General features: G+C 40.8%; 3 protein-coding genes across 6 annotated transcripts; 2 read left to right on the top strand and 1 right to left on the bottom strand.

Annotated features, from left to right (window-relative positions):
• Nucleotides 1-2879: 2879 nt before the first annotated feature.
• Nucleotides 2880-36079, bottom strand: LOC141766639 (plasma membrane calcium-transporting ATPase 1-like). 4 transcript variants are annotated; one of them, XM_074633622.1, is made up of 24 exons: nt 36014-36070; nt 34457-34518; nt 33177-33243; nt 32169-32304; nt 30007-30297; nt 24476-24673; nt 22662-22919; nt 21750-21875; nt 21219-21398; nt 20569-20595; nt 16169-16312; nt 15521-15735; nt 14267-14509; nt 12379-12620; nt 12063-12300; nt 10325-10504; nt 10059-10146; nt 8487-8593; nt 6600-6791; nt 5417-5630; nt 5041-5252; nt 4835-4942; nt 4091-4279; nt 2880-3912 (listed from the first exon to the last, which is right to left on the bottom strand). In XM_074633622.1, the coding sequence occupies exons 5-24, from the start codon at nt 30200-30202 to the stop codon at nt 3547-3549; spliced, it is 3723 nt and encodes a 1240-aa protein (XP_074489723.1). In that variant the 5' UTR covers nt 30203-30297; nt 32169-32304; nt 33177-33243; nt 34457-34518; nt 36014-36070; the 3' UTR covers nt 2880-3546. The 4 variants fall into 4 exon arrangements, with proteins under 4 accessions (XP_074489723.1, XP_074489722.1, XP_074489724.1 ...); XM_074633621.1 differs by lacking the exon at nt 33177-33243 and having other exon boundaries at nt 32169-32309; nt 36014-36079; XM_074633623.1 differs by lacking the exon at nt 33177-33243 and having other exon boundaries at nt 36014-36063.
• A 1007-nt stretch (nt 36080-37086) lies between these two features.
• bet1l (Bet1 golgi vesicular membrane trafficking protein-like) lies at nt 37087-42344 on the top strand. Its single transcript, XM_074633620.1, has 4 exons — nt 37087-37216; nt 38842-38927; nt 39573-39629; nt 40178-42344. The coding sequence occupies exons 1-4, from the start codon at nt 37195-37197 to the stop codon at nt 40343-40345; spliced, it is 333 nt and encodes a 110-aa protein (XP_074489721.1). The 5' UTR covers nt 37087-37194; the 3' UTR covers nt 40346-42344.
• Nucleotides 42345-43745: 1401 nt separating this feature from the next.
• deaf1 (DEAF1 transcription factor) lies at nt 43746-56767 on the top strand. The gene is made up of 13 exons (XM_074633619.1): nt 43746-44202; nt 45759-45856; nt 46872-46998; nt 47215-47364; nt 48245-48384; nt 48534-48599; nt 49375-49419; nt 49798-49921; nt 50245-50394; nt 53809-54101; nt 54261-54359; nt 55162-55251; nt 56005-56767. The coding sequence occupies exons 1-13, from the start codon at nt 43989-43991 to the stop codon at nt 56104-56106; spliced, it is 1698 nt and encodes a 565-aa protein (XP_074489720.1). The 5' UTR covers nt 43746-43988; the 3' UTR covers nt 56107-56767.
• The last annotated feature ends 3416 nt before the right edge of the window (nt 56768-60183 follow it).

Raw genomic sequence — 60183 nt, 5'->3', positions numbered from 1 at the left:
GTTGTATTCTCTACAATTTGAATTGTATGTTTCCATGATTGAGAATCAGTTAGGTTCTTTGTGGCCAGCTGTGTCTGTCTGTGTGAATGTTGTTGTTGTCAGGTATGATTGATTGGTGTGTTGTGTCACGGGTGAGCGTTGTTCAGAAAAAATAAAAATTTACTTTCCTTGTAAAGTGACTGTTCTATTGATTATTGACAATTAATAAAAATACCTTTGAAAAAAAGGAAATACAATTTAAACGTTTGATTGCAATAAAATAAGCTAAAATTATCTTTCACATTAACAAGGAACAGATAATACAGAAAATAATGATAAAGTAATAAATACAATTCATTTTATTTTTTTATTTTAATATTATTTTTTTAATTAACATTACAATCTTATTCTAACTCATAAAGGAGTTTTTTTTTTTTTTTTACTTTCTGAGCTTGTCTTGTCTCCATAATTTTACAAGATAAAGTATTTCAAGATAAGAGGCAAAAAATTTGTAATAAAAGTTAAAAGAGTTAAATAAAGTTGAAAAAGAGATAATAATCAAAGTTTCAGTATATTTAAGAATAAAGGTGTTTTATTTACAATTTTAACCTTGTGAAAACCAGTGACTTTACAGCAATGTCTTATTTATTTTATCCATAAAAGAAAATAGAAAAAAAATGTTTGGGAGTTGTTCATTTTTCTAATGAAGAAAATGAATTAAAGATATTCATGAAGGCGTAGATTGAAGAAAGAAAGAAGGAAAGATGCGTATCATGGAAGTTTTTAATTTTATATATTTATTTAGATATTTTTACAGTTCAAAATGAATGTATGTGTTTATGTTACCGTGTAAAAGTTGGTTACGTTTAATTTTTTCTGTATTTTGTTTTAAGTTTAAGTTTTCCTGTGCTCTCTGTACTGTTGTTTTTGTGTAATACTATTATTCTTTTAATAAAATAAAATAAAACAGGCTGTTTGGAAAACAGACTTGAGAGCCAAGAGGACATTTTGTGTCACATTTACCCAGAAACATATTTAGAAGCTGTTCAGTCTTATATCACATGATCTTCCACAGCATATGAACTTTGTCCTGTTGTCATGGAAACGTAGAGGTTTAAATGTCCTCTGGGGAGGATGGAGGGAGCTGTAAAGTAGCTGCTGGTGTAGGTGATGATGATAATGATCATTTATTAGTATTATATTGACCCCCTGTAATACTGACAGACCACAGATGCCTGGTTGAGAAACACACAACGCTTTACACCGCTGTCAGTTAAGCTTCAGGCGGTTGATCTGCCCACCTGTATCTGTAGGGGAGCAGCAACGGGCTGATAACATACATTTAAAAATGAATATAAAATATCTAAAGAGGAAGTGCAAATAAAAAAAAATAAGAAAATAAATGAATAATAATAATAAAAGAAATTAATAAAAAATAAATAAAAGGGAAAATTAAACAGAAGAGTGAATAAATTAGGGAATTAATACAAAGATTAATAAATAAAGAGCAAATTAAAACAGAAATATCAATTTATGTCACATTTTATACATGTATTTTTAATATTATTTTTGCTACATCTAATGACATTGTGGTGAGGTCAGTGACAAGAAGATGACTGCAGGAGGTGACGGAGTTTAGATTAGTTGTATCTGTGAGCTGGGAGACGGCCACTAGTTGTACTAGGCAGCTTCCAGTGTGAAGCAGGACTCACACTCTCCACCAAGAGGAGCTGTTGTTACAGACATCTCATTCAGCATCAGTGAGGAAGACAGACTAATACCCCTTCAGCAACAGGTTGAAGTCATATTCCACCAAAAATCTGTGTTCGATCAAACACAGACTGGTTGATTGGATTAGATTAATGGTCATGTTTTAGCATTTCCTGACTAAAACATGTTTTTTTTAGTTATTAAATGATTACCTTTTCTTTGCAAGTTACCACATTATTCATATTTTTTTCTTGTAAAATTATTACTCATAACTTTTAACATCACTTTTTTTTATTTGAAAATTCCAATTACTTTTTTTCCATAAAATTTCAACTTCATAATTGCATACCGGTTTTCTTGATGTATGACCTTAAATGTTAACATTTTATTCTGAAAATATCACACCTTGTTATTTTTGTAATATTGTGACTTTTTTTTTGTAAAATTATAGAAACATTATATTTTGATTCAGGAAATATGAAAACAAAAAAGTCCCTGGTTTTCACAAGGTTAAAATTGTGAATAAAACGCATTTATTCTAAAACATACTGAAACTTTGATTATTATCTCTTTTTCAACTTTATTTAACTCTTTTAACTTTTATTATAATTTTTTTCTCATGAAATTACAATCTGGAAATACCTTATCTTATAAAATTATGAGACGAGACAAGCTCAGAAAGTTAGAAAAACTCCTTTATGAGTTAGAATAAGAACTTACATCCTAATATTATTTCATTTGGTTAATATTTCAATTTTGTATTGAATTTCTGTCAGATCCCATGTTTAGTAAAGCCTGAAGATGTACCTAAAAAACAATATAATGGATGCCTCAAAGGGATAGTTCAGGTGTTTTGAAGTGTGGTTATATGAGGTCAGTGTATTACCTACAGTAGATGACAATCGGCAAGCCCCCAGTTTGGAGAAACAGAAAGGAGTACCAGCACGGGAGCTAAGTAATGTACCACTGTGAAAGGGGCAGCAGCAACACGTATTATTGACATCTAAAAGAATCAATATCAGTTTAAGTGTATGCTATATTTAGAATATTTTCACTGGTTTACCTTTCTGACGGGGAACTGAAGCTGTTGTATCCACCTCTCACCAAAGCCACCAGCCTCCATTGAAAAAACCTGTAATTTTACCTTGCAGATCATGGGGGTTGGTGAATCCGAAGTAACACAAGCTGTATCACAAACATCCTGCTCTGGAAGCTGTTTTTTAACATTTAATAACTTTCGTTTTTACATCTTTTGAAACGACAACAACCTAAAACATTTTTTACAAAAATGCTAGAATAAAATCCAATGTTAGACATTTGCTTAAAACTTTTCTGTCTACAAACACACGTCTTTGTAAGAATATCTCTCCCCCCCAACTCATGAAAGCTGACTGACTCTAAACATTTCAGTCACAGATCCTCAAATTAAACACAAAACTAAGCTGAACTCGTCACCGTCAGCTCACATCAGCTCGTTTGCTGACAAACCGAAACACTTCAGATTAAAACGAGCTCTGACTACGTCTGAACACCAACATCAATATTTACAGATGATAATTGATCGATCATCTCACAAACACTCTTCTCCTAAACAACAACTGCAGAGTTCATGACTATTAAAATAAAGAAGGAAACATCAGTCTGTGTGAACCTGCGCCGCCGCCGCCGCCGCCGCTCAGCACACAACCACAAACCTTCCTGGTTTCTAAAAACCAGCAGGTCAACTCCTGACGAGAGCCAATCAGATGAGTCTGTTTTTAAAATGTTTTTCATTCTCTCAGAAGAACCAGGACTCTCGCCGTGACAAACACAGTACCAACAGACCATCGTAACAGGAAGTGGTCTGGGCGTGGGGCTTCACAGTGAGGTCTCCAGGCTGTGGAGGGGGCTCCCCGGACACGGCGGCAGCCCCGCTGAGTTGGAGGACATCAGGGCAGGCATCGGGACGATGCGGTCCATGGCGTTGTTGTTCTGGTTGGGCGAGGACGGGAGGGGCGGCAGGGTGGACAGCCCGATCAGTGGCGGCGGGAGGACGAGGGAGTTCCGTTTGGTAGGAGCGTCGTCCTCGCAGTCTGCCTCATCGATCAGGGGGATATTATTCACCGAGTCTGTGATGCGGAACTCAGGGTGGCTCATGAAGCTGTGGATGGAACTGCGAGCTTCGGGCGTCTCCAGGCCTTCGTAGGGAGACATGTTGTCTCTGAAGGCGTTCACTACATGAATCTGAAAGACAAGGAACAACAGTCAGCTCAGGGTTAGATACAGCAGTTAATAAAGTGGATTACGTTTTAAACTTCCTGTTCACTTTTGATTTATGTAAAAGTCCACAGCCGTCGTCAGAGTGGACTCAGTTATGAGAAAAGGACCCAGGTGGAATGTCCTTTTTAAGGTGAAACCATACCTGCGTTGAGATGCGGTTGAGGCTGCGGACCCAGAGCACCTTGCCCCTCTTCAGCTCCATCTCAGCGTGGTCGATCTCGTCCTGGTCCTTCATCTCCTCCAGCTCATCCTCGGAAATCTCATCCTGCTGCGTGCCGTGACCCGCCGTCTTCAGGAACTTCAGCCATCTGGTGGGGACACTGGACACCAGCTGAGAGGGGGACCGACACAAACGTTACACCCTGGTCAGACACTTCCTGTTCCCTCAACACCTCTGTGACCTGAACATGTTACCAGCTGAAGGTTTGGTGACAGTTTCTACAGTCTAATGATGATGATCAGCTGCAGAGAGAACCAGGTCATTATTTCCACTATAAGTATATTTGAGCATATTTTAGTAAGAAGCCCCCCTGTTGATGTAAACTCTCTCTGACGCCCATCGCTCCTACTTGTCAGTTTTTTTGAACACTGTTAAAGCCTTCTTCTCCTCTGGAGAAGTGTTGAGTTTCATTGACTTTAGGCGTTTTTTAGTCCAGTTCTGGGGACTCCCTGAGAGGAACCGCTCACCTGGGAGCTCCCCAGAGAACTATACCGTATACCCTTAAGGGTTGCACTGAATCATATTGTTTCTTCGTGGCCTGGTAGCAAGTGTGGGTTTTAAGATGCAGACCATGTAATCTCAACGTCTAGAAACCTTTGTTGCAGGTCATCCCCACATCCCATCATTTCCTGTCCGCTATCAAAATAATGTCAAAAAGTGTCTCACCTGTCCCCACAGGAGGCTGCCAATTCCCAGAAAGACACACCACAGCCACTGCTCGATGGTCAGCGTCACACAGCTGAACGGTTTACCACCAAACTGCACGATGACGATCTACAGGAGACACAACATCATACAGGGAAACTCTTATCACTTTTCTCTGTGAACCCGACCAGGTGTGACGATTGCCTCGTCCCTCACTGGTTACCTACCTGTATGAGGAAGGTTCCCAGGATGATGGAGCAGAAGATGGGGTTGTTGAAGACGCCCTCAAACACGTTCCTCTCGCCGTGAATCTTGCGGGCATTGAGCTCGTTAAAGATCTGCATCAGGACGAAGGTGTTGAACACGATGGTGTAGTGCTCAGAGGGCGGGGCGTGAAGGGGGGCGTTCCTGCCACTGTCAATGTCAAATATCTTTTCACCTGAGAGAGGGAGGGTCAAAGACTACTGAGAAATCAACCCAGTCTGACCATGTTTTACATCACAATCCCATTCATTTACATATTAATAATTAATTAATGATTAAGGGGATTTTTTTCTTTAGTGAGTCTGTTTAAGACCATGAAACTGTGGTGCGTTCACTGACCAAAGAAAAGCAGGGTGAAAATTACGGTCAGCTGGTAGATGCTGTGTCCCAGGATGTTCTTCATCATGGTGCGGGAGATGAGCGGCTTCTTGCGACCGTACGGTTCCCTGAGCAGCAGTGCTTCGGTTGGCGGCTCGGTGGCGAGAGCCAGCGAAGCGAAGGTGTCCATGATGAGGTTGACCCACAGCATCTGCACAGCTTTCAGAGGAGAGTCCTGGAAACACACACACATATCTACAGTCAGCGACAGCGTCATCTGCCTGGAGTTTCAGGACTTATTCACGTCAATTTCAAACACTGGTTTCGCTAATATTTACTCACACACATCTTTAGACTAATGATCTTCTAAATTTAGTGTTCGACGAGTGTCAGGAAGTTTTTTGGTTGACAGTATTTGACTGTTTAGGCTGTACGTCATGTGTTTTATATGTTACCTGTCATGTTGAAAAGGAGAAGGATAGAATGTAAAAGGCATATTCTTGTTTAAAATAGAAGTCTGGTGTAACTCATGGGTCAATGCTAGGGCCCCTGTCTTTGAACAAGACACTGAACCACCAAATTGTTCCCAAATGGCTAGGCCAGCACCTTACATGGTAGCTCAGCCGCCACTGATGTGTGACTTTGTGAGTGTGTGGGTGAATGAGAGGCTTTGGGTAAAAGTGCTATATAAATGCAGTCCATTTGCTAATATGTATTCATTCATTTGCAGACAACACAGGTATTATTTTTCACTGTAACAGAAACCTCAAAGCCTCTGAAAACTTGGTTTCAAACCCCAAGTATATCTCTATAATATTAATGTTGTGCTTTTGGCTGCTCCTGTTAGAGGTTGCCACAGAGGATCATCTGATCTGATTTTATGATCCACATATTTGATTTGGCATAGGTTACAACAACAACATCGCTAAAATCAGGTCTATTTTATTCCTGGCTGATGCAGAGATCCTAATTTGCGCCTTTGTATCATCCAGACTGGATTATTGTAACGTTTGGTGTCAGGTCTGCCTCATTCTAGTACCAGAAGCCTTCGAACGGTTCAGAAAGCTGCAGCAAGAATCTTAACTAAAACTAGAACATTTCACCATATTACACCAGTTTTAGCTTCATTGCATTGGCTCAAATGCTACTGTTATTTTGTCCACGCCTAATGTAGGCAGCAGCAGCAGTGTCAGGTGGCTCTGACCTGGGTGATGCAGGCTCCGGTGAAGGCCACGATGACGGCGACCACATTGACGGTGAGCTGGAACTGCAGGAACTTGGAGATGCTGTCGTAGACGTTCCTGCCCCACATCACGGCCTTCACGATGCTGCTGAAGTTGTCGTCTGTCAGGATGATGTCAGACGCCTCCTTCGCCACGTCTGTCCCCGCAATGCCCTGCAGAACACAGCATGTAGGTTAGCTTATGTTAACCTCACACTAAACCTGGCCGTGAGCCGGCGTTTAGACCAGGGCTGGTCCACAGGGGGGGTCAGGTCCCTTCTGATTCTGAACCTGGCGGGGCCACAGCAGAGGACAACAGGAGGTTCATCTGTACGTTCATTTTGTTTATTTTCTTTAAACTTTAAAACGTAGTCAATTAATATGAATCTGATATCTGAATATTTTATTACATATTAATACAGTTACACATAAGTTCACACCTTGTTCTCTTTTCAGATCAGCTCATAAGTTAATTGGATAATAAAGATTTGTATTACTATATTTACTGTTTTATATTTATATTTATATATATATATATATATAAATATATATATATATATATATACTGGAAAAACAAAGTTCGGAAACTTGTGTTTGGTGGATTATTTCTCTGTTGTTACAATGCTAATGGTCATTGTATTTTACATTGTTGGAAAGCCTGTTTATTTACCTTCGCAATGATGTCCAACTTGTAAGGATCATGCATTTGTGGGATGAGCAGCACAGCTGATTATGTGGGTAGCGCCCAAGAAAAATTTGCCAAAATGCTCCGTCAATGGTAAAAAGTGTATTCTCATAAGGCTACCAGAAAGCCTGCAATGACTGCCCTTCACCGTCAGGCCCGTTTGCGCTGGTGTCGACAACACAGACAATGGAACCTGAACATGTGGGGGAATGTCATGTTCAGTGATGAGGCCAGGTTCTGTCTGCGAAAGTTGGATTGCAGGGTGAAAGTATGGAGACGACGCGGAGAACGCTATGCTGATTATTGCACCGATCGAGTAACAGCTTTTGGTGGTCGGCATCTCCCTCACTGGCAAAACAAGGCTTGTCATCATTGAAGGCCATCTCAATGCAGTGAGATATCGGGATGCGATTCTGCAGCCAGTGGCGATCCCATATCTCCACAATCTGGGACCTAACTTCATCCTCCAAGATGACAACGCTCACCCCTACAGAGCCAGGGTTATCACAGACTACCTCCACAATGGAACGGCCTGCCAAGAGTCCACACCTCAACCCAATAAAACACTTGTGGGATCAGCTTGGGCGTGCTGTACGTGTTGGAGTGACCAACACAACCTCGTTGGCTGACCTGCAACGAATCCTGGTTGAGGAATGGAACGCCATCCCACAGCAACGTGTGACCAGGTTGGTGACCAGCATGAGGAGGAGGTGACAGGCTGTTGTGGCTGCGTATGGATCTTCCACCCACTACTGAGGCTCCTGATGGAGTATTAAATGAATAAAGTGTAAAATTGCCAATATGTCTTGTTTGTTCCTTGTTACTGATAGAGAGTTCAATCATCCAATCCACCAAACAACTCAAAACAAGAGTCAACACCAACAGGAGAATACACTGTTTACCATTGACGGAGCATTTTGGCAAATTTTTCTCGGGCGCTCCCCACATAATCAGCTGTGCTGCTCATCCCACAAATGCATGATCCTTACAAGTTGGACATCATTGCGAAGGTAAATAAACAGGCTTTCCAACAATGTAAAATACAATGCCAATTAGCATTGTAACAACAGAGAAATAATCGACCAAACACAAGTTTCCAAACTTTGTTTTTCCAGTTTATATATATATCAAGTTGTGAATGTTACAAAGTTAGCTGGAAGCAGCAGTTTGATGACAGTCGTTACCATGGCGAAGCCAACGTCCGCTTTCTTGAGGGCGGGGCCGTCGTTTGTTCCGTCTCCAGTTACCGCGACAACCTGCCTCTTTTCCAGCACAGTGCTGTCGATGATACCTGAGACGATGACAGACAGACAGACAGACAGACAGACAGCTGAGACACACTCATGGACCAAATGAAGATGAAGATGTGTCCTAACTTTCTCCGCTGTGTTCATCACTTTTATTTTTATTTTCACGTCTTTAATTTCACATCAGGGTTGCCTCTGAATTTTCTATATATGGTCACATTTTGTTTTATTCACTCTTCTCAAGTTTGTTTTCAATTAATTTTAATGTTTAAATGTAAGTAAAACACTTAGATGTCCGCCTCATGTATAAATTGTGCTGTACAAACATCACGCTATCTGTACATTTTTAAGTACAATTGAATGACCTTTAAGACTTTTTTAATACCTCTAAAAGGAAAATATAATACCACTACGGCGGCAGGTGGAGGCGTCCGTCTGAGACTGAAGCCGGGTTTCCACCAAAAGTTCCCAGGACTTTTAGTAGTAACTACTTTTCAAGGAACTAAAAGGTTCCTTCAGCCCACTGTTGTCTGCGTCTCCTTCACACTCTAAAGACGTGAAGATTAGGCAAATTAGTCCGCTGATGTATGAAAAAGCAACATGACATAAGGTGGTTGCAGCAGTAAACACACTCTGCAGCCTGCAGTTCAGTGTGTCCGCCTGTTTCATCTAAAAAACACTCTGAAAAAAAATAAACATTAGGTTTTGTCTCACTGCGACGATATTTACTGCTGCATATATTTACTGATGCACATTGGATGTAATGAATGAAATGAAACTAAGAGCGTCTGTCTCCACAGTAAATCATCTGTTGAGTGTTTGATGGTTATTTATTTGTGCTTTAGAAAGTTACCGCCATGAAACAATCAGAAAATAATACTTTTCTTTCTCTCATTTACAGCGACAGTCATCGCTGCAAACCCCACCCTGAAAGTTCCTGTATTTTCAGAAAGTACTCCCCCCCCGACCAGGACCCTTTTTGGGGGTAAAAACGCCCCATAAAATGTCCCAAGAACTTAAATTAGACCCTGGTCCCTGCAGTCGAAACGCAATGAGTTCCTCAAAAGGTTCCTAGTTCGAGGGAAAGTTCCTGCGGTGGAAACGAGGCTTATGGAGGTTGGTTGAAACGCGGCGCCCGCAGCCAGCTGATCTTCCTGGACACCGCCCTCGGGCCTCCGAGAAGGCAGGCGACGAGGGGCGACGGACGCACGCACGCCTCTGGGAAACCCCGTCTGGATCATCGACAGATCAACAGGGGGAAGCGAGGCTGAGGTCCGAGCGATCAGAGGCCGACAGCTGCCTCTCTATACAGACCTCGCAAACCCAGATTTAATAACTCCCCTCCTACAATTCCAGACATATTTAGAAACAAAAACTAAATTTAATACATTCAAAGGATCCGTGGGGACTCTGAATACATTTTCCTTTGCCGTACCTGTCTCAATCCCAATGTCTGTCTGACTGTCTGCCTCCCCCCCGCCCATTTGACCTGGTTAAAGTGTGTCTAACCTTTGACCAAAGTGTGTTTGTCCGTTGGAGATGATCTGGCGAGGACTCTCAGCTTTGGCCAAACCTTATCAAGACGCTCCTGCTCAATCTGCACAGAAAGAGAGATGACATAAATATGTTATTGAAGTGTTAGTTACAAAACATTAATTAAAATCAGTCTAGCAGACTAAACTGCGGCTCGTGTTCCCTAAAGCAGCGGTGGTTGCCCCTACAAGGTGTCATAAGAGACTAAGAGTGTCTTTTGGTCCAGTCTGTGTTTGTCTGACCTCTCCCAGCTCGTTGCGGATCCGTTGGTTGAACTCTTTGCCCTCCATACACAGGAAGTCGTCTCCAGGTTGCAGGATGCCACATTTGATGGCAATGGCCCGGGCAGTATTGATGTTGTCTCCGGTCACCATGCGGACTGTGATCCCGGCCCGTTGGCACTTTCTGATGGCTTCTGGTACCTGATGAGAACAACAGAGGAAAAATGTATTTAATTTTTGTCAAAATCGTTTCTTCTGAGACCCACAATAGACCTGTTTTTGTCTTTTTTTAGGGGGGTACAGGGGGTCTTTTGGGGGAGATAGCAGGTCAATAGTGGATGTCACATAGAAGTGGTGTACATCATCTGAAAGCTGGGAACCTGAAGATTAATTTGATGCAGCTCAGCACTGTGTGTCAAGTTGTTCTAGTCAGAAATTAGAAATAGACATGAATGAATGAATTGATTAAATAAATTGTGAAAGTGTATAAGGCTAAGAACATTATGATAGAAGTATATGATGGTCATCTCCATGCTCTATTATGTCTCATAAGTTGTTGCAGCAATTTTGGGGTTGATACCATTTGTTACAAAGATTTGGTGCTAAATTTAACCATTTTTTACCACTCAATAATTGATAAAAATTATCAATAATCCCTCCAAAATACAGCATTAAGACACTAAGACCTTGAGGAACACCATAGAAAAAGCCATGCTGTGATTTGGTGTTAAAAATTTTTGACATTTGGAGATTTCTTTAAGAATTGTATTTTTCAGCATTTGGATGGCGAGCACTTCTGTTGTGTAAACTGCACAGAAACCCCCTTATTGTCAATCTAGCTAGGAAAGCCATCCATCATCTGAATGCTCTAGGTCTTTAGTTTGTGGCTGTAAAGTTTCATGAGGCTGTGATTATCCTAGAGGTCACCACAGGTCATTTTATACAGTGAGGTCAAGTTTTAAAAAAAAAAGAAAAGTGGTCTCACTACAATGAAATGGCTCCTATGGGGACTAACATCATCACACATGAATACAGTTGGGCTCATTGGATCCACAAGAGTCTCAGCTCTACAGTGATATACAATTTATGTAATTCAAGACTGTTTAGGGACCCCAGTGTGCAGGAATATTCAATCACATCAATTTAGAATAGGTGAAAATAACACATTTATACTGCATGTGATTATCATAAAGTGGGCATGTCTGTAAAGGGGAGACTCGTGGGTACCCATAAACAACATTTTCATTCACATATCTTGAGGTCAGAGGTCAAGGGACCCCTTTGAAAATGGCCATGCCAGTGTTTCCTCACCAAAATGTAGCTTAAATTTGGAGCGTTATTTAACCTCCTTCCTGGCAAGCTAGCATGACATGGTTGGTACCAATGGAGTCCTTAGGTTTTCTAGTTTCACATGGGTCTCAGGGGGTTAATACACTAATCTCCTAGTCTCCTCTGCCTGACCTTCATCTCCCGCAGACACCTCTGGAGCTCCCCTAAATACCAGCAAAGATAGTAGTCAGCCTGATTTCCTTTCTCTGAGACGCTTCAATAAAACACAAGTCATGATTTAGATGGTGAAAAAGCCTCCTGAAGTACTTTTAGATCAAACACTAAAGAGTCTTAAAATAAGAATGGACTATAGTGTTTCAGGGAGCTCCTCATCAGATGTTCTGTCAGTAGTGACTTGCTCTGTGTGTATTTTTACTGTGATTGGCTGGTTGCCTCCATGTGTGCCTTTGTAAAGACGTAGCTGACGTACCTCAAGTCGTACAGGGTCCTCAATGCCAACCACGCCGATGCAGATGAGGTTGGTGAGGATGTGGGCCTCGTCTTCCCAGTCAGGCTCTGCGTCAGCGGCGGGGAAGTCTCTGTAGGCGAGGCAGATGGTCCTTAGGCCCTGCGACGCCATCGGCTCAATCACCTTCTTCACCAGGTCTTCTCGGTCCCGAGCCTTGAAGCCTTTGACCTCGCCGGTGGACGACAGTATCTTACAGCACCTGGAACCACAGGAACGAGTCACGTGATCGTCATCTAACTGAGACAGAGCGCTGTGTGAGGAGGAGCAGTGAACCTACTTCCTGAGCAGGATCTCAGAGGCGCCCTTGCTGAACATTCGGTAGCTGCCATCATGGTTCTTCAGCACGGTGCTCATGGACTTCCTGGTAGAGTTGAAGGTGTAGACCTTGAACAGTTTTTCCTCTGGGATTTCGTTGCGGATGGCCTGGTAGTCTCGGTGTAGGTGGAGGGATAATCCCAGTAAGGCACATTCAGTCTTGTTTCCAATCTGGCGAGGCAGCCCGCCCTCCTTCTCTGGAGGCTGCAGGGAGCAGCAGAGAGGATGTTAAATCACAGCACAAATGACAAATCAGCTTCTTTACATGGAATTAAACTCACAACTGCAGCAGCACATGACAATAACATCAATCCAACAGCAGACACAATTTTCAACAAGTACAAAACAGGTTCAATGTTTTAAGGTTAAATGATCTATCTATCTTCAATAGACTTAACAACAGACCACTAACTGCTAGAATACAGTCACTGTGTGCTTTCTGCCTGCTTGTTCGGAGTCAAGCACACTTTGGTTCCTTTGTGCATGAAATGTAGAAGATTTTATTAATTGCTTTTGAGGCTCTTTATGGTTCCAGATTATATTGTAGAGAAATATATTCTGAAATTAACTTTTTTCACTGCCTACAACTGTGGCAGGCAAGTGAACCCTTTACATTAAGACCATGCTCAGTAGCAACCCCCTAGGTTGTCTATGAGCAGTTTAAAGGGACTGTTTGTAACCTTTTAAGCGTATAAATGTACCGGGTCGGGACACATGCGCGCTCGCATATGTGCGCTCGCGTTTGGCCGGAGCCTCGTCTCCTCTGCCTGCTTGCCTTCAGTCACACAGCTCGCGTGCGTCCTCGCTGTCTCGCTCCACCTCTAGATGTGAACGCGCGCTTGCTACACACTGCAGAAGAGTTAGTTTAGATCTGAGAATATCTAGTGAATGTACAGTGGACGTTTGTGCAGAAATAAATGCTGCAGCTCCTCCAGACCAACAGAGGTTTCCCGTGTCTTGTGAAGTGACGGGGCTACGCAGTGAGAAACGTTATCGCCTCCGACCGGGTGCCGGTGTCTCCCTGCAGGCGCAGTCGGGAGTCATCGGCACCCGGTCAGAGGCGATAACGTGTCTCGCTGCGGTGCTCCGTCACCAACCCACTTTCCTGCTCAGCCTCCGCCGTCTCCCTCCGGAGAGGGAGACGGCGGAGGCTGAGTAGGAAAGCCAGCAGTGATTCATGGAGAGACCTTCGTCTGGTCAGCTAACATTACTGCCAAGCAGGTGAAATATAGAGTGATATTGTGGTTTTATTGTGTGTCGCCTCACTGTTTTGAGCGATGCTCGTTCATGTCTATGCAGAGCGAGCACAAGCGTGAGCCCGACGCTGACTTTCGTTGACTTAACGGCCACAGGTGTCGCTGTTAACAAGCACTTCTGAAAGTTACAAATAGTCCCTTTAACCAAAGATAGATGTTATTTTATCAGATATTGTCTTTTCATTTGAAAAGCTTTACGAGTAGGGAGGTAAAACTATCCAGTATAACACAAGTAAAAAAGATTAGAGTAGATGACTAGTTGAACAGATTCCAAAAAATGTTGAGTCTATTTGCTAATCATCTCATGACCCCTCAGACTTTTTAGGCGACCTTAGGGGTCGCAACCCCAGGTTGGGAACCACTGTTACAATAATCCAGAAAATAATCATCAGACTAATTAAACAATGAAAATAATAATTGCTAGTAAAGCTCTGAAAGCTGAACCTGTTGGTATCATGTATGTATGAGCTTTGACTTGTGCAGCGATCCGATGAGTCCTGAGCTGCTGTGGCAGCTCTCCAAACCAACCTGCTCTCTCAGCCAAATACTTAACTCACCGTGCTTCCTGAATGGACGGCTATTTTTACTGCTCACCATAATCTTGGTGGTATAGGAGCAATTGACCCCGATGCCCATGATGAGAAGTTCCAGGGCCGAGGCGGGAATCTGGCCCGTCTCCGGCATCGTTTTGTAGTAGCGTCCTGCGACGTAGGTCTGCACCACCGTCATGCGGTTCATCGTTAGCGTGCCCGTCTTGTCGGAGCAGATGGCCGTGGCGTTGCCCATCGTCTCACAGGCGTCCAGGTGGCGGACCAGGTTGTTGTCCTTCATCATTTTCTGACAAAAGAGGATAGCAGCGTTACTGGAGTCTGAGCGCTTTAGTCTGAATTTATTAAAAACATTTACAGAATGAACAGTGTTTGATCCAGGAGGGGCTCAAATGGGCCCATTAGTACTTTTCTAGGGGATCCCTGCTCCAACCAAGGGGGGCAATAAACAATTCTGTAAAAACTGCACACCCACACCAGTGGTGCACCAGTGCTAAAAATAATATTAAAATGACTTAGAAAGGTTAGTTGCTGATCACACCCGAGACGCATCGCGCAGCATAACCACTGTGTTCCTATTGTATGGCGCATCGCGATTTTTCTAACCCTCTTTTAGATTAAAATTAAAGTAGGCCAATCTAACAATTTTTAAAAAATATATTATATATTATTGAATTATTAGTTATTTTCATTCTTTAAAAGTCACAAGAATGCCGGAAACAAAGTCTCTGAAACTCAAATTTTTCTGGGGGAGGACCTCCAACTTTGGTTTTGAAATCCGTATTTTTAAGGCCTCAAGGTTGGCAAGTATGAGAGTCAGACGTTACTACTTTACCACTTCCTTCCTGTTTTGATGCTGGTAGTTGTGGTAGGGCTAGCTAGCTAGCTATTTAGCTGTTGGACTGTCAGAGAGCTACAGAGTCTGTGAGAGGGAAGGGGGGAATTCATATCTCATGTCATGATAGTTTCATGAAGGCTACTGTCCTTGAGATTGACAATTTTTTTTCGTTAAACACATTAGATTGCCCGGTTGTGCACGCAGCCCGCTCCACAGGCGCACCACGCTGTTTTGCCCAACGCCCTTTGCCAAGGTGTTTTTGAAGTGGCCTCGTCTGTAGCATCGCGTCTTGGTGTGATCGGCCCCTTATTATCATATGAGACATACAACTACTGTCAGTTTTTTTGAAATCATATAGAATATAGGAAAAAGAAATGATCTGACTGAATGTGTCCAGGATAGCAGTATACAGGCTGTATATGTTCAGAGTTACTGGCTGTATTTTGCTGTATACCAACAGACCTTGACTGAATAGGCCAGGGAGATGGTGACGGCCAGAGGGAGACCTTCGGGCACGGCCACCACCAGCACCGTCACACCGATGATGAAGAACTTGACCAAGAACTGTACGTAGATGGGCAGACACTCGCTGGCCCAGGGGACCCCCTGAATCCAGAAAGTGTCGATCGCGAAGCGAGTGATGAGGATGAGGACAGTGATAGACGACATGAACAGACCTAGAGACATACAGTAGACGGAGAGACAGAGTTTAGGTCAGCTATAAACCTGATCATGAGCACAACACATGTTGCAGGGCTTCCCCTACATGCATACTGTAGTCCTTGCTGTCGGCTTTTTGAAGCTATATCTCCCGAAACTATCTAATAATAATACACACCTGGCTAAACGGAAACGGCGTCTCCATGTTTCTTTTTGTCAAGCTTGTCTGACCTAGCAACAGTAACCATGGGGATGGAATTTAGGATCGGCCAATTAATCCCTCATGCCCGACTTCATGTTTAAAATAAAAGTCCAGTGGATTGTTTCATCGTGGAAGAACGTTAACATGTGGACTCCACCCAGCAGAGAGGTGGTGCTCAGCCCTCAGATCATGTCTACACTGTGACATTCACTCTCTCATTCATGATTCATCTGATTCTGTGTTCGTACCTGCTTGGCCGATCTGCACAGCCAGTTTGGTCAGCTTCCCCTGGAGGACCGACTTATCCTTCTTTGGTAGGTTTTTCTTCTTCTCTGGTTCTCCGTCCGCGTTGAGCGGCTGCACCTCCAATGTGGCTCCATCCTTGTTTTTTCCTACAGAGGACACAGAAAGTCAGTAAAACATTCTGGTGTTTGGACACAAACCATCAAAACCGATGCTGCTGATATTTCAAGTCAAGACAAGATAATTTAATTTACAAGGGTCTACCATACATTCTCAAATCAAAGCCAGTGTTCAAATAATGGCAGGGGCTGTATTGGAAAACGGCATACTGTACCAGTAGGACGAACTGATTTGGCCAAAATGTAGCATGTAGTATGTAGTGTGCAGTATGCAAACAAAAACGAAATCTACAGTATGCCAAAAATACCCGAAGGGCGTACTGATTTGAAAAAAAAACTCCAGTATGCATCAGACCAGTCTACCTCGCCTACTGTATCCCACAATGCAAAGCGCTGGAAAGCTACAAAGGTACACGCTATGGTCACAACAACAGCAGCCAAAAACCACAGACCACAGAGATGAGAGTGACGGCTTGCTTGACCGCATGTTACCGCAGTACGATAACGTTTCCTGTCCATGACAGAGTTAGCATGCAGCTTTAGCCGTGATGTCTAGCTCTGCTTTTCCTGCACTGTGTGAAACCCAAAGTGTTTCCATACTTTACTGGATGTGTAGTGTTTACCACTTTGGACTTAAAATGTGAGGGTGCAGGTCGTATCCACGCAGACCCTCCGCCCTTTTTCGTTTTGTCTCTCTGCGGCCGGCTGCGGTTTGTTTTTGTTGACGGATACAGAACGGATTTGACGTCACGTTACTCAGACTACAACAATAAAAGCGGTAACTTCCTTCTTCCTCCGCATAGACTCAAATGAAGCAAATATATTGATTCTGGCATGGAAAAATCTATTTCAAAATAAATAAATAAAATAAATAATATAAAAATCGCGATACATAAGTGAACCTATTTTTTCCCCATCCCTACAAATAGGATAAAATATGTTTGTAAAACACGATAAATTAGAAGTAAAAGTCTGTCTTTGTTTATAATAAAGGCCTGCGTCTCTGCAGTTGAGGTAAACAAAAGGCCCTGTAACTATCTCAGCAGCCCAAAAAACACACAGAAATCAGGTTATTCTTTCCCATCATACAGTATACTACATTTTCCTTCATGAAAATTTGGAGCACTTTTTCCTATGACTCACACAGCAGGCCCTGAGGATGGGGATGTCAGTGTGTGGGTCAGTGACGCCGGCAGCCTAATCCTGTACGCACAGTGCATAGCCTATTTTTTTGGTGGTCTAGCTGTTGCATATTGTTGTTACTGCCAAACTGTTCTTTTGATGCTGCTGCTAAACAGTTCGTTCTACGAGGGTGCAAAAGCATGCATTGCACCCTCAGTTAAATATTTTGCACCCTCAGTTAAAATTGTAATAATAAATTCCAAGCACAAGGTGGAAGGTCTAGGCACACGGGGGCTTCTGTATGCACACCTACTATTATTAGCGCTGGGTGAAGGTATAGATCAGCGGGTGTGGTGATTATAAAACACTCTCTCAGCCAGTCACATCACTGTCTCAGCTGTGCCAATCACAGTTAAACGTGACGACAGCTCAGCAAACGTAAATCTTTACCTCATGAGCATCACGACATGAACACACATCAACACAAATCTGCATGCAAAGACAGATTGAGGATGGTTTTCCATCAGGCAGTTACTATAATAACCATAGAAATAAAAAAATAAATAAATTGATTTGGTGAAACCGCTTATATGATTATATTGCTATTTTCGCAATACTCCTAAAATATCTCAGCTTGTACATGGTAACATAGTAATTGATGTTACGCAAAAGCTATAACTATTTCAATTGTTTACCCATTACTTTTAGCTAACTATAACTTTTTGGGATACCATATCCTTGATTTTTTTCTCTGAATATCTTTAATGGTTCTAACGACAGTTGGATTTATGCTTTTTACCTTTTCTATTTTTTCTCATCTGTGAAGTGTTTTATTTCACCCACAATGCATTGAGCAACAGGCTATCTAAGTCAGTCATACATTAGTTACTCATATGGAAGCTTTATGCAACAGGTAAATTTAAGTGTCTATAGCAAGTCTGACTTAAAGTTGTATTTAAGACAAAGACTAGTAGGTCTATTTTTATGCAACTGGCCCAGACCTCCAAACTAACTGACTAACAAACTAATCAACTAACTAACCAACCAGATCACATCATCTCTGTTCCCTCTGGATCACCATGGCAACAATTAACAGCCCAACAAACACAGTCCTCTTACACTGCAGCTCTGTGACAGAGTGAGGGTATCTGCAGGTGTGTGTATTTGTTTCTGTGTGTGTGTTTGCGAGCCTGCTGATCCCAGCTCAGTAATGGGGTTATTAGTGGACAGGCAGGCATCAGCAGCAGGCAGGAGAAGAAAGCAGCTGCCGAGCTTAAGGCCGATAATCTGCTTGGTCCTAATCACCATCAACAGAGTCAGGAGCACTTGCTGCTGCTCAGACCGCAGGGACATACACTGGACCATGTGGGACCACAGGGACCACAAGGAACCAGGAAGACCTGCCAGGGACCATGGCCTATAGAAAGGAGGCTGGGTCACGCGTCATCAACACGTCATATCTTTGGGGGTATAACACATGCGCAGTAAAATCTGGCCTGCACTCGACGAAATTGAGCCAATCGCAACGCAGTTGCAGTTGCAGTTACACTGCGCATGTGTTATACCCCAAGACCCATGTCCGCCCGTGACCCAGCATCCTTTCCATATGCCTTGCAAGGGACCAGGAAACATGAGCAGGGGGGAACAAGGAGTCTGACTGACTTCAGAACCTGAGATCCACCTCAGACCCCTGTTCTCCTGCAGGATCTATGACCAGTCTGATCAGAAGCACCTCTCGTAAACCAACATGGACTTATTTATTGATCGTCCTGCATCACATGGTGCCCAAAAGACACGAGACAGCAACAGCAAAGATGATCATGTGCCAAATCATGATGGACAGATTCACAAACTAAAAGAAATCACTCCAGATGATCCACCTTACACAACAGAAATGTTATGCACAATTTTTCCATCTAACCTAAACAGCCAGTCACACCTTCAGACAACCAAAACTAATCAGGATCACTTAACTGAATTTTGTGGGATAATAGTACATGTGAGATAGGAGTGTAAATCACAAGTTTCTGCGATCGATAAGAGACGATATCATATGCCCATTTAACACAATCAGTTACATTATACTCAGTCACAAACTACAACTAATTTTTCAATTTCAATTTCAAAATAAAGGCGTATCTTAAAGATGATGATATATATCAATATTTTTGCATCGATGATATTCACCATTGAATCGATATATCCATCCAGATTGATGTATTGTTATATACATACTGTATATACATATACCCATATATGTATGGGTGGAGCATTTGGAGCATTTTTGTCTACATGTCGGCTTTAAATTGGGACAGTTCTTGAGCTGTGACTGATGACTTGGGCTGCAACTAACGATTATTGTCATTGTCGATAAATCTGTCGATTATGTTCTTGATTAATCAATTAGTTGTTTGGTCTATAAGATGTCAGAAAATGGTGAAAGAATGTCGATCAGTGTTTCCCAAAGCCCAAGGTCACGTCCTCAAAAGTCTTGTTTTGTCCACAACTCCAAGATATTCAGTTTACTGTCATAGAGGATTCTTTTCTTTACTTAAAAGAATACTCAAACTGATTAATCGATTATCAAAATAGTTGGCGATTAATTTAATAGTTGAAAACGAATCGATTAATTGTTGCTGCTCTACTGATGACGTTTCACAAGAACAGACAAAAATACAGATTGAGGACGGCAGACAGGAGGATCCACACACAGATTTGATCCAGACCGTTGGGTTTCTATGTCAAAGACTGTATTTTTACAAACCTCCCTATAATTGGGAAGAAAAACACCTCTACACACATCAGGTGTGGACAAATCAGCTACGATTGTGTGACACTATCTGACCAATGACAGCCTTTTGCCTTCTACACTGCTCCACAGCTTCCATCCTTCACTCACAGAAACATATACTATCTGTACATAGAGCCAACATGGTAGATGGATAAAAACATTAACAAGAAGGCAGCTCCATGAACAAAACTAATGTTACCAGCTGTTGTTCTACAGATCAGAACCACCATGAGGAAACCAGGAACCAGAGTCCACAGTGACCAGTAAAGCTAAACCGGCCAGTCTGAACTGAAGCTGCTGCTGTTCAATACAACCGTCACATCCACTCAGTCATATACGGTATAACTCACAGTACTGAAGCAGTGATGCTCACCTTTCTTTGCTTTGTCATCTTTTTTACCTGTAAAAGAAAAACATGCAACAGCCATTAGTTAATGAAACATATGGAACAAAACATTAGGAAAACATTCACCCATTTGTGCCCACAACTGAAATGTTTTATTTAATTTTAATTAAATTGTGTAAGTGTTCTCTGGGCTTGCCGAAGCACAAATTTGCAGCTATTTTCGCGACTGCTGGTTACAGCGTTACTGACCAGTTTAAAAAATTGTCCCCAAAGTCACTTAGACACAAAAACATGGGAAAATATGGTGCACATTGAAAGTTATCCTTTAACTCAATAAAGCAGGCCATCCACCGCTTCGGTCTAAGAGACTGAAATATCTCAACACCTATTGTTACTAATACAGACATTCATGTCCCCACAGGATGACATGTAATAACTTTGCTGATTAACAGAATCAACTTTTGACGCAACCTCTCTCCAATCACGTAACTGGCGATCCAGTGGGAACAAAAGACGTTAATCGTCGCAGTTAATGGGCCACTAAAGTGACTCTCCCACACCACCACACAACCCAGCGGTTTGAAGGCCGCCTTGAAGCCCTGAACTGTGAATTATGATGAGAACTGCTAAGCAGCATCCTGTTCCTCTAAACAGATCCCTTTGTATTTTCAACTTACTTTTCTTGTCCTTCTTCTCTTTCTTTTTCCGCTCCTCTTTCTTCTCTTTGTCGGCCTTCTCTTTACCTTCGCCGTCACCGTCGTCACCAGCACCAAGCAGCGTGAAGATGATTCCAGTCTGAGAGTTCACACCTACAGCGGTGACCAACATCTTGCCAGAGCCCTCCATCACATGGGTACCTGAGAGAGAGAGAGAGAGAGGAACTTTACTATACTGGGAGCTGTGGTCAGATCTACTTTAAGCACACAGGAACGCCACTGTAGAAGAAGAAAGCAGGAAAAGTGACGGCTGTATGTCGTATGTCAGCGTGCATGTTGTTTTCCACTTGCCTCCATGTCCTTCTTGTCTGTAACACTACATTGGATTGTAGATGTTGTTTGGTATGAAGCGGAAGAGGACGTGATTGGGTCGTTGGTACCACAGAGCGCAGACCAACGAGCAAATCGAGGCAAATTTGTGATATTGGGCAATATAAACAAAATTGACTTCATGTGACTTGAAATAATTGTTTTTTTGGTCATGGTCTTTACCTGACAGCAACATGGGGTCTTTGTCGACACTCTTCTTGACATGATCCGACTCTCCGGTCAGAGAGCTCTCATCAATCTTCAGATCGTTGCCCTGAATCAGGATGCCGTCAGTCGGGAGGAGGTCACCTGGAACACCAACATACACAGGTACACTGTAATAACAGCTCACTCTTTTCCGCTTTACATACAAAACAATTTCAACATTTCAGCATTTTTCTTTTCTCTTGTCTATATATATAAGTCGATTAACACCCATACAATTTTGTTGGCTAATGACAGATCTGTAAAACTTTCTCCACAAAGAATCACACAAAAACACCACTTTAAATCTTGTTTACCAGAGATGTGCTCATAAACTTCTTGGAAATAAGTCTGTCAGCATGAAAAAAGCATTAAAAACAACTAATCGACAAAATAAATCTTAGTCGACTAAGACGGAGCAGCCCTACTACCTTCATAGCATTACATTCACTTTTCAGATGTGTTTGTCCAGAACAATTTACAGTAAGTGCATTCAGACTCAAAAGGAACAAGAACTACATGTCATGTAAAAAATTGTAAGTTCAACCCTCCCAAAACAAACAACTATAAGCATGTTTGGAGAGCTACGATGCAAACAGGGAGTCTTTTTTTGGCAGTGGAAGATGGTTAGAACTTCAGTACAGAAACCAAAATGATACTTCTTTTGATACCTTACTTTAAGAAATAAATATAAACATGTCTACAAATCTTTTTTTTCATTGAACAAAAGATGCCGAAGTTGTAATTTGATGTTAACTTTCAGTACCAACTGTGGTACGGACACATTTACCAGTAAAGTACTAAGTAGAGGTTTGATATCCAGCTATCATCATCATTTTAAAACAGTGGTCAGCTCTGCTATAGACAAGTGAATGATTTTAGTTCTCTCACCATATTTGACTTGTGCGACGTCTCCGACGACGATCTCGCTAACTTTGATCTGGATCATCTGCCCCCCTCGGACGACGGTGAACTTCTGCTCCTGCTCGATGCGGTTCTGGAGGCCGCGGAACTGCTTCTCTTTGCTCCAGTCGTTGAAAGCTGTGACCAGGACCACGCAGACCACCGACAGCAGGATGGCAGCGCCTTCGATCCATCCAGTGTCCGCCTCATCCTCCTCATCCACGCTGGCAGCCATATTGCCACAGTCTGAACAGAGACAACAGAGTTTTAGCTTCATGAAGGTGTGTCAACATTAGTTGGATTTTCCCCTGCTTCTTGACACACTCAAACAGTACAGCCTGAAAGCTGGTTCCTTGAAATTAAATGTTTTTACAGGGAGACCTAGACAGGGGAGCGCAGGCACAGTTTGCGTTGGTTCAGGCGGCTCACTGAACCCACTAGAAATGCATCCATATTTTTTATAATAACGCAGAACTAATAATTTATTGTAATGATGAATAATATTGACGTTATTCTGTCTTCATATTGACAGAATAAGAAACCAACAAGCTAAGAAGATAGATTTGTGGTATTTTTATTTACTTATAGTCTAATAACATCGGACACTCTCTGTCCACACACCGTTAAATATACACTTCTGTAAACAAACCACATAGGCTACCTATCAGCTGTGCACTCCAGATCAGACTGGAGATGTAACCACTTAAAAGATGAGCGAGTAGTACTTGCTATCTTGCGCCGACGTTTGTGTTTTTTTAAACAGAAAACACAGGCTTTATACTGCGATATTTACTGAAAATAACAATACAGCCAACAGTAGCGTCAGTAAACCTTCAGGCGATCTCCCTCCAGCCAGCTGTCTCCTTATTTAGGTGTTGGTAGTGAAATGAGGAGGTATTGTATAGATACCTCCTCATTTCAACTTCACTAATCAGCCGTTCTATTGCGGCGCTTTCAAAGCGAGCGACAGGAATAAACAGAAACAGCAATCGACAAAACGGCGTCACTGCGCAGCGCTTCGTCGCTCGCGGCCAGTTAGTTAATTCCAATAGAAAACAATGCAATCAAACTGATTTTGTCACTGACGCTCGCTCGCGTCACATTCTGTGTGGAGGGTGTAATATGTAAGCTACACGCATCCCAATACATTAGACCTCTCTGCGTTGTACACAGAAATGTTTATGTCAAAGCCTTATCTTACACATAAAACAATGATACATGAACATATAGATTATTTATTAAACATTAAACACTGGTATCGGACTGGTACTCGGTATCGGCTGATACCCAAAGCCCAGGTATCGCTATCGGTATCGGGAATGAAAAAGTTGGATCGGTGCATCCCTAATCTGCAGCCTGAAAGCAGTCAACCTGAGAAGTATTGATGGAAAACATGAGTAATAATACGCGGTGCATTTTAAAATCAATAAATGTCTATATATAAGAATCTGCAGCTCACTGTGTGAACATGATTTCCATGATTCAGTGTTATCACACGTACTGACTGACTGAAGCCTGATGACGAGTCAGCAGAAAACAGGAAACACATTCTGACTGTCTGATCATCTGACAGCTCTGCTAATGTCTCACCACAATGTCCCTGTAAACAAGCTGAGAGATTACTACACACAGGTAAACACTGGAGCTATTTATTTTAAGCCTTTTAGGCTTGGATGTGCCTGTGTATGCCTCTCTGTATATGCCTACACACAGGTTCATAATAAAGGTTATGGAAAGATTATCTGAAGATGTAAAGGTTTCATTTGAACAAACAGAGAGACTGTTAAAAATGAAAAACTCACTCGATCTGTCCCCATCGGGCGGGCTGTAGAAAGAAAGGCCTAGTGAAATGATGGCTGCCACCTCCAGGATGATGAGCGTGACATCCTGCAGGGCTTCCCACACTAACTGCACAAAGGTTTTTGGCTTTTTAGGAGGGATGAGGTTCTGTCCAAACTCCTGTTTCCTTCTGTCGATGTCCTCAGAGTTTCCATCTAAACCTGCAGCAGGAGACACAAAGACAACGTCAGAGACAGGTCCTCCTCCGATCCTGGTTTACACCATTAAACTGAGTTCATATTTAATGTTTCTTCCTGGGTGATTAATAAAGTGTTTTGTTTCATATCACAATGTAACATCTGTTGATCAAAGATAATGCTTAATATTAACCTCTTCACATGTTTTAAAATCAGAAGAATAACATTAAATGGTGTTTCAATCTTTACAAACTCATATTGTCTGTCCAAACGTTTCTCAAACTCACAGAAGTGTATTTTAAATTCTAGGGGAGACTGCAAAGTTTCCAAAGAACACAAATCTGTTGGGTTATATTTTGCAGAAATCTGTTGCCCTGTGATGGGGTGGAAAACTACTGTGAGTATGGGATATAACTAGGGCTGTCAATCGATTAAAATATTTAATCGTGATTAATCGCATGATTGTCCATAGTTACTGTAATCACGATTAATCGCAAATTAATCACACATTTTTTATCTGTTCAAAATGTACCTTAAAGGGAGATTTGTCAAGTATTTAATACTCTTATCAACATGGGAGTGGACAAATATGCAGCTTTATGCAAATGTATGTATATATTTATTATTGGAAATCAATTAACAACACAAAACAATGACAAATATTGTCCAGAAACTCTCACAGGTACTACATTTAGCATTAAAAACATGGCAAACTGCAGCCCAACAGGCAACAACAGCTGTCAGTGTGTCAGTGTGCTGACTTGACTAAGACTTGCCCCAAACTGCATGTGATTATCATAACGTGGCAATGTCTGTAAAGGGGAGACTCGTGGGTACCCATAGAACCCATTTTCATTCACATATCTTGAGGTCAGATGTCAAGGGATCCTTTTGAAAATGGAAATGACAGTTTTTCCTTGCCAAACTTTAGTGTACGTTTGGAGCGTTATTTAACCTCCTTCTCGGAACCATGTCTAGTATGACCTGGTTGGTACCAATGGATTCCTCAGGTTTTTTAGTTTCATATGATGCCAGTATCTTCACTCTAGCTTTAAAACTGAGCCCTCTACAACCTAAAAACCACAAGTTACGTTAATGCATTACTATCGCGTTAACTTTGACAGCCCTAGATGTGACAAACAGAATGTGACATCACACTGTGTTATATCGTTTTCTGACTTTTCTCTTACATTTTATACAGGGTATCTGCACATGTACAAATTTAATTAAATTTTAAGACCTTTTTAATACCTCTACAAGGAAAAAATAATTCCATTACTGTAGGCCTGCGGCAAAAGAAAATCAACAAACTAGACTACAGTATACACCGTTATTGAGTTTTATCGAATCTGATGTAAAGAGGCGCCTGGTCCCGACGAGACCCAGAAGATGGGTTGAAATGCGGCGCCCGCATTACACAGCAGCAGCTGCCAACCTGCCCCAGGAAGGTTTTTGACTGAAAACTAAGCAATTTTATATAATTTTGGACCATTATTATTGCTAAAGATAACGCCCAAAAGACAAAACTTTCTTTAGCTGAATAATAATTTTATTATTTACACATATCAGAGCCAGAGCCAATTCAGGAAACTAATCATTGTTTTATCAGTGCGAATTTGTATACAACCAGTTCAGACCCGGCATTCTAACAGAATGACTGATTCGCTCTCATCGGCGAGTACTGGGCGTATTGATAAATTACAGCACCCTTGTTCTCACACCCTTCCCCCGTGCCGTCCTGTGTGCCGGCTTGACTGGATGCTCTCCACGTTGTTTTTACGCAGTGCAAAAAACGCGCTGCAATGTCAGGGAAAACCCTGATTTAAGAAAAGCGTTAACTTCCTTGTACCTCTGCATAGACTCAAATGAAGCAAATGTATCGATTCTGGTATTAAAAAACTGATTTCAAAATTGTACAAAAAAGAAATCGTGATACATAGGTGAATCAATTTTTTCCCCACCCCTAACATGCAGGCAATGTAGTTTAGGATCAGGCTACTTGGGTTGTATTTGAACAAATTCAGTGTTAATTCCTATCATTTGATCTTGATCTTTTTAAAGCATTATGATGCCTGGTGTTTGTGTCTCTCTGCAGTAGTGTGGTGTTGTGAGGGAGCAGAGAGCAGACGGGTTTCCTCTGAGGAGCAGAGCGACATGTCGGGACTTGCTCAGATCCCTCCGGACACACAGCAGCTGCTGACTGGGTCAGTCTGAGCAGGTTTTTAACCCTGCACCTCTCTTCATGTTGTCTAAAAATGAAACTCAGTGAGCAGAGCACTGAGCGTGCCCTCTGCTTTCAGGTGAGTGGGATTATTAAGTTAATGGATCGGCCCCCCAGGCACACGGAAAAGTAAAGCAGTGCGATGGATTTTCCACCGATTTCAAGCTGCTGCTGACATTTAACCTCTCTCTATCAGCAGGAGACGAAACACTGAAGGTCTTTACTGAGCGCGTGGAAGACGGACAGACTGGATGAATTAATGATGACGATGAAAATGTCAAGGGGCAGACTGGGTCTACCGAGACACACTGTTCACAGTCCACTGCCTGTAGTCCTATGAGACACATTGAGACACACTGAGTCCACTGCCTGTAGTCCTGTGAGACACACTGAGACACACTGAGTCCACAGCCTGTAGTCCTATGAGAAACATTGAGACACACTGAGTCCACTGCCTGTGGTCCTATAAGACACACTGAGACACACTGAGACACACTGAATTCACCGTCTGTATTGTCTGTTTACCAAAACAACAAAGTTTGGCTAATGTTAACTGGATTATATCTCCACAGGTTGACTTTTATAGAAATTAAGTGAAACCTGTGGGTGTATGGAAGGAAAGAAATCAATCTAATAATATCGCACATCGCAAATTTTCCTCATATCGTGAAGACCTACACCTGATATGTAATAAAAGTGCTAAAACAGCAGGATGTTCATTAAAAGAGCAGCTCAGTGTTCTGTCTGAACCTGCAGTCACAGTGAGGTCATGGAGTCTAAGTTTAACATTTAAAGTAAAACGCAAAACTCCTCTGGTCATCTACGGCACAAGAACACACACCGACCCCTGATCCACCAGCTCCCACCCTGCAGGGTTCAGCAGAGGTCACATCATGTAGAAAAACCTCACAGGCTGCTCAGACACAATGAGCATCTCTGCCTCCATTACATTAACTATTATTACGACCTGCAGGAAATAGATTGCAGCCAGATTGAAACGGGAGACATGTTCATATCATGCTGGTCTGCAAATGACAGCGACACACGGCCTCAGTTTATGATGACATTTAGGGCCCTATTTTCATAGCAGCGAAACAAGACCTGTCAAAAATATTACACAATCGCCTGATCGTGATTATTTGAGCAAGCTGCAGGCAGCATTTTACATAATCGTTAAGCTGTGTTCACACGAGGAGCGACACCGCAACAGGCTGAAAGTAATTTTCAATGGAAGACGGTGATATGAAGCTACAAACTGACGCCTGACACTTGTCGCTGCGTGTCGGGCGTGACACGCAACAAATAAAGTTGAGCTATCGTTATTTGTGAAACCTAAACTAAAGTATAACTTCACAAGATGCTCCACGTTCCTCATTTTCATGCAGGCAGCATGCTGCTCTATTTCCCCTCTAAAATAACACGTAAAATTACTACTTTATAATATTATAACTTTATTCTCATAATATGACTTTTTTCTCGTAAACTTATGACTTTATTGTCATGATATTACGACTTTTTTTCTTGTAAACCTATGACTTTATTCCCATAATCTTAGATAATGTTTTTCCCTCAATGTGGCCCTATTACTCCGTCGTACTATTAAACGACATAACTACGTCAACGAAGGCTTGAACAACACTTCAACAGCGACTTTCTGACAATGTAGCTGGCCATGCTGGCCGTTTGGTTGCTTTTGTCACTCGTAGTGCGAACACAGCATTATATTCCACAATCAAGAGGATTTGAAGCCAATGTTAGAAATTTGGCAGCAAATAGAAATTGAATTAGGTGCGTTTTCATCAGCTGGGTAAATAACCTGTCTACCTGAGCACAAGGTTTTAATGTAAGGAAGATGGAGTTGTTGCTCCCATCAAGCAAATTAGATAAGTCACATAAAAATGTTTGGATGGAAACATGGTGTTATAAGAGTAGCATGGGTCTTTTAAGCAGTTGTGTAGTAGAGGGTATACGCAGGTATATGGAGTATACCCACCTCTTTTTCTGGTTTACAGTATACCCACTTATCAGCCAAAAAGCCATTGGAATATATAGGAGAGTATACCCACTTCCTCCTCCGTAACCTATAGGCCACCATCTACCTAGTACACCCACCTCGTCAACGACCACTACACCACTGCCTTTCAGTAGCAGGTGGTATTTTATGTTTTTAACTTGTGTCTGTTCCCCTTGTATATTTTATCCAGTATTTTTATCTGTGTTTTATTTCTTTGATTCTATTTGATTTTATTTTTTATGACTGTGAAGCTCTTTGTGACTGGTGTCTGTGAAAGCTGCTGTATAAATAAACTTTGCTTGCTTGCTAGTGCGAGCGTAGAGAGAGTGTGGTCGAGCGAGAGATGGTGGCGGTGGATGCGCTCAGAGCAAACAGGTGTTGGTGATCGGAGCAGAGAAGAAATGAACAGTTAAGTTGTCTAGTAGAAGTAAATGTACAGTTTAGGTTTGAGTTAGTCCATGAGTTAATGCTGCAGCTCCTCAAGACCCAAGAAAGCTACATTTTGATGAGCAGCCATTGAAATTAACAACATGGATTTAGCTGCAAAGCCAAATACAACAGCACCGCTCTGTGGCATCAAATTAACAGAAAAAGACACTTTAAGCTGCAGTCGGTAACTCCGAGCAAATATGATAAGTTATTTTTTTTCAGTCAAACTTAAGACCACTACACTTTCATCACTGAAACTGCCTCAGAAACAGCAAGATAAATCATCTCGTCCTCGCTGCTGTGAATCGTCCATTTGAAGTTTTCCTCATTTTAAATGCAGTATTTACAGACTGGAACACGCTGTGTTTGTCTCATATTGTCCTGAAGCTGACAGAGAGCAGAGCAGGATCAACAGAGGCTGCAGGTCGTAGTTGACTTTGACCATCACACAGTCATCAGTCCCTTGAGCCAGACTAAACTTAATACGTCCCCTGTTGGTTTAATGGCTCTACGCCATGGGGAGGGGTCTGTGAGTCACTGGTGAATGGGCCTTCAACATCATTACATACCAAAGTGGCTCTGACTGAAAACACCAAACCCTATTTAGAGTCACACTGCCTGTGGTTGAACTTAAGTTTAGCTTCACATTGACACAAACTTCACACAGAAGCAGAGTTTTCTCAACGTATTTACCTTCGACAGGTGACGTTCTCAGTCTGGCACACAGTCCGTGAACATCTCCGTAACTCTCCTTGATCCTGGTCAGGGACTCTTCTCCTCTCAGCTCCATGAGGGAGCGCAGCTCCTGCAACGAGCAGCTGAACTCCGCCTCGTGGTTGGCCTCGGCACGTCGGCCATGTTTGGACCCACGAAAAGAGTTGTTGGCCATGGCTCCTTCCTCTGGGACTCGACGGAGACCTCCCAAAAAACACAGACTCAGTGGTCAGCCTGAGGTGCAGATCTGGCCTGACGGGGACTCTGTGACTGTAGGGGGATAGACAGATCAGGTCATTTCAGAGGTCTCTGGTAAAGCAAATAAGTACCTTGAGGGGAACATTTTTTAAATATCACAACACAAAGGGCCTGATTGGACACCAAGGTCATGTCCTTGGTATTGTTTCTGGAAATGTGAGATTTACAGTAATTGCATTCACATTACACATGAGGGGTTTTCAAAGACTGATTCTGATATTTCTTGTGACTCCACATATTTAAATTTGACTTTTTCTTACAAAAATATGTCAATAAAGTTCGAGGAATTTAAGACTTCTCTACCAGAATTGTATTCCTGGAATTGTGGAGATTGAAATAGCATGTAGATCATCATATAGCAATATTTTACTGAAATTATAATTGAACAGTTAAATAAATAAAATGTGAAATAATAATGATAATCAGAAATTGTAATTTTTTTGGTGGGAACTTGGACTCTGACCTGTGTATTTATAAAATCCTGGCTACAGCCCTGTGTCGGCAATATGGTGGAACTAATTCACCATATTCAACAATATTTTGCCAATATATTGCAAATAGCCCCGATTATCTTATCTTATCTTATCTTATTAATATATATGATGAAATGACCACTCTACTCCACTGTCATGTCAGTTACATGATCAGAAAAAAAAGAGTAAATATTCAATAACCATCATATCGCAATTGCAACAGTAGTCAAAATAATCGCAATTATATATTTTTTCTAAATCGTTCAGCACTTCGTTGATCAGACTGGATACATATCTGTGTGTGGTGTAGAGTATATTGTGCCTGCTGGTGTGTGAACTGTAAGCCTTTATATGTGTTCCTCACAGGTCGTGACCTCTGTGCCTTCAGATGTAATCTGTGTCAATCAGTCAGCCGAGGCTTAATCTGAGCAAGAGAGAAGCAGTCGGTTTAAGGCCGAAGGAGAGAAAGAAAAGAGCTACTGGAAGCTGAACAGAGGTCTACGACGGAGTATTAGGGCCACATTGAGGAAAAAAAAAAAAATTTGAGATTTCAAGAATAAAGTCATAATATTTCGAGAATGAAGTCATAGGTTTATGAGAAAAAAGTCGTAATATTATGAGAATAAAGTCGTAATATTATAATGTTTACATGTTATTTTAGAGGGGAAATAGAGCAGCCTTTGTGAAAATGAGGAACGTGGAGCATCTTGTGAAGTTCGGTTTCACAAATAAGGAAATACTTCATCTTCTGGCACATCAGCACCACACTATCATCTGTATCAGGATCTTGAAATGATTGTGCAAGAATGATTATTCCGAAGAAAGAACCACACGGACCTGATGGGGAAACTGCCTCTTTTGTGTTGTAGAAAATTCCTTTTTTTCCTCGCAAAGTTATGACTTTATTCTCGTAATATTACGACTTTTTCCTCGTAAAGTTATGACTTTATTCCCGTAACATTACAACGTTTTTTTCTTGAAATAGTATGACTTTATTCTCATTAAATTACGACTTTTTTCTCGTAATACTACGACTTTATTTCCCTCAATGTGGCCCTAATGCTCTGTCGTAGAAGTCATCTCTGGTCAAACTGGTGGATAGAGCTTCGCTGCTCACTGTATAAAACATTAGTGATACCAACCAATAGAAAGGATTCAGTTTAAAACAGGAAACAGGATGGAGGATGTAAATCTTCACACTAGAGAAGGATCATTTTATTTTAAAAATTTGATCAGTTAATAATGAACTAGTCATCACAGCAGTACATGATACTACACAAACTAAGGCTGTGCTGAATAGACTAAGCAGCCACTAAGAAAACAGGCTTTTTGACAGAAACACTATTTATCTCTGATAAAACATTGTCACTTCATTACTGCAGCAGTGAGAAGAATAAAGGCTTTACTTACAGAAACTTCCCCCATCGCCACCTGTTAGCAGCAGCAGGTATTAGTGGCGGTCCGATTACTCCGAGCAGCGTCACGCTCACAGCTCCAGAAACAGCCCATAACCCGGCCACAGCTCCTCAGCCGGCAGTCTGCAGACCTGCTCTGAGACCACAAATTTACTCCCAAAACCAGCCTGTTGTTCAGAAATTCAATTTGACCTTCAGCGAGCTCACAGCCACGAGCAGCGCTCCATCAGAGGAAAAAACAGGAGCTGGCTAACTGATTATCTGAGGAAAGCCTCGCTTAATCTAATTAGACAATCTGTGGGTTCAGTGAGCGCCAGAGAGAGAGAGAGAGAGAGAGAGAGAGAGAGAGAGACTACTGCTGCTGCAGCTCCTCCTGCTGAGCACAACACACACAGACAGGGTCTACACAGAGTCACAGACCGGATCCACACAGAGTCACAGACCAGGTCTACACAGACCAGGTCTACACAGAGTCACAGACCGGGTCTACACAGAGTCATAGACCGGGTCTACACAGAGTCACAGACCAAGCTTACACAGAGTCACAGACGGGGGCCAACACACCAGGTCTACACAGACCAGTTCTACACAGAGTCACAGACCGGGTCTACACAGACCGGGTCTACACAGACCAGGTCTACACAGAGTCACAGACCGGGTCTGCACAGAGTCACAGACCGGATCTACACAGAGTCACAGACCGAGTATACACAGACTGGGTCTACACAGAGTCACAGACCGGGTCTACACAGAGTCACAGACCGGATCTACACAGAGTCACAGACCGGATCTACACAGAGTCACAGACTGAGTCTACACAGAGTCACAGACCGAGTATACACAGACTGGGTCTACACAGAGTCACAGACTGAGTCTACACAGACCCGATCTACACAGAGTCACAGACCGAGTCTACACAGACCAGGTCTACACAGAGTCACAGACCGGGTCTACACAGAGTCATAGACCGGATCTACACAGAGTCACACACACTCTACTAAACCTGCTGCAGCTCCACCTGCTGAGAGGAAGACACCGATTTCTAAACAGACTTGATTGAAGATGTAAACCTGCAGACGGAGTGTGGGGGGTCAGAGTGTCAGACTGGGGAAGCAACCACCAAGAAACAACCTGACAATCCTCTAACTGTAATTTCTATCCTGTTCTCGGCGCTCTGACTGCATTAATTCACTACCGTTGTTTTGTTTTCTTACAGACAGACATACAAAACTCATGCACACTTCCCTTCCCCCCTCTGAGCAGCAATGATGCCGGCTGACGTCAGGTGGCACACACACACGTGACACACACACACACACACAGGTGGATTACAGCACATAGAGACACAGGAGGATTAACTGAACACACACACAGCTTGATATCACTGTTTCACATTTGCATGATAGTGTTTTAACACTGAGCTAGTATGACCTTTGACCCCGCACTCCAAAACTCTACCAAAGAAGTAGTTTAAGGACTCGTTGGACAGATCGGCGAGGGAATATTCTATTAGAGCACTGATTCATGCTGCCACAAAATGCAAATTTCTAATATATGTTTTTAATCTGGTACACACTTAACTGCATGTCACAACTCAGATCTGAAGGTAATTAAGACATTTTAGTTCAAATAAATGAATTAATTTCATAAAGAAGATTAAAGTCTTTAAGATAAACTTGCTTGATAAATTAATTCTGGGTGAACTAACCTGGGATCCGTTTATCAGACTGTACAGTGTGTGTGTGCTGCAACCTAGTGGTCACACATAGTCAACACACTCCACACACAGAGGCCACCTTGAATCTAGGAACATCTGACACCTGTGACAACAACAGCAAAACAAACTATTGTCTAGAAAAAGCTAATGTTACCAGATTTATCAATGATCTGTACAACATAGTCAGCTGTCTCAGAGATCCAGTTTTCTGACCCCATTTCAACTGAGAGATAGTACAGAAAACAGTCAAAAACCGAATGTAAACCTGTTTGATTTATTACTGAATCTGTTTGCACAGCCCCATTTTGTCTTTCACCTATTATCATTACAGTCATGGAGGTCTGCGATACACATACCTTTTTGCTCAATTTAGAAACGGTGGAACTGTCGGTAGGGAGTGTTTTAAGTTAACTTAATTATAACGACCCAATATAGCCTATCCTAGTATCTTTTATTCACTGTAGAAATTCATAATGTGTCTCTCTATAATATGTAATAGCATCCTGACTGTAAACCCGCTCCTAAAACCTGAATGAATAACACACACCTCAGATCTGCATGCATACCTGCCTGTCTGGCTGGCTGCTGTTGATTCCAGGCTATAGGCATCTTGTATTATAGTGTGATTCTACAAACATCACAGGAAAGCACTTTAAGTATTAACACTGTATACAAACACACAACCTTAACCCTATAATGTTCCAGTATGAATATTATTGGAGAATTATAGGCCTACTATAGAAGATGCATAGCCCAAGTATAATAACAAAGCAATGAAATCACAGCTGATTATGACTGACACAGTATAACATGCTTAAAGAAATAATGAATAAATAGGAATAAGTCACACACTTTACTTCACTTTATGAACTTAACGGTATATAACGTTTTTTTTTAACCTAAACTAATGTTATAACGTTGACTTAAAGAGACCGTTTGTAATAATCAGAAATGCTTGTTAACAGCAATACCTGCAGCCGTTAAGTCAACGAAAGTCAGAGTCGGGCTCGCTCTTGTGCTCGCTCTACATAGACATGAACGAGCATCACTCAAAACAGTGAGGCAACACACGTCAGCTAAAACCACAATATCACTCTATATTTCAGCTGCTTGGCAGTAATGTTAGCTGACCAGACGAAGGTCTCTCCATGAATCAATGCTGATCCTAGTGTTGGCTTTTCCTGCCTCAGCCTCCCGACCGCGGTCAGAAGGAACAGGGGAGACACCGGCACCCCATCGGAGACGATAACGTTTCTCACTGCGGAGCCCCGTCACTTCAAAAGACACGGGAAACCTCTGTTGGTCTGGAGGAGCTGCAGCAGTTATTTCTGCACAAACGTCCACTGTACATTCACTAGATATTCTCAGAGCTAAACTAACTCTTCTGCAGTGTGGAGTGTGCGCTGATGCACGTGAGGTGGAGCGAGAACGAGCGCGGTGCGAGTGAAGGCAAGCAGGCAGAGGAGCAGAGGAGCAGAGTACAGCAGAGACTCCGGCCCTGGAGACCAAAGCTACGGTCCCCCGCTTCCTCCGACCGCGGCCAACACTGTTTTGCAAGACGGGCTTCACTAGATATAACTTTGCGGTTTTGGTGCTTCTGTGTAGTTTGTGTTGGAGTCTCCTCTGAACAGCGTAGCCACACGCAAGCATGCATGTGACACCAACCCGGATTGATTTATACGTGTAAGAAGTTACAAACAGTCCCTTTAACGGTATTTAACGTTTTTTTTTAACCTAAACGAACATTATAACGCTTACGTAACGTTAGGTAAACTAAGCTGAAATTAATTTTCTGGATGGCCACTAACAGTTAGCTAGCTAATGTTACCATTAACATTAGCATAGGAGAAAAGTATCTTTGTTTAAAATTAAATAACATTAGCTAATTTAGTGGCGTTTAATAATGTACATTTTATGATTGTCATATAGCTAATTAAGTTTCTGGGCTCCAGCCAGCGGTAGATTAGCTAACTCACTGATAGCACCGAGGTCATTGACGTTAGGTGGTGCCGTTGAATTAGTGGTTTGTTTGACTATCTCACTTACACTACACTTAATACTTATATTCATCTGGAAAAAATATATATATATTTCTGCAAAGCTATGCTTTTAGCGTTACTCACCTTTACTTACAGGTAGATTAGCAGGTAAATGTAATGTTGGTCATCACCCTGCTGCCAAGGCTGAGAGGTAGGAAACCCCGTAGCCCAGCCGTTAGACCAAAAGGCCACGCCCACAAGATGAACCGTTTGATGACGTCATGAAACCAAAAGACCACCATTATTAAATAAATCATTTTACATTAAAGCACAGGTTAAAACTAATAGAAGGGAGTATATATGCACAAATGCCTGGCAAGAATCCTGGGACTTAGGGATGTAAGTTCCATTTTTCATTTCAAAATGTATTTCGAACACGTAGAATACCAAAAAATTCAATAAAAAATAAAGAAAAAGAGAATGATCAAACCAACAAGTGGACAGTCAGAAACAAGTTACATACAATGAAAAGCGTAAAAAAATAAATAAATTGTCAACACTTGATGCCTTGATATTCGAAAAGGAGTGAGAAGTATAAATTTATTTAATCCCACCCTTCTCCATAAGTAAATTATTAATTATTAACCAGCTTCCTTATTGAGCCATACATATACTCTAATTAAATTTTCCTAAATTTGTCTAACTATAATTATTATTATTTGTAATTATTCTAACTATAATTATTACCTTTAATCTGTGTCATACAGAAATGTAAATTAATTGCTGATATAATTATCCTTCTCAAAATATAAATTTGTTATCAATCCAGTATACCAATTCATTACTTATAATATAACTTAATCACAATACCAATTCATTACTTACATATTTATCTTAATCATAATGACTATTTGTTATCTTTTCTTATATGCGCAAATCATTATTAATAATATACAATTTATAATATACAATATGCAATACAAAATGCAATACATACACATACACATACATACACATACATACACATATACATACATATACACACATACATATACCGCACATTGCACTACATGCGCACACTGCATACCACATATACATATATAGACATATATAGACATATATACATATATACAATACACAGCATCCGACCATGCATACATTATTCTTATACCCAAAATCAAATATCCACAAGTGACACAGGAAGTCCACTCCAGTCCAGTAGGTGGCGGTAGAGCGCCTCTAAGCTGGTTTACCAACCGCCAATAAACCAATAAACCGACTTGGTCACGTGAATCTCACAGCTGACGGTGACGTCACTCATCAACATGGCGGACTGGAATAACAGAGGTATTTAACACGTCCTCACTTTCTGAATGTTTCAGCCATTAACCGTCTTCAGCAGTAAAACAGCTGCTTTACAGCCGTGTGAAGGAGTGTTCATAACAGACATGATGGAGCAGAGCAGCAGCGAGTTTAGTGTTCATAACAGACATGATGGAGCAGAGCAGCAGCGAGTTTAGTGTCCAGATCTGTAGTTACTTTACTTTAGAGACGAACACTGGAGCTGATAGCTGACAGGCTAACTAACTGACAGGCTAACTAACTAACTAACTAACTAACTGACAGGCTAACTAACTAACTAACTAACTGGCAGGCTAACTAACTGACAGGCTAACTAACTAACTGGCAGGCTAACTAACTGACAGGCTAACTAACTGACTGACAGACTAACTAACTGACAGGCTAACTAACTGACTGACAGGCTAACTAACTGACAGGCTAACTAACTGGCAGGCTAACTAACTAACTGACAGGCTAACTAACTAGCAGGCTAACTAACTAACTGGCAGGCTAACTAACTAGCTGACTGACAGGCTAACTAACTCAAAGGCTAACTAACTAACTGACAGGCTAACTAACTGACAGGCTAACTAACTGACAGGCTAACTAACTAACTGACAGGCTAACTAACTAACTGACAGGCTAACTAACTAACTGACAGGCTAACTAACTGACAGGCTAACTAACTGACAGGCTAACTAACTAACTGACAGGCTAACTAACTGACAGGCTAACTAGCTAGTTTAGCTGTTTGGCAGTTGTTGTTTTTTTTTTTTTATTATTGAGAAATTGACATTACAATATGGCATCGTACAGAACAGTCCACAACTACAAAGGATCAGACAAGCATGGAAATTGGCGTGCAGTGCAAAAGAGTTTGGATGAAGAGAGAAAAAGAAACCAAAAAACAAACAAAACAATCAAAAACAAAAGTAAGGGACTGTGGGAATAGTGCTAATAGTGCTATAGGGGTTCTCTGTAAGGTTACGGTCCTCAACTAACATTGAAAACTTCATAGCATTTCTTTTTCTTCATATGTTTCAGAGATGAAAAGTAAAGACACAGCTCCTTTTGGAAAACATAGAAATTTGGTCTTGATTTCAGGAATTTATTTTTATGTATAAAAAACCTTCCAAGAATGATTATGGAATTGATTGCCAGGTCATGTAACGGGATCTTTCACATTGTACCAAATATAACATTTTCCTTGGTTAGATTAGAAAAATTGTAGTGTAAGTGCAGTCAGATTCTCTTCACACCACGGTTGTCTTTTCATAAGGCCTTCTGAATTCTCCTTCACATCTTTCTCTGACCTCATGACGTTTTCCATCGAAGTCAAGGAAAAGTGGTTAGGAAAAGACATTAGGACGTAATTTCTTTTTACTTTTTGACCGCATCCCTGGTTTGTACAGAGTCCTCAGGGGCCTCCCTGTGTGTGGCCAGCAGGGCCCTGGGCTATATGCAGTTTGAAAAGCCCTACAAAGTGTTACAGGATAGAGGGCTCCAGACGTTGCTTTATTTTTTTTGATCAATTCCACATTTGTGAAATGAATGAATAGTATGAATGTAACAACAGAACCCACTGAGGACTTCACACAGAAACATAGTCCAATGTGTTTGTGCGTTTCCAGGTCACGGGTCTGTGGACGACATGCTGGATACTGAAAACAAGCGGCTGGCTGAGAACCTGGCCACCAAAGTCTCCAGACTGAAATCTGTGAGTCACAACCAACAGTTACTCTCTTCATCTACCAGTTTCATCATTTCTAATACACTTGTGCAGTATGTACCAGGGTTATTATAGTAAACTAAAACGAAAATAAGCATTGAAAATGTTTTTAGTAAACTGGAACTAAATAAGAACTATATAAAATATAAAACTAAACTGAAATGATATTGCCCAGTTTAAAAAAACCCAATAAAAATAAAAATAAAAATGAACATAAATCATTCAAGTTTTAGTTTTTTAGCTCTAATATAGAGATGTTCCGATACCATTTTTTTCCTTCCCGATACTGATTCCTTGGAACTTGAGGTATCGGCTGATACCGAGGACCGATCCGATACTAGCGTGATTAAAAAAAATTGTATTATTATTATTATTATTGTTATTCAACAGCTGTGACAAACTACCTGCAATCAGTTCTTCTTTGCTGCTCTAAAACAGTAGTTGCCAGTGGCAGCCATGATACATACAGGACGACAGCACAGTGAAAGCTACTGTTTTAGAGCAGCGAAAAATATTTTTTTTCTGGTTAAACAATTAAATTTTTTTGTGGGTTAATAAATTATGATGCTTAGACTGGCGTACTCGCCGATACCTGATCCCGAATTGAGTCTGTCCTGTCTCTGAATCTGACAGCTGGCATACGACATCGACAGAGAGGCTGATGATCAGAACGAGTATCTGGACGGCATGGTGAGTCCATTTTATATAGATATGTTTGTTTTTTTTAATTCACATACCACGTCCCTAGACAGAGCGGGTTTCTGATTGGCTGGCAGATTCCCATTTAAATCATATATATCATCTGTACAGAGGATTTCCTCCACCTGTCTTTGTGACTTTCATTCGACAACAACATATCCCATGCTTCTGATCAGTATACTTTTAAGGCCTCATGGGAGATGTAGTTGTTGAATGGCAACAAAATGATCATTGTTGTATCTTCGTAAAGCCCAACCTACACTGTGTGACTTTTGGGCTATCCTAGACCAAAAAGCACAAAGAGTAGAGTGAGTAAAGAGTGAGAGAAAGTCTTTAATAAAGGAGTTGAGCCGTGTTTTTTTAGATTTCCACACGACTCGTCTGGATTTGAATGCAGTTAATAAATATGTGAAGGAGGTATGTTTGAGCTAAAATGGGGTGTGATAATAATAACCGGTTGTCTCAAATGTAAACCGGCTTCTCTCTGCAGTTAAAGTCCCATCACAACCTTTTTCTCTCTCTTGTCCTTTTCCTTTCAGGACTCAAACTTCATGAGTGCAACGGGTCTGCTGACTGGCAGCGTGAAGCGTTTTTCCACCATGGTCCGATCCGGCAGAGACAACCGCCGCATCCTCTGCTACGTCTCCGGTGGCCTGGTCCTGGTCTTCTTCCTGCTTTACTACATGGTCTCAAGAATTCAAGGCTGACAGGGAAACCCTGATCAGCCAGGAGCTGGTCCTGAGACTGTAGACTCTGATAACCTGATATCTGACGGGAAAAGACTTTTTATTATGCACCAAAGTGAGAAAACAAAACAGGAAGTAAACAGAAAACATGTTGTTGAATCGTTGAACTGACCAGCAGGGGGTGTCAGCCAACTCAGCAGGTGAAAAACGGTGATGGATGTGGTCATACCAAAAAAACTAAGTATGCCTGGGACATTTCCACTCTGCACCACCTTTGTCCCAGTCTGCTGCAGCCAGGAAGTCCTAATATGGGTAAAGAGAAGATAAAGCCTAAATACAGCTCGTGCACCCACCACAGTGGCGTGATGAACCGGTCATTCAAGACATGCTTGCCCCAAAACATATGTTCATTACAGAGTAGCTCAAAGTTTGATTGACGTCGGATTGCATATTTTATTATTTCCTGTCGGTACGAAACAGAAACGTTTTTTAAAGATGTTTTGTTTTCAAACAGCAAAAACATTATTATATGACAATTAATATATAATGGTATGTAGTGTGGAATTGAGACACAGCAGCTGGTGAGAGCAGGAAGTGACACCACCATCTGTTATTGGCTGGTCCTCACTGCACCGGGTGATGTCGCCTTGTGTTCGACTGTCAATCAGTTGTTTAATTTTCATGTCTTTGTTCTGACACGTTAGCATCTAATGACATGTTATTGATCCTGCAGTTGATTGACAGAAGACAAGGCCACAGGCTAAAACTCCCACACATACTGTAGCATACTGATTCTAGTTTTAAAATAACACCTTTAAACATCAGCGTGTTCGGCTGTTTTACTTTAGTTTGATGAGCAGTTTTAGTTCAGTGTGTGTTTGTGGTAAACGCCTGTTTCCTTCTAGTAATTAAAGGCACTAAATTAAATATCCAAAGCATTAATATAGCATCAAACAACTATTGTCTATGTAAAAATATAGAGGAGGAATGTCTACGTGAGCAGAGAATGAAGTCGCTCTCCCTCCATGTGTGTTGTAATCCAATCTTCTCTGTGCTTTGTTGACATCGCCGGGCCGGCCGCGCGTGCTTTAAGTGCATGTGAGCGTACCCCACTGGCTAGGTCACGGCCGCTACTTTGCACTGCTCTCATCGTCCCGACCAACGGCATCGTCGTAGAAGCGCAGCACCCACCCTCCAGTTCCCCCTCAGATAAACACTGTTATCTATGTCAGCACTTTCGCCGTTGTTTGCACTGTTAGCGCTGTTGACACCGGCTCAGGTGTCGCCATTTTGAGAGCTGTTGAGAGGCAATAGAAATGCTCCCAATCCCGTATTTAGCACCTTTAAAATTAAATGTTGGGACCTGTTCAGTTTATCGTTACATGGACATTTTGTATCATTTAAGAGGGTTAAAAAGAGTTTCCTTTTTCTTATGTGTTTACATTCCAGCTGTCTGGACTGCTAATCAGCCACAGACAACATTTAAAGGTGCAGTGTGTAGGATTTGGCGGTATCTAGCGTTGAGGTTGCAGATTGCAATCAACTGAAACTTCTCCCTCGTGCCAAGCGTGTAGAAGAACTACGATGGCCGATGCAAAAACCTGAATGTCCCTCTCTAGAGCCAGTGTTTGATTTGTTTTGTTCTGGGCTACTGTAGAAACATGGCGGCCGGCTCTGTGAAGAGGACCCGCTCCCTATGTAGATATAAACGGCTCATTCTAAGGTAACTAAAACACAGTTCTTATTATCAGGTGATTACACATAAGAAAACATACTTATTGATATTATATATCCATTTATGCCAATAGATCCACCTAAATACTACACATTGTTCCTTTAATATTATTATTATTAAAACTCATGTAATAAATGACTTTAATTGTGGAACTTGTTGGGGATAATTGCTCCATTTATATGATTTATTTGGGTTCTGGTATTAAGTAAGGAACACTTTATGACAGTCTTCAATAAAAAAAGCTGTATATTTTTATTTAAACAAATAAAAGTAGAGCTGACACGATTGGTTGATAAATTGATTGACAGAACATTAATGGCAACTATTTTGTTAATGGTTTAAGTCATTTTTCATGTAAAATGCAGAAACATGTCATGGTTCCAGCTTATCAAATATGAGGATTTACTGCTTTTGCTTTTAATTCTTTTAATTTATTTTTAATCATTTTAAGGATTGGACTATTGGTGGACAAAACAAACGTTGTGAAAGTGTCACTATTTTCTGAAATTTTACAATTAATCAATTACTTGAGAAAATAATCTTCCTCCATAATAAAAAAGAAACATTAGTTGCAGCCCTGTATGAAATAGTTCAAAATGAGCTCCAAAAGGGCTTTTACTTTTGATACTTTAAGTATATTTTCCTAATTAAAATTATATATTTTACTTAAGTATAGTTTTCAATGCAGGACTTTTACTTGTAATTGAGCACAAATATAAATCACTTTAAAAAGCTATACAAAAAATATATTTTTGGGAGGTATATGGTTTAGGAAGAGTTGTGATAAGGGTTGGTTTATATCTACTTTTTAACTCCGGATGGATATGTGGGTTGTAAATAAACTTATATGCTGTTCATATATTTAATTTGGGATGTAAATAGATCTGGGATAGTTTATATATTATATTATATTATCATTCTATGATGAGTTATTAGAGGAGAAGTGAGAAAGGGGTAGGGAAATATAAGGCTTACTTCTACCTACTCCTTTTCGGACACTATTACTCTTGTTTTGTTTGTTATTATTTTGTATCTGTTTTTATTTATTTTTATGTTCGAAATAAAGTCTTTCATTCATTCATTCAATATAAGCTATAAACAAAAAAATAAACATAATATAAACAATACAAACATTTCAAACTCATCAAATAAAAGAATGGAAACAAGTGACAGATTGTCTTTATATATATTTAATATTTCTGTTATGTTCTTCTATGTGTGTGTGGTGTGTGTGAACTCAGTGAATAAAAAAAAAAGGAAACATTTGGGTTCGTTGTTGTCGAACACTGACAGATTGTCTTTATTTATATATTCTTCATTTTAGCATAAATGTTGTATTTTAGTGTATTTTCATCAAATTTATAGTCCCAGCTGTAGTAAAGAGTAGTAGAACACATTCAGTTGCATCATTGTCTATGGGATCTTGGTTTTAATGGTGATATTGCCTTTGAAAATAAGATTTTATACTAGGTGAGGATGAAAATCTTATTTTTGCCTTTATTGCATCTCCATTGGAATTGTAATATAGTTTAGTTTACCTATAATTCATTCATATTCCTTAGATTCTTACGATTCAAATGATATAATATATGCATATAAGCCTTATGGTGTGTGTGCATTGGCCGCTGTGTGTCGCTTCGGGTCGACTCGTGTTCTGTCGGTAGTTTTCGGTTCATCCCTTTCCTGAGACTTCGTGTAAAACAAACAGTAGAGCTGCTTGCTATCCTATCCTGCGGATTAGCTCGCTTGATTCTTGGTAACGGGTAATTCCCGTTAATTACCCCGTTAATTTGGACCTACTATCGGTAAAGGAGATTCCGGTGATTTTTTTTCGCGGTTCTTCTCTGCTCTCTGCTTCGTACCGGACTCGGATTCACTCGGACCAACGGCTTCTGCTGCTCGGTCCCACTCGGCTCTTGTCGTGTTCTAATGGACGAAGCGGACTCGGCTACGAAGGCGCTCGGGCTGGATGAACCGCCCATCATCGGCATCGGCATGCAGCCGGTGGAGGAAGTGGGCTCCGGCTCGGATACCGAATCGGAGGCCGAAGTCACCACGATGGCCGTGATGTCGGAACCGGGAAACCTCGACATGGGAGCCGAGTCCCTGCCGAACCCGGACGAGGCCGAGGCGGCGTTTGCAGGCAAGCTAGCAGGCCGCTGCTGAGCAGGGTGGCGCTGCAACACTGATAGTAAAACACTGATAGTAAAGACATGGAGGTATTAACGAGGTTAACACACCTAACAGGTGAATGTATCACTCCTTATCGATAAAAGGAAATCAATAACAATCCCCACATTAAACTACACAGCTCTTAAATAAGTAAAAATAACCAGTATAACCAAAAATAACCATTCTGCGGCAACAATACCTACTTAAGCCAAACTCCATTCAAATATTGTGTGATATTGTGTGATTATTCATTTTATGTACTTCAGATATATCATAACACATATATGCAGTTTATTAATTTTGTGGTGTTCTCAAATTCGGCAATGACTGAAATCATTAAGCAACTACATGACCTTTGTAAAATTACAATTTAGAGTTAGTTTACACCACCACTGGGAAATATTAATGGACCAGATTAAATGTGTAAAGTCCCATATTTTACTTCAATTAGGTTTGCTTGATGAATTGCATTAATGTATCACTCCTTAGCCATAAAAGGAAATCAGTAACAATCCCCACATTAAACTGCACAGCTCTTAAATAAAGTAAAATAACCACCATAGCTTCTGCAGCAACAATACCTACTTACGCCAAACTCCCTTCAAATATTGTGCAATTTAAAGATATTGTAGCTTATTAATTTAATATACCTCAGATATATTTTAGCAAACATATGCAGTTTATTAATTTTGTGGTGTTCCTAAATTCGGCAATGACTGAAATCATTTTGCAACTACACAACCTTTGTAAAATTACAATTTTAAAGTTAGTTTACACTACTTAGCCCCCCCCCATCTGTGAAATATTAGTGGACCAGATTAACTCTGTGTAAAGTCCATATTTTACATATTTGACTTACTTTATATGAATTGCATATATATGCCGAACTGAAGATCTGTAACACTTGAATAACGTGCTGCATCATGAATTAATTAATAAGTTATGCTTATATAGTTCCTCCGCTCTTCAGGATTGAAATGTCAGATAATTGAATGTAGTTTGGTGAGGGTAAATAGTGTGTCAAGGCTTCCTCAGCTGGCCAGACTGTGTCACCAGTGGACAGGCTGGCTGGATGAGTGGTTGCCAAACAGCTGTGAATAATAATAATAATAATTTACAAAGGTTGTAATAATAATGAAACATTAATATCTTTCCAGATTAATGTTAAATTCTGCATTAGAGAGATTTCTAAAATATTTAGAATTGCAGCTGAAATTGATTGTAACATCCGTCGCTGTGCAGTCTGTCAGAGACATCAGCTAAAAAGTTAAAATAGTAATTTTCCTTATTTAAACACATATTATGGCATATGGTTATAGAAAAGTACTGATTTTGGTGATATTTATCATTTCCCATATTGCCCTGTGTAGCTAGTCTGTCAACATACTGTAATACTCCAGTTTGGCTGTGATATTATAAATGTATCCTAACATTACAGGAGTACTGTAGTAGCTATGATACAGTAAAATTACTGATCTGGAGATGTATGTGATGATGAAATGAATTGAATGTCTTGTTGTTGTTCAGAGGTGACGGCTGTGACGGTGGCGGATGTTCAAGCTGCTGAGGACAATGTTTATACCACAACGGTCGCCACATCAGGAAGTCTCCCTGAACACGTGCTGGTAGATCAACACACACACACACGCTCACTCACACACACACTGACGGCCAATTATAAGGTCAAAGGGCAGCTTCACTGGTTTCATTTCAGGCCTTATTATACTGATGTTTGTCACCATTAATAATCCTGAGCATTAGCGTTATCGTGCTCTGACATGTCCAGCAGCAGAGCGATCAGACCTGCAGACAGCAGGATGATGAATATAATGGAGTAAAAAGTACAATATCATAATCATATCATCAACCATTTCTTTTCATTTTTGCTTAATGATGCTGTTTTGACAAAAACGCGTAAATAGATTTTTTGACAGTTACCTCTTCGGTCGTTAGGGAAGAGCCTGGAAGACATTCAAATAGGCAGTAAAAAACATAAAATAAAAACTCACAATTGGCATCGTCAAGGTAACGTGATATGTCCCTTGCAGCCTCTCTCACTCAACCATTTACCAGGTGACGTCAGTCAAGTCCCTGAAGGTTCAGGGTGTAAGGCCTTAGGGGGGACATTGGGATTGGGCCTCAGGTTCATTGTTCGAAGCTTTAATTGAAACTAATTGCAAAAATGCAATACCTGTGAGGGTTTCTGGACAATATTGTTAATTGATTTCCAAAAATACATATATACGTTCATTTGCATAAAGAAAGAATATTTGCCCACTCCCATGTTGATAAGAGTATTAAACATTTGACAAATCTCCCTTTAAGGTACATTTTGTACAGAAAAAATGTGCGTTTAATTTGCGATTAATGGCGATTAACTATGGACAATCATGCGATTAATCAGGATTAAATATTTTAATCGACTGACAGCCCTAATAAAAATATTTTGTCCCTAAAATGGATCTCAATATTTAGCAAAATAATCGTGTGATTATCATTTTGGCCATAATCGTGCAGCCCTACATAATGGTGGTGGAGAGAGTTGACTAACGTCACTCTGAAATCTGCCAAAGGTGTTCAAACTTTTAAACGACCCCTTAGACCTCCTCTTATACTGCACTGTCTTTTTGTGTGTGACAGAGTGGGAGGACAACCCTCCAGCTGGGCGATGGTCTCAGCACCCAGAAGGCCACCTTGATCGTGGTTCACACTGACGGCAGCATCGTGGAGGCTACTGGCCTCAAGTCTGCTGCCACAATGGCACCAGGTACATCTGTGTCTGTGTGTGTGTGTGTGTGTGTGTGTGTGTGTGTGTGTGTGTGTGTGTGTGTGTGTGTGTGTGTGTGTGTGTGTGTGTGTGTGTGTGTGTGTGTGTGTGTGTGTGTGTGTTACAGTACCAGGTTGTTAAGAAACCTGAACTTGGGTGACAGTGAGGTCCATCAGTCTCTCAGACTGATCTTTCGTCTTCCTTTGCGTCCCTCAGGCCCACAGACCCCGCCCACCCCGCTGACTCCCCCCCAGGACAAGGACTCCTGCTCCAAGTACAACTGGGACCCCTCAGTCTACAACCATGAGCTGCCGGTCCGCTGCAGGAACACCAGCGGAGTCCTCTACAAGAACCGACTGGGATCAGGTGATCAAACACACCTGTACCAAGGCCTGTTTCATACAGAAGATTACCAGTAAAGCAGGCTTATAATCTGTCTCATAAAGAGGGTTTACATGATAACTCAAGTTACCATGGAAACGTAACCCTCCAAACCAGCCTTGTCCTGGTCGGGTTAGTCTTTAAGCTTAGCTTTACCTCAGGCTGAACCAGTTGATCTGCTCCTCTTCACTGCTGCGCTGTGAACTTCAGTCAGTTTACTCTTCTTGTCAGATTTTTAAAAAAATTAGTCAATAAGAAAATGACCCTACTTCTCACTTGATTTATTACCTCAGTAAACATTTTAAACATGAGTTTATGGTCTCAATCACTAGTTTCAAGTCTTCTTCAATACAGCATGATGTTCATTTAGTAAACTAAAAGTGCACTCGGAGAGCGCAGACCTCCGCCAAGGCAGGTTTCATGTACGTCGCTGACCCTAACCCTTGCTTTAGGCTACAGGAGTATTTTAACTTTAATAAAGCAAATAAATAAATGTGACACGCATCATAGTGAAAGCAGTATGTTCATCATTTCCTCTCACTTTAAATAAAGTTTAAGAAAGACAAAAAGAATACAATACTTCTACTAAAGTATAAGAGTACAAAATAAATGCATCGTTGAAAGAAGTGCATTTTATGTGTTGAAAATGGCTCAATACGCCATCTACTATTATTTTGTTGTTGTTATTAGTTGACTTCTCTCCTTCAGGCTAGTAGCTTCGACTTTTAAGATATTTTCTAGCAAAGTCATTCATCTTTAGTTCTGGTGATTCCAACAACTCACTGTGCTGCTCTGTGGTACCGTGTTCCTGAGTGGTTTGTCCTGTTGTTACCCTTCACTGACAGTGTGTTGTGTTCGTGTTCAGGGGGTAAAGGTCGCTGCATCAGACACAACCAGCAGTGGTTCTCTCCCACTGAGTTTGAAGGTCTGGCGGGAAGAGCGAGCAGCAAAGACTGGAAGAGGAGTATCAGATACGCTGGCAGACCTCTGCTCTGCCTCATACAGGTACACCAGTACTACTGTACTTCTACACTGTACCACTGCAGTACTGCAATGTATTATGCAATACAGAGAACTTTTAACAATTTGCATGCAGATCAGCTGATTCTGAACAGAAAGCTTGAATTAAATCCTCTGTATGTGTGAGTGTGTAGGAGCGTATCCTGAACCCCCACGCTGCTTCCTGTACCTGTGCAGCCTGCTGTGATGACCTGACAGGGGTGAGTTAGCAGAGCTGGTCCTTCTACTCCACTACATTTCAGAGGGAAATGTTGTACTTTTTAATCCACTACATTTATTTGTCAAGTAAGGGATAATGTACAGTGAGCCGGTCATTGGTCAAATAAACTCTGACAGGTCGATGCGGCACCCCGACATCTAGTGGAGGGATCTTGCAATGACCCGCTAGTTGTACATTATCCCGCTTATTACACGGCTACTTACTTAAGAAATCAATAATTTGACTCAAAAATGGGCCGCCAAAGTCCGACATCAGAACTGAAAACACTTGGTGGAGATAATTTTTCATTATTGTAACTGAGGTTTTTGGGTGCATCTTATGATCAAATGCTTTATTTTCCTTCTTGCACTCAGCCACAGAGCATTACGGGAAAGCACTGAGGGGACAAATTATATCATAGGACAAAACCATGGGCCATTATGGCCATTTCGGGCATTCATCCTGTGCTTCTGGGAAAGAAGGAAGAAATGCTTGAAATCCAAAATAAAAAATTAGGTTTCTTTTACGCTGATTGGGCGGGTTTGAGTCTCTGATTGGGCAAATTTGGTGGCAGTCAAATCTGGCAATCAGTTTCTTTGAAGTTCGTGTTGAAGAATCACTTTGGAAACAAAAGATGGATGCGTGCTGTCATTTTGGACATCTGATAAATTGAAGGGTTAATTGATAAATTGAACGAATACTTGTATATAATGGTTAGACGTAAAGAAAGCATTAACTAGATCAGTTTGTGTTTGTCTCTGCTTCTTCCTCTTCAGTGTTCAAAGGACGGAGAGACTCTGGAAGCAGAAAACATCAGTATGGTAAATTTAATTTTTTCCTCATTATCTTAAACTTTGGATGGACTTTTGTCATTGTTTCTGATGTTTTATAGACTGAAAAGTACTGAGAGTTGATGTCAAATTGTCAAAAAATGTCCCATTTGCTTATTTTTGATCAGATAGTTCCTGATTCAAATGATCATTTCGCCAGTTTTAGACAGTCTTTGTACGACTGTGTGTTTTTAGATGACATTTAACATTTGACAACTCTGGCTTCTTTTGTTCAGTAAGAAAATAGTGTTTTGGAGGAAAAACAGATTTATATTTAACATCATCTAACATGTTTTTCATCTCATTGTTTAAAGCATCTTCACTGTTTATTGTGTTGATGTCATCTCGTCTCCTCTCTGTCTCCTTCAGACTGGTCCAGTACGACTCTTCGTCCCGTACAAGAGACGGAAAAAGGACAATGAGCCTCTGGTCACCTCGCCAAAAAAGGAACATCCATCTACCAAAAACATAACGCTGTCCCCGGGGACCACATGTACGTTAGGTGACCTCAGTCTGATGTGTGATTGGTGGAGCGAGAGTTCAGGATCGGCAGGTTTATTTCTGTTAAATCAGATTATTTCATAGATTCGTATGCTCACAGTCAAAACAACTTCTTTTAAAACGTTTGAGAGAAAAATATCCACCATTTATCAGATTAGACTGTATTCATTTTGTGACCTTTGACCCTTTGAAAATGACCCTGAAATTGTAGTTGCATCATCATGTAAAGCACCTCTGGAAATATTGAATAATTTAAATTAATGAAATATTAATGACTGTCCAAACATGTCTGACACGTCCGTCCTCCACCAACAGTCACGGTGTCCCCGTCAGGACAGTTCACCACCTCCGGCACCTTGACCTTTGACCGCACGTCATCGGGCGACGCCACCGCAGCCGCAGCCGCTGCTGCTGCCATCATCTCAGAAGGCTCAGCGCAGAGCGAGGTGTTCGCGAGCACAGCAGGTACCAGGTCCATCACTGTTTATCATTCACACTGTCTATACTGCTGTAGTACATTTGTTTATTGTCAGCTGTATCTGAGGGTCAGACATGGAGTTGAGTTCAGATCAAACAAACGTCCATTTTTTACAGAATCGCATTGCATTCACCAAAGAGAGACAAAATCAGAGCCCTTATCTCATTATTATGAGTTCTATATCTCATAATCATGACAAGAAATCTCACAATTATTTCAAAAATTCTTAAAATTATGACAAAAGTCTCTTAATTCTGACAAAAATCCATAATTATGACCAAAAATCTCAGAATTATGAGAAAAGTCTCATAATTATTATAAAAACAATCTCATAATTAGGACCACAAATCTCAAAATTATGACAAAGTCTCAAAATTATGACAAAAAGCCAGCAACAAACACAGCTCTGTGGGTTGTCCAGGATGTTTTAATGTGTCCTCCTTCATAATTATCTGCCTCACAATCCCCTGCATCGCCGCTAACCTGCAGCCTATCCATCATCATCCTATCAGGCGTCAGGAAAGCGCCGCAGCTGCTGTCTGATTGGCTGTCGTGTTACTGTAATGAGCTCTCAGAAGAGGCTGGCTGGTGTGACTGAATTCTCTGTCTGATCCTAACCTCTTTAAAGGACCAATCAGAGACCTCCCACTCACTCCTTCAGTTAACACAATATTATCACTAATGATTATTATTATTAATGTTTTCTGAGGCTGATATTTTCGGTTATGATCAGCTGACAAAACGCTGGTGATATTTCAACCAGAACTCAAACTGTTAGAAATATGAAAATATCTGTAATTTAAAATGTTGGAAACAGTTACTGATTGGACCTTTAAAGCATCTCTGGGACTGTTCTGATTGGCTGGAAGAGAGTGAAGTAAGAATTAAAGAGTCAATGGCACTCGGGACAAAAGGCATTTCAATTAAGGAAATTTGGGATCCTAGTACTATTTTGCATCTTAACAACACAGTACAATACAAGAGGTGTTTGCTTTTGGCACGTGGCCCACCATTCATTTTCAGTTTTGGCCCTCCAAGGGAAGAAGTTTGGGCACCCCTGCCCTAACCTAACTTTAGCCTGAGCCCTAAAATCAAGTCTGAACCCTCAAACAGGCCTTTGACGGTCTGTCCGAAGGTGAGGACCGGCCAAATGTCCCCACTTTCCAAAAATGTCCTCACGTCCTCTCGAGGTCTAAAACTCAAATTGGTTCTCACAAAGATAGATGTACAAGTACACATACACACACAGCAGTGATCCAGCTGTCAGTACTGTCTCTCCGTCCTTTACCCTGAGGTTAATGACGCACTACGGGCCTGTGTGTGTGTGTGTGTTCAGATTTTCAGATGAGGAGACATACATCAATTCATAAACCCACACAACTGTCTAAAACTGATGTCAGATTTCAAAATGTACAAATAAGGTCACATACTGTAAGTGACCTGTCTAGCTGTCTAGCTCACTATCATGGTAGAGAAGTGAAAAATAGAGCCTGATTTAATAAATACAGGAATTATCGTGTAAGAAAGAACAGACATTTATTTATGCAGGGGTCCCTTGACCTCTGACCTCAAGATTTGTGAATGAAAATGGGTTCTATGGGTACCCATGAGTCTCCCCTTTACAGACATGCCCACTTTATGATAATCACATGCAGTTTGGGGCAAGTCATAGTCAAGTCAGCACACTGACACACTGACAGCTGTTGTTGCCTGTTGGGCTGCAGCTTGCCATGTTATGATTTGAGCATATTTTTTTATGCTAAATGCAGTACCTGTGAGGGTTTCTGGACAATATTTGTCATTGTTTTGTGTTGTTAATTGATTTCCAGTAATAAATATATACATACATTTGCATAAAGCATCATATTTATCCACTCCCATGATGATAAGAGTATTAAATACTTGACAAATCTCCCTTTAAGGTACATTTTGAACAGATTAAAAACGTGTGATTAATCGCTATTAACTATTTGAATCGATTGATAGCCCTAAAAAAAATACTCAATTAAAGAACAAGTACCCCAAATTTGTACCCGAGTAAATGTACTTAGTTACATTCCACCACTGCAGGACAGTAAGAGAACAATGTTGAGAGAGATTTCAGAAAGAAAATCAACCTTAAACTCTAAAAGTGAGGGGGACAAACAACTTTCTCTTTTTATTATAATCCTACCAAATGACATAACTCTTTCCAGTAAATCTCTTAACAGTCACACAGCAGCTCCTTTGTAGAAAATTACTGGTATCATGTTCCCGCAGATTAATAGGAAGGTAAGAGTCCAGTAAAAGAGGATATTTTCTTAACACTGGCTGAGATTTACCTGTGAGAACACACACACACTGTTTCCCCAGGACAGTTTCTGAGATGGATGTCCAGTTATTTTTGGACTCGTCTGCTCTCAGAGGAGCGCCGAGCTGTCGGAGACTCCTCCACCACCACAGCAGGAATATATTCTGTATGTAGGTCAGGAGGGAATGTATGGAGGACGCACAGACACAGTGACCCAGATCTGCTCAGACCACCTGCTCGGTTTTGTTTCTGCATACTTCACTTCTATGTTTAACATCTGCGGTGCCTCCTGTGGGTCTGACTGTGGACTGCTACAGGTTTTCTAATGTTAAAGCAAATATCATCTACCACATTTACCCCGACCCACTGCAGGTGTCTATGTGTGGATCAGATAGCTTCACATCAGGTTTCTGGTTATTTATGTATTGTCCCAGACCGTACAATGCTGTAGTAGCGACCTGTCAATCACAAGGTAGCCCCACCCTAAAGCATACCCTGCTTTATGGTCTATTTGACTCTAAATGGGACCATAATTTACTAAATGAACATCATGCTGTATTGAAGAAGACTTGAAACTAGTGATTGAGACCATAAACTCATGTTTACAATGTTTACTGAGGTAATTAATCAAGTGAGAATTAAATAGTGTACATTTTGAATAGCAAAAAAAAATCTATATTGACTCCAACCCTTCTATGGTATCATTTTCTCAAATGTGAAGATTTTTTATTTTTTATTTATTTATTTGCTTTAAAGTGAATATTTTTGGGTTTTGGACTGTTGGTTGGAATGGAAACAGTTTTCCCGAATATTATAGACAAAACAATTACAAAAAAAAAATCATTGACAGGTTAATTTATAATGAAAATAATCATTAGGTGCATCTCTAATAATATTTATTTATAGACAGCTGTAGCTTCTTGGTGTGAAACAGTGTAGTGTACTCTTTGGGTCGAAAAAAGGCTTTATAAATAAAATATATTATAATTATTATTATAATTATAATGTGTTGGTTTATTATGCTGTCAGCTCTCTACTCTCCTTTGAAGGCAAAAATGACCAAAAGAATACTGAAAACACTCCTCTCTCTCTCTCTTCTTCTCTCTCTCAGTGCTGACGGCGTTGCCGGCGCTGGCTGTGACTCCTCAGCCGGTTCAGGCCAAGATGGCGGTGACTGTGGCGGAGGCGTCTCCGTCGGCCGAGCTGGTGAGCGGGCTGGAGGTGGGGTCTGTAGGGGGGTTGGGGTCGGCGGTCAGCGAGGGGCAGAAGAACACCTGGCTGTACCTGGAGGAGATGGCCAACACGCTGATGAGCAACGTCCAGCAGCTGAAGGCTCTGATCGAGCAGGCTAAAAACTCTACAGGGGACACCGCAGGGGTCAAAGGTCAGGGAGGCAGGAAGGAGGTGAGAACATACACATAATGACACACATGATCTCAGATTTAGATCAGTGACATTAACTATTATGAATAAATATATCAATATTTATATAGAAATACAAATGATGATGAGACGATGTCTTTATTACTGTTAGTGACTGTGTGTGTGTGCGTGTGTGTTCAGTGTGGTCTCACTCAGTCGTTTCAGAACCAGATCACGTTTCAGCACCCGGACGACTCGGAGGCCAAGAGGAGCTCTGACATGACCGAGATCATCATCAACGTATGACACACACACGCACACACACGCACACACGGATGTCTCACGAATAGCAAACCTTAAAGTCTCCAACCTGAAATATCCTGACTTTTAGTCCCTAGTATGTGTGGTTCAAGCTCCACAAATCACTGTATCCTATATTTCCCACAATAGACTTGCTATAGACACTTAAATATACCTGTTGCATAAAGCTTCCCTATGAGTGACTGATGCAAAGCTGACTTAGATAGGCTGTCGCGCAATGCATTATGGGTGAAATAAGACACTTCACAGAGGAGAAAAAATGGGGAATGCAACAGTGACACCTCACCAAGTATGGGAGAAAATAACAGAAAAGGCAAATGGCATAAATCTGACAGTTGTTAGAACCATTAAAGATATTCAGAAAAAAAAATTCAAGGATATGGTGCAATAATGCAAAAAAGTGATGGATAAACAGTTGAAATAGTTAGCTGAAAGTTAGCTAAAAGTAATGGATAAACAGTTGAAATAGGTGCATGTGCTGCTTTTTCACTTTAGATTTATCCTGCTGGTCTGGGGATCGAACCAGCGACCTTCCAGTTGTCTGACCTGTAGGCCACCGCTTCCCACAACATAAACATTTAAACCAATTCTTACGCTGGGTTTGATTTTTAGAAAATGTAAAGGGAGCGTATTCAAGATAAAACATGGTGTGAAGTTGTTGTCAGTTATATTTACTCCGCCTGATGAAACTTCAACAATATTCTGACATATTTAAAAATCGTTTGTTACCTGTTCATATCTCCTGTGTCCTCATCACGAGTTCAACTGTGTTCACCTGCAGCAGATGTGTGTGAACTGTGGCCGGGTGGCGATGAGTGAGTGTACAGGCTGTCATAAGGTCAACTACTGCTCCACCTTCTGTCAGAGGAAGGTAAGTCTCACCTGATCAATCCTCTGGAGTACAGTCATGTCGTCAACCTTGTTAAAAAATAAAGAGTGTCCTTAACTTAGTGTCCTAAGTTAAGTTAAGTTCAGTTTTAAAGCTAGAGTGAAGATACTGATATCATAGGAAACTAAAACACCTAATGAATCCATTGATACCAACCATGTCATACTAGCTCGCGAAGGAAGTTAAATAACGCTACGAAGTTACACTAAATTTGGCGAGGAAAAACTGTCATGGCCATTTTCAAAGGGGTCCCTTGACCTCTGACCTCAAGATATATGAATGAAAATGGGTTCTATAGGTACCCACGAGTCTCCCCTTTACAGACATGCCCACTTTATGATAATCACATGCAGTTTGGGGCAAGTCATAGTCAAGTCAGCACACTGACACACTGACAGCTGTTGTTGCCTGTTGGGCTTGAGTTTGCCATGTTATGATTTGAGCATATTGTTTTATGCTAAATGCAGTACCTGTGAGGGTTTCTGGACAATATTTGTTATTGTTTTGTGTTGTTAATTGAACTCCAGTAATAAATATTTACATATATTTGCATAAAGCAGCATATTTGTCCACTCCCATATTGATAAGACTATTAAATACTGGAGAAATCTCCCTTTCAGGTACATTTTGAACAGATAAAAATATGTGCGATTAATCATGGACAATCATGGGATTAAATATTTTTAATTGATTGACAGCCCTAGTAAGAATATAACATTTTTTTTGTCACTGCAGGACTGGAAGGAACATCAGCACACCTGCTGTCAATCAGCAGGGGGCGTGGCTGTTCAGGAGGAGGAGTCAATCACAGCTATGGACATGGACAAAGTGAAATGAAAGTGAAAACATGAGGTCTTCAGACAGGAAGTCCTCATATGGTGCAGAGAGGTTCTGAACACTTAAAATCTCCTCACTGGAATTTTTATTTCGAAAGAAGGTCTGTGATCTCCTGAGAGCTGGACTTGACGTTGAAGTTGGATGTTTTTCCCATTCACTTCAATACGGCCACTACCAGTTTATTATGATGTTTCAGAGAGGAAGGTACGATGGTTTAGGGCTGTAACTAACTGTTATTTTCTTACTTAATTATTTTATTAATAACCCTAATGACGATTTTTTTATTTATTTTTCCTCAGTGACTGTTTCCCCTCTGTTGTTTTATGAAACAGTATTTTGCTGCCATTTTTACTCATTTAAATCTCCGTCCAGAGACCGTCCTGGTTAAATAAAGGTCAATAAAATAAAAAAAAATACTATTAAATTAACCCCACCCCACTCTGGCCAGTATTAGAGATGAGTTATCTGTTTTCTGTTGTTAATGGTATTTTTTATTTTTCATCATTCATCATTTTAAAGGCTTTGTTTTTCTTCTTAAAAGACAGTTTTTATTATGTGAAAGTTTCAGTCTGTTTTCTACGGAGAATCAAAGTCCGTAAAGGTACTTTATATAAGATATTATTTTTATTTAATAAAAAAGAATCATCTTTTAGGATTGTGAAGCTTCTGTTTTTACTTGTGATTCAAACTTACAAAACTCTAGAAAGACAGAATACATGCAGCAGCTGATTGTGTGAGTCCAGAGCTGCCAGTATTAAACCATTAAATTAAACTAGCATTTCATTTTTCCATTTGTGTGCATGTGATGTATGGCCACCCTGCCAGAATCCAGAGCCGTTATCGGATGTTGCGTCCCAACCCGGTGGATTTAATGTTTGACTTTGACAGATTTCAGGAGCAATCCTGTAGTTAGAAAAAAGGACATTTCTATTTCATTTTAAAGGAACAGTGTGTAACATTTACGGTAGCGCTGCCGCCATTTTGGACTGAAAACGGCAATGAGTCTGTGGCCATGGATGTATAAAGAGACGTCTGTCAATCAGAGGATCATTTTTTTTTAGGTAAATCAACTTTCCAGTACGAACACTTAAATAGCCTTCATTTAAATCATTATGTCCTAAAAGTAGTAAAATGAACTAACAGCTGAATCCAGAGTTATTTTCCTCGACATAATGAACGTGCATCAGACCCACGGGACTGCACCGCCCTGCACGCTCATATGACATATCCGGTTCTGCCAGCTTCCTGCTAGCTGTATGCGGCTGTCATAATGGATATATAGGCTGTAATTCGTCACTTTTATTATCTTATAATACACCCATGGGCTGTATGCTGTAAGCCTGTACCGTGGTGGATGTATTAACGTCTCTGTTCCCAAACAACCGGCTATCGGCCAGTAGCTAGTAGTGCTAGGAGCATGACATCAACAGAATTTAATGTACTTGTAGGCTATTTACTAACACGCAGGGCAAAAGCACAGGACACAACCTCTTCTACATCCATGGTCTGTGCTCTACTGGACTCCATTGTGGATCCTTTACATGAAAAAGTTTGAGATTGTTCTCAAAATCTGTGTGCTGGATTTTTCTAACTTCTATCTATGTCCATCGCTCACTTTATGAGCCTCTGGGAAGCAGCTGGGCAAAAAAGTTTGTAAGTAAATAAATAGTTATAATACTTGGCATATTTATAATATTTTTATTGTTCAACGGAGGACATTTCGGTAGAGACATTAAATATATAACAATAGAATAGAAATAATTTTGTTTTACTTTTGTACGGCACTTTGTAGGCGGACGTTTTACTGGCGTCCGGTAGTCGCTTTCAGTTCAAAATGGTGAATCTGCAACCTCACCACTAGATGCCGCCAGATCCTACACACTGCACCTTTAAGTAGAAAGTTTAATTTTCAAGTTCAGGTCGCACATTTTTGTTTAGGTTCATTTTTATAACTGTCCAAAGACATGCAGGTTAGGTTAATTGTGGACTCTAAATTGCCCGTAGGTGTGAATGTGAGTGTGAATGGTTGTCTGTCTCTATGTGTCAGCCCTGTGATGGACTGGCGACCTGTCCAGGGTGTACCCCGCCTTCGCCCAATGTCGGCTGGGATCGGCTCCAGCCCCCCCGCGACCCCTAACGGGATAAGCGGTTGCAGATGAGGATGAGGATGAGGATCTTTATAACTATTATGGAACACCTCGTTTGACTTTTTTCTTTCTTTTTTTTTTTTTTTTAATCTTTTTAATGAATTTGGTGTTATTAAATTTTTTATGTTTAAACTCCAAACTCCATCTGCTGATCAAAATATATATAAATGTGAGGTATACATGGCTGAAAAGTTTGGCTGTCCACATACTTTTGGCCGCATTGTGTATCACGTTCAAAGTCGTTATACATTTTTTTTCCCCTTTCACAAATAAATAACCGATCAATAACAGATGATAAATAGAAAACATGGAAGGTTGATCATTAATCAGCTTCTTCACTGATTTAAAATCATTATAAACTGGACATTAAATCAGCCCTGTTTTCTATCCAACTTTATTTTCAGTCTTTTCTTCTGTCAGCAGGATTCAGAAGAGACTTCTGTCTTCATTCATCTCCACACATGTTTATTTAATAAGTTGATTTATTAATGAAATACGGATTTCAGGTGGTATTTTATTTTTATCCAATTCAAGTCTCGGAGGGAAAAATCGTTCTGCAGACAGATTTCTGTTTAACATTTGTATTTTTTTATATATATATTTATATATCGTATGCTTTTATATTGAATTTTCTGTGTTTAGCAGCTGGAGACGGAGTTTAGTTTGGAATATTTCTGACAGTCAGCAGTCAGGTGGTCCGTCAGAGCGACTCTTGAGGAATCACCTCGGACATGATGACATTTGATTCTGCTGCGTCTCCGTCCCAGCGGCGCTCAGGTGTCTGCTGCTGCTCAGCAGTTACCCCCCACAGGACCAGACATTTCCTACATTAATAGCCCAGTCACCAGAACTGTAAATGTAGGACTATTTAAAGGATAGGTTCACTATTTTTAAAGTCTTAAAACAATAGTCAGGTGCTCGTATGAACATTTGAAACCAGTGTTGACACTGATGGAGGACTAAAGCTGTGGCTGTGTAGACAAATCAAGAGGATATCTTCTAAAGTTGAAGTATGAAATTCTCTAGATTTGTAACTCAGACTGCTGAAGTCTCATTAATTTCTATTTGGAGTAGATTTTTGTACAAAAGGAACATTGGATTTTGTCCCCATCTCTTCAACTGGAAAGGGAAAGGATCTCATTATGGCAGTACATTTACTTAACTTACAATTTTGAGGTACTTGTACTTTACTTGAGTAGTTCCGTTTTATGCTACTTTATACTTCTACTCCACCAATACATTTATTTATTTAAAGGATCTCAACTCAGAGCATTAATATAGCATCAAACAACTATTGTCTATGTAAAGATATAGAGGAGTAATGTCTACCTGAGCAGAGAATGAAGTCTCTCCCTCTCTGTATATGTAACTTTGCAGATTCAGATTATTTATACAAAATATGAACAGCTAATAAATTATGATGTATTATTATAGATTAATGTAATATACCAGTAATCAGTTGAGATAATTTATAATGCAGTAATGTCATGAATATATTCTGAAATGGAGCCTTCTGCATAATGACTACTTTTACTTTTTGATGCTAATACTTTTTGTACTTAAGTAACATTTTGAATGCAGGACTATTACTTGTATCTGAGTATTTTACACTGCGTTATTGTTACTTTTACTTACTTTAAGTAAAATATCTGAGTACTTCTTTCACTGTTTTGATGTCCATGTGAGTATTGTTTTAAAGCTAGAGTTGGTAATCTTCAAATACATTTTTCTGTTAAAGTAGTTGAAATTATCCTTACATCCCGAGAGCAATCAATAAATCAAATGCTCTGACACAAAATATTCCGGTAATCTGCGTCTGTCACAGGACTGTAATGAACCCGTTCAATCATGTCATTTGGCCCGATTGTAATGATTGGACAGGCTACCTGTTCGCATGCCTGCGTGCTCTCTGACCCTGCACTCATTGCGT

Source organism: Sebastes fasciatus, chromosome 4 (genome assembly GCF_043250625.1).
Source record: "Sebastes fasciatus isolate fSebFas1 chromosome 4, fSebFas1.pri, whole genome shotgun sequence".
Taxonomy (NCBI): Eukaryota; Metazoa; Chordata; class Actinopteri; order Perciformes; family Sebastidae; genus Sebastes; species Sebastes fasciatus.
This window is presented reverse-complemented; position numbering and strand designations above follow the sequence as displayed.

What these genes read in the sequence shown, in the direction of transcription:
- LOC141766639 (XM_074633621.1), bottom strand. Translation starts at nt 30,202, where the DNA reads ATGGCCAACAACTCTTTTCGTGGGTCCAAACATGGCCGACGTGCCGAG. An exon ending in AGACCCCATGTTGCTGTCAG is followed by an intron (nt 21,399 to 21,749) that starts GTAAAGACCATG and finishes TCTCTCTCTCAG; the next exon opens with GTACCCATGTGATGGAGGGC. An exon ending in AGAGAAGAAGGACAAGAAAA is followed by an intron (nt 20,596 to 21,218) that starts GTAAGTTGAAAA and finishes TTTCTTTTACAG; the next exon opens with GTAAAAAAGATGACAAAGCA.
- bet1l (XM_074633620.1), top strand. Translation starts at nt 37,195, where the DNA reads ATGGCGGACTGGAATAACAGAG. An exon ending in GGCGGACTGGAATAACAGAG is followed by an intron (nt 37,217 to 38,841) that starts GTATTTAACACG and finishes GTGCGTTTCCAG; the next exon opens with GTCACGGGTCTGTGGACGAC. An exon ending in ACGAGTATCTGGACGGCATG is followed by an intron (nt 39,630 to 40,177) that starts GTGAGTCCATTT and finishes TTTTCCTTTCAG; the next exon opens with GACTCAAACTTCATGAGTGC.
- deaf1 (XM_074633619.1), top strand. Translation starts at nt 43,989, where the DNA reads ATGGACGAAGCGGACTCGGCTACGAAGGCGCTCGGGCTGGATGAACCG. An exon ending in AAGCAGAAAACATCAGTATG is followed by an intron (nt 49,420 to 49,797) that starts GTAAATTTAATT and finishes TGTCTCCTTCAG; the next exon opens with ACTGGTCCAGTACGACTCTT. An exon ending in GTCAGGGAGGCAGGAAGGAG is followed by an intron (nt 54,102 to 54,260) that starts GTGAGAACATAC and finishes GTGTGTGTTCAG; the next exon opens with TGTGGTCTCACTCAGTCGTT.